The 71,474-nt window shown below is 46.0% G+C and overlaps 10 protein-coding genes across 10 annotated transcripts; 5 read left to right on the plus strand and 5 right to left on the minus strand.

Annotated features, from left to right (window-relative positions):
* Window positions 1–25,189: 25,189 nt before the first annotated feature.
* LOC311321812 (histone H3.2) lies at window positions 25,190–25,600 on the minus strand (the record flags this gene model as incomplete). Its single annotated transcript, XM_084453827.1, has 1 exon — window positions 25,190–25,600. The coding sequence occupies one exon, from the start codon at window positions 25,598–25,600 to the stop codon at window positions 25,190–25,192; it is 411 nt and encodes a 136-aa protein (XP_084309953.1).
* A 294-nt stretch (window positions 25,601–25,894) lies between these two features.
* Window positions 25,895–26,281, plus strand: LOC311321856 (histone H2A-like; the record flags this gene model as incomplete). Its single annotated transcript, XM_084453871.1, has 1 exon — window positions 25,895–26,281. The coding sequence occupies one exon, from the start codon at window positions 25,895–25,897 to the stop codon at window positions 26,279–26,281; it is 387 nt and encodes a 128-aa protein (XP_084309997.1).
* Window positions 26,282–27,178: 897 nt separating this feature from the next.
* Window positions 27,179–27,793, minus strand: LOC311321809 (histone H1-like; the record flags this gene model as incomplete). Its single annotated transcript, XM_084453824.1, has 1 exon — window positions 27,179–27,793. The coding sequence occupies one exon, from the start codon at window positions 27,791–27,793 to the stop codon at window positions 27,179–27,181; it is 615 nt and encodes a 204-aa protein (XP_084309950.1).
* Window positions 27,794–36,320: 8,527 nt separating this feature from the next.
* On the plus strand, window positions 36,321–36,683 carry LOC311321578 (histone H2B; the record flags this gene model as incomplete). Its single annotated transcript, XM_084453573.1, has 1 exon — window positions 36,321–36,683. A coding segment is annotated over one exon (363 nt), but the record flags the coding sequence as incomplete, so codon positions are not given.
* A 1,004-nt stretch (window positions 36,684–37,687) lies between these two features.
* LOC311321889 (histone H4) lies at window positions 37,688–37,999 on the minus strand (the record flags this gene model as incomplete). The annotated part of the gene is made up of 1 exon (XM_084453903.1): window positions 37,688–37,999. One exon carries the CDS (start codon window positions 37,997–37,999, stop codon window positions 37,688–37,690), a length of 312 nt encoding a protein of 103 aa, XP_084310029.1.
* Window positions 38,000–44,176: 6,177 nt separating this feature from the next.
* On the plus strand, window positions 44,177–44,488 carry LOC311321909 (histone H4; the record flags this gene model as incomplete). The annotated part of the gene is made up of 1 exon (XM_084453923.1): window positions 44,177–44,488. The coding sequence occupies one exon, from the start codon at window positions 44,177–44,179 to the stop codon at window positions 44,486–44,488; it is 312 nt and encodes a 103-aa protein (XP_084310049.1).
* Window positions 44,489–45,455: 967 nt separating this feature from the next.
* Window positions 45,456–45,833, minus strand: LOC311321871 (histone H2B-like; the record flags this gene model as incomplete). The annotated part of the gene is made up of 1 exon (XM_084453886.1): window positions 45,456–45,833. One exon carries the CDS (start codon window positions 45,831–45,833, stop codon window positions 45,456–45,458), a length of 378 nt encoding a protein of 125 aa, XP_084310012.1.
* Window positions 45,834–48,916: 3,083 nt separating this feature from the next.
* On the plus strand, window positions 48,917–49,531 carry LOC311321801 (histone H1-like; the record flags this gene model as incomplete). The annotated part of the gene is made up of 1 exon (XM_084453816.1): window positions 48,917–49,531. The coding sequence occupies one exon, from the start codon at window positions 48,917–48,919 to the stop codon at window positions 49,529–49,531; it is 615 nt and encodes a 204-aa protein (XP_084309942.1).
* A 1,262-nt stretch (window positions 49,532–50,793) lies between these two features.
* Window positions 50,794–51,180, minus strand: LOC311321840 (histone H2A-like; the record flags this gene model as incomplete). Its single annotated transcript, XM_084453855.1, has 1 exon — window positions 50,794–51,180. The coding sequence occupies one exon, from the start codon at window positions 51,178–51,180 to the stop codon at window positions 50,794–50,796; it is 387 nt and encodes a 128-aa protein (XP_084309981.1).
* A 272-nt stretch (window positions 51,181–51,452) lies between these two features.
* LOC311321821 (histone H3.2) lies at window positions 51,453–51,863 on the plus strand (the record flags this gene model as incomplete). Its single annotated transcript, XM_084453836.1, has 1 exon — window positions 51,453–51,863. The coding sequence occupies one exon, from the start codon at window positions 51,453–51,455 to the stop codon at window positions 51,861–51,863; it is 411 nt and encodes a 136-aa protein (XP_084309962.1).
* Between the last annotated feature and the right edge of the window lie 19,611 nt (window positions 51,864–71,474).

Below are 71,474 nucleotides of genomic sequence, written 5' to 3' on the forward strand. Positions count from 1 at the left end.
AGCTCGATTTTCAAAGTTGTCCGATCGGCACGCAGTCCGGTGAGCGTGATCGGGCCCTCGGGGCCTAAGGGCCCTCTGTGCTTCGGACCGATCGGAGCATCCCATATGGGCCAATCAGAGAACGGGATATTCAGAGCGGTCCGTTCAGCACGAAATCCGGCGTGCGTGATCGTCACCTCAAGGCCTAAGGGCCGTACGGGTTTCGGACCGATCGGACCGCTCAATTTTTTTTAATACGCTACAGTAAACAGGCGTGTACAGCCGCCACAGGTCGGTGTACAACAGCAATAGGTTTACATGCTGAAGTTAAAATTGCTCTAATTGGCTCAAACCTCTGCACAGTAACAGTACACCATGGAGACATGAACATACTGCCATATCAGCCTCCTAGCCCCTGTCAATTTGGAGATATTGGCCTGGACACTTGCCATGCAAACCTATTGCCGTTGTACACTGACCTGTGGCGGCTGTACACGGCTGTTTCTCCAAAATGGATAAGGCTAGAAGGCTGACACTTGGTGGTCTTAGAGTACCCAGGGGTGCCATGAACATACTACAGTATCAGCCTCCTAGCCCCCACCACTTTGGAGAAACAGGCGTGTACAGCCGCCACAGGTCGGTGTACAACAGCAATAGGTTTGCATTACAAGTGTCCAGGCCAATATCTCCAAAGTGACAGGGGCTAGGAGGCTGATATGGCAGTAGGTTCATACCTCCACGGTACTCTCTTAGCCTGCTGTGTTTCGAGGCAATCCGAGCAATTTGAATTTTTGACCAAAATCTCAAAATCGTCTTCCATCAGCCGAGAGGGTAAAATTCAACTTCCTCCAATCCTTACGGGATTCCGAGGGCTTGTCCGTTATGGTAAGAGGATGCTGAGGTTATATTATGAGCCTCCTACCCCAAGCCACTTTGGAGATATTGACCTGAAACAGGCGTGTACAGCCGCCCTAGGTCGGTGTACAACAGCAATAGGTTTACATGATAAAATTCAAATTGCTTATTTGCCATATCAGCCTCCTAGCACAATAATCTTTGGAGATATTGACCATTAGGGTAGGATTAGGGTTAGACTCACGCGCTTGTTTCTCCAAAGTGGTTTGGCCTAGAAGGATGCCACTTGGTGGTCTTAGACTACCCTTTGGTGGCATGAACATACTACAGTATCAGCCTCCTAGCCCCCACCACTTTGGAGAAATTTGGCGTGTACAGCCGCCATACATTCCTATGGCTGTTGTACACATCATCTTTTTAATTTTTAAAGGTGTTGTCAAAGCACTAGAGGCCTCAAAATTGGGTCAGTGGGTCATGAGTGAGTGCCCTTCGAGACTGTACAGAGGAATTTCAGCTAACCCCTCTAGAAAAAAAAAATCCTCACATCTCCAAATTTGACCCAGGACACTGTCAGGCTCTAAGAGTATAACACCCTTCTGTGCAAGAATTGATCATTTTGATCAAAAATTAAAACCGCTTAATCTTGGAGGCTGACGCTGAAATATGTTGATCCTTGGACACTCTAGAGCAATCCAAGTTTTGATTCATATCTGTGGGATGTTTGTAGGCCGTACGGGGAAGGCGTACAGTGCCAATAGGTTTATATGGCAGTTGTACATTCCTTTATTTCCACACTTAACAGAGAGCTAGGAGGCTGATATTCCAGTATGTTCATGTCAACACTTGGTACTTTAACACCACCGAGCTATAGCCTTCTACCACCAATCGCTTTGGAGAAACGGGCGTGTACAACAGCAATAGGTTTACATGATAAAATTAAAATTGCTCGAATCGGCTCAAACCTCTGCACAGTAACAGTACACCATGGAGACATGAACATACTGCCATATCAGCCTCCTAGCCCCTGTCAATTTGGAGATATTGGCCTGGACACTTGCCATGCAAACCTATTGGAGTTGTACACTGACATGTGGCGACTGTACACACCTGTTTCTCCGACATGGATGGGGCTAGAAGGCTGCCACTTGGTGATCTTAGACTACCCATGGGTGCCATGAACATACTACAGTATCAGCCTCCTAGCCCCATCCATGTTGGAGAAACAGGTGTGTACAGCTGCCATAGGTTGGTGTACAACAGCAATAGGTTTGCATGGCAAGTGTCCAGGCCAATATCTCCAAAGTGCAAGGTCATAGCCTCTCCCAACCACCACCTACCCCCATTAATTCCTAGGCTAGCTTTCAAATGAAACCACCCGTGAAGCTCTACGACGTTCCGTTAATTTTGCCCATTTTCTGGAAAACGGTTATAACCAAAAATATAACCGTTTTCCAGATAGGCTATATCTCCAGTACAGAAGTTGGTAGCTACTCAGAACCACCACCTACCCCCACTAATTCTTAGGCTAGCTTTCAAATGAAACCATCTGTGAAGCTCTACAAACTTCAGGTGCTGAGATACCTGATACTCCTATGTTAACCTATTGCAGTTGTACACTGACATGTGGCGACTGTACATGCCATTTTCTCCAAAGTGCTTTAATAATGTAACCTCACCATCCCCTGGCCATAAGGTACAAGCCCTCCAAATATCGGAAGGATTGGATGAAGTTGAATTTTCGCCAACTTCACCTTTAAGCTTTTTATGGGGCAATATCTCCAAAGTGTCTTGGGGTAGGAGGCTCATAATATAACATCAGCATCCCCTTGCCATGAGGTACAAGCCCTCCAAATACCGGAAGGATTGGATGAAGTTGAATTTTCACCTTTAAACTGTGTATGGGTCAATATCTCCAAAGATTCTTGATATTGCAGTATGTTCATGTCTCCATGGTGTACTGTTACTGTGCATAGGTTTCGAGCCAATCCGAGCAATTTTAATTTTATCATGTAAACCTATTGCGGTTGTACACCGACCTATGGCGGCGGTACACGCCACATTTCTCCAAAGTGGTGGGAGCTAGGAGGCTATAAATCGGGGGTCCTCAAGTACCAAAGGGTGGCATGAACATACTCTGAGATCAGCCTCCTACTCCCAACCAATCATGAGAAACAGCCGCGTACAGCCCCCACATGTCAGTGTACAACAGCAATAGGTTTGCATGGCAAGTGTCCAGGCCAATATCTCCAAAGATTCTTGGTCTAGGAGGCTGATATTGCAGTATGTTCATGTCTCCCATGTCTCCATGGTGTACTGTTACTGTGCATAGGTTTCGAGCCAATCCGAGCAATTTTAATTTTATCATGTAAACCTATTGCTGTTGTACACCGACCTATGGCGGCTGTACACGCCTGTTTCTCCAAAGTGGTGGGGGCTAGGAGGCTGATATCGCAGTATGTTCATGTCTCCATGGTGTACTGTTACTGTGCAGAGTTTCGAGCCAATCCGAGCAATTTGAATTTTACCATGTAAACCTATTGCTGTTGTACACCGACCTATGGCGGCTGTACACGCCTGTTTCTCCAAACTGGTGGGGGATAGGAGGCTATAGCTCGGTGGTGTTAAAGTACCAAGTGTTGACACTAACATACTGGAATATCAGCCTCCTAGCTCTCTGTTAAGTGTGGAAATAAAGGAATGTACAGCTGCCATATAAACCTATTGGCACTGTACGCCTTTCCCGTACGGCCTACAAACATCCCACAGATATGAATCAAAACTTAGATTGCTCTAGAGTGTCCAAGGATCAACATATTTCAGCGTCAGCCCCCAAGATTAAGCGGTTTTCATTTTGGATCAAAATTGTCAATTCTTGCACAGAAGGGTGTTGTACTCTTAGAGCCTGACAGTGTCCTGGGGCAAATTTGGAGATATGTGATTTTTCTTTTTCTAGAGGGGTTAGCTGACATTTTTCTGTACAGTCTCGAAGGGCACTCACTCATGACCCACTGACCCGATTTTGAGGCCTCTAGTGCTTTGACAACACCTTTAAAAATTAAAAAGATGATGTGTACAACAGCCATAGGAATGTAAGGCGGCTGTACACGCCAAATTTCTCCAAAGTGGTGGGGGCTAGGAGGCTATAAATCGGTGGTACTACAGTACCAAAGGATGCCTTGAACATACTCTGAGATCAGCCTCCTACTCCCAACCGTTCATGAGAAACAGCCGCGTACAGCCCCCACATGTCGGTGTACAGCCAAATATTACTGTAGCGTATTAAAAGAAATTGAGCGGTCCGATCGGTCCGAAACCCGTACGTCCCATAGGCCTCGAGGTGACGATCACGCTCACCGGATTTCGTGCAGAACAGACCGATCTGAATATCCCGTTCTCTGATTGGCCCATATGGGATGCTCCGATCGGTCCAACGTACAGAGGGCCCTTAGGCCCCGAGGGCCCGATCACGCTCGCCGGATTTCGTGCCGATCGGACAACTTTGAAGATCGAGCTCTCTGATCGGTCCGAAACTCCGCACGCCGTTCGGCCACGGGCGGGCCTCCGCCCTGACCGGAGGTCAGCCCGATCGGTGGGGGTCAAACTCAAAACCGTCCCGAGACGCTTTCGGGCACCGCAGGCCTCATCGGCGCCCTCCGGAGGGCGCGCGGTTCGAATTTGGCGCAGCCCCACCCAAAAACGACGTCCCGAGAGGTCACGTGATCGGGGACCCCGCTTTTGAGTGAAAAGTGCCTGGGCTGTACACGCGTGTACAACGCGCACAGTTTGCGCTCGAGCCCGTGTCGGCGGTACGTTCTGTACGGCCGCCACAGGAACGCCCGAAATCGCGGGCGTACAACGCTCACAGGCTCCGCAGGGATGGTCGCCCTCTTGTGGAACGGGCCGGGATCGCCCCCGGAGCGCGGTAAAACCCGTAAAACCCGGGGTCCGTTCGGAGGGTCGCCGGGCGTCGGTCCGGGCCGCCGACGGGGGGCGCCGGCGCGAGCCGGGGACCCGGGCGGCTTTTTAGAGACCGCCCGACTATTTTTGGCGGGCCCCGGCGGCCGGCGGAAGCGGAACGTACAGCCCTCGAAAAGTGTACAGCCGCCACAGTTTTTTAACATGGGGCCACGTGGCGGCTGTACGCCACTTCCTGATGGTGGTAAAGGGAAAATGCATGTTTAGCCCTGTTTTAAGGTTACTTAAGATCATATACAATGGTTCAGATCAAAACGTTGACCAACGTTATAGGTGGCGCGCACACACATGGATGGATGGACGGATGGTGGGCTGGATAGATAGATAGATAGATAGATAGATAGATAGATAGATAGATAGATAGATAGATAGATAGATAGATAGATAGATAGATAGATAGATAGATAGATAGATAGATAGATAGATAGATAGATAGATAGATAGATAGATAGATAGATAGCTCTTAGATAGATAGATAGATAGATAGATAGATAGATAGATAGATAGATAGATAGATAGATAGATAGATAGATAGATACACAATTTGTATTCTTGCCTTTTCATCGTGTCATGTGTTGTCAGTTAGTTGATTTTATTGTTATATGTTTCAGATGGAATGTAGCTCTGAGCTAAATCTGGTGTATCCATTTTAATGTTCTTGGACATTTTATGTACGTGCACATTGTCCCGTCCAAATAAACTTTTGAATGAATGAATGAAAACTAGCATTTTCGAGAAAGTTGATAATTGTCATATATATATTGTCATACAATGGATGTGGATGGGCATCTTGAAAAATCATTCAAAAACATGTTAAACCCTCGATTTCAAAGACAAGAAACTCAACTAGGTGTTAGTTGGCGTTCTGGCATTTTGTTGTTCTGTGTTTGCATGAATGGAGCTGGAGCAATTTGGTGGAGATGGAGCAATTTCACTTTATTAAAGAAACAAGGCAAACTAGTGCTGCGAGCAGCAGTGAGCGGGCCCTCGCACCCCACGCGTGTCGGGGTGCTGCGCCGTTAAAGGCTGTGCTATTTCAGTGTGCAGTACTGAGAGAAACTTCCTGTCACCAGTAGGTGGCGCTCTAGGCGTGACTCAATACCGAAGCATAGATGTGTTCAGGACGGTACCTTGATGAAGCGTGAGAAATGTAGAGTAAATCGGATAACGTATGTAGGAGTTATGAGGACTTCCTGTTTCACCAGTAGGTGGCGCTGTAAGTGTGACTCAATACCGACACAGATGGGTTCAGAAGGCCACCTTCATGAAGCGTCAGCAATTTGGTGCAAATCGGATGATGTATGAAGGAGTTATGAGGACTTCCTGTTTCACCAATAGGTGGCGCTATACGTATGACGCAATACTGACACATAGATGTGTTCAGGACAGAACCGTCATGAAGCGTGAGCTATATCGGACAAATTGGATAATGTATGGAGGAGTTATGAGGACTTCCTGTTTCACCAATAGGTGGCGCTATAAGTATGACACAATACTGAAACATAGATGTGTTCAGGACAGAACCGTCATGAAGCGTGAGATATATCGGACAAATTGGATAATGTATGGAGGAGTTATGAGGACTTCCTGTTTCACCAATAGGTGGCGCTATAAGTATGACGCAATACTGACACATAGATGTGTTCAGGACAGGACTGTCATGAAGCGTGAGATATATCGGACAAATTGGATAATGTATGGAGGAGTTATGAGGACTTCGTGTTTTATGGCGAAATGTCAAACTTTGGCGAGGCGCCACGGCAAGGGTGTTTGGTGAAAACTCAATTTTTTTGATAACTTTTGATCACAAAGGTCTTAAGATGAAGCTGACCCGATATGAAGTTGATCGGATGTAATCTGTAGGAGGAGATCGTCGAAGTACGAGGCATGGAAATGGTCAAAACCAGGACAAAATGGCACATTAAGAGCAAAATGGCGGACTTCCTGTTGCATGTTGGGTATAGCTCCAAGAGACATTTAAGTGTGGCTCGATGAAATACATATGCCCACCGAATTTCGTTCGCCTACATCAAACTGAAAGGTGGGGCTCGGCATTTTAAACTTTCCAGGGGGCGCTCTTGAGCCGTTTTGCCACGCTAATTTCCGTCACCCATGAATTATCAAATTTTTCACCAAAACTGACGTATCTGCAAAGTTTCATCCGTTTTCATTGATGTTTAGGCCGCCAAAAAGGCATTTGTTTGGGGAGAAGAAGAAGAAGAAGAAGAAGGAGAAGGAGAAGGTAGGAGAATAATAATCCTTCGAATTTCAATAGGGCCTCGCATCGCCAGTGCTCGGGCCCTAACTAGTGCTGCGAGCAGCAGTGAGCGGGCCCTCGCACCCCACGCGTGTCGGGGTGCTGCGCCGTTAAAGGCTGTGCTATTTCAGTGTGCAGTACTGAGAGAAACTTCCTGTCACCAGTAGGTGGCGCTCTAGGCGTGACTCAATACCGAAGCATAGATGTGTTCAGGACGGTACCTTGATGAAGCGTGAGAAATGTAGAGTAAATCGGATAACGTATGTAGGAGTTATGAGGACTTCCTGTTTCACCAGTAGGTGGCGCTGTAAGTGTGACTCAATACCGACACAGATGGGTTCAGAAGGCCACCTTCATGAAGCGTCAGCAATTTGGTGCAAATCGGATGATGTATGAAGGAGTTATGAGGACTTCCTGTTTCACCAATAGGTGGCGCTATACGTATGACGCAATACTGACACATAGATGTGTTCAGGACAGAACCGTCATGAAGCGTGAGCTATATCGGACAAATTGGATAATGTATGGAGGAGTTATGAGGACTTCCTGTTTCACCAATAGGTGGCGCTATAAGTATGACACAATACTGAAACATAGATGTGTTCAGGACAGAACCGTCATGAAGCGTGAGATATATCGGACAAATTGGATAATGTATGGAGGAGTTATGAGGACTTCCTGTTTCACCAATAGGTGGCGCTATAAGTATGACGCAATACTGACACATAGATGTGTTCAGGACAGGACTGTCATGAAGCGTGAGATATATCGGACAAATTGGATAATGTATGGAGGAGTTATGAGGACTTCGTGTTTTATGGCGAAATGTCAAACTTTGGCGAGGCGCCACGGCAAGGGTGTTTGGTGAAAACTCAATTTTTTTGATAACTTTTGATCACAAAGGTCTTAAGATGAAGCTGACCCGATATGAAGTTGATCGGATGTAATCTGTAGGAGGAGATCGTCGAAGTACGAGGCATGGAAATGGTCAAAACCAGGACAAAATGGCACATTAAGAGCAAAATGGCGGACTTCCTGTTGCATGTTGGGTATAGCTCCAAGAGACATTTAAGTGTGGCTCGATGAAATACATATGCCCACCGAATTTCGTTCGCCTACATCAAACTGAAAGGTGGGGCTCGGCATTTTAAACTTTCCAGGGGGCGCTCTTGAGCCGTTTTGCCACGCTAATTTCCGTCACCCATGAATTATCAAATTTTTCACCAAAACTGACGTATCTGCAAAGTTTCATCCGTTTTCATTGATGTTTAGGCCGCCAAAAAGGCATTTGTTTGGGGAGAAGAAGAAGAAGAAGAAGAAGGAGAAGGAGAAGGTAGGAGAATAATAATCCTTCGAATTTCAATAGGGCCTCGCACCGCCAGTGCTCGGGCCCTAACTAGTGCTGCGAGCAGCAGTGAGCGGGCCCTCGCACCCCACGCGTGTCGGGGTGCTGCGCCGTTAAAGGCTGTGCTATTCCGGTGTCCAGTACTGAGAGAAACTTCCTGTCACCAGTAGGTGGCGCTCTAGGCGTGACTCAATACCGAAGCATAGATGTGGTCAGGACGGTACCTTGATGAAGCGTGAGAAATGTTGAGTAAATCAGATAACGTATGTAGGAGTTATGAGGACTTCCTGTTTCACCAGTAGATGGCGCTGTAAGTGTGACTCAATACCGACACATAGATGGGTTCAGAAGGCGACCTTCATGAAGCGTCAGCAATTTGGTGCAAATCGGATGATGTATGCAGGAGTTATGAGGACTTCCTGTTTCACCAATAGGTGGCGCTATACGTATGACACAATACTGACACATAAATGTGTTCAGGACAGAACCGTCATGAAGCGTGAGATATATCGGACAAATCCGATAATGTATGGAGGAGTTATGGGGACTTCCTGTTTCACCAATAGGTGGCGCTATAAGTATGATGCAATACTGACACATAGATGTGTTCAGGACAGAACCTTCATGAAGCGTGAGATATATATGACAAATTGGATAATGTATGTAGGAGTTATGAAGACTTCCTGTTTCACCAATAGGTGGCGCAATAAGTATGATGCAATACTGACACAAAGATGTGTTCAGGACAGAACCGTCATGAAGCGTGAGATATATCGGACAAATTGGATAATGTATGGAGGAGTTATGAGGACTTCCTGTTTCACCAATAGGTGGCGCTATAAGTATGATGCAATACTGACACATAGATGTGTTCAGGACAGAACCTTCATGAAGCGTGAGATATATCGGACGAATTGGATAATGTATGTAGGAGTTATGGGGACTTCCTGTTTCACCAATAGGTGGCGCTATAAGTATGATGCAATACTGACACATAGATGTGTTCAGGACAGAACCGTCATGAAGCGTGAGATATATCGGACAAGTTAGATAATGTATGGAGGAGTTATGAGGACTTCCTGTTTCACCAATAGGTGGCGCTATAAGTATGATGCAATACTGACACATAGATGTGTTCAGGACAGAACCGTCATGAAGGGTGAGATATATCGGACAAATTAGATAATGTATGGAGGAGTTATGAGGACTTCGTGTTTTATGGCGAAATGTCAAACTTTGGCGGGGCGCCACGGCAAGGGTGTTTGGTGAAAACTCAATTTTTTTGATAACTTTTGATCACAAAGGTCTTAAGATGAAGCTGACCCGATATGAAGTTGATCAGATGAAATCTGTAGGAGGAGTTCGTCGAAGTACGAGGCATGGAAATGGTCAAAACAAGGACAAAATGGCACATTAAGAGCAAAATGGCGGACTTCCTGTTGCATGTAGGGTATAGCTCCAAGAGACATTTTAGTGTGGCTCGATGAAATACATATGCCCACCGAATTTCGTTTCCCTACATCAAACTGAAAGGTGGGGCTCGCCATTTTAAACTTTCCAGGGGGCGCTCTTGAGCCGTTTTGCCACGCCCATTTCCGTCACCAATGAAATATCCGATTTTCACCGGGACTGATGTATCTGCAAAGTTTCATCCGTTTTCATCGATGTTTAGGCCGCCAAAAAGGCATTTGTTTGGGGAGAAGAAGGAGGAGAAGAAGGAGAAGGAGAATAATAATCCTTCGAGTTTCAATAGGGCCTCGCACCGCCAGTGCTCGGGCCCTAATAATGGAATTTCGTTTGTCTCACTGTGTGAATGTCTGTGGAGGTGGAATGTGGCTGGCCTGTTGAAAAGGGGGATGGGGGAGCACAGAGTGCGTCTCTGAGCATCTCTTATCAAGATCTCACATTCCAACCTGATGGGAGATGTGTCCCCCAATATCACAACTGTTTTGTGGTCAGTAGACAATGGTCAGTAGAACTGTGTTGTCGTCAGTAGACAATGGTCAGTAGAACGGCGTCATATCCTACACTCCTACACCTTCATAGAGCTACCCTCCAGGATAGACTTTGAACTCAGTTTCCACACTAATCGCTCACTGCGGAAATTCCTCTGCCTGTTCGCAGATAGAGCAGACAGGGAATGGAAGGACTTTGAGGCGCACTCCTCCGTCCCAGCTGACATAGTGTCCATCATTGTTAAGTTCTGGACTGCGAGGGTGGCTGACCACGATGTAGAACAGTATCTCCACCGGTATTGTACCATCCTGCGGCCGGTAGAGAAACTGTTAGACAACCTTGGGCTGTGGTTTGGTGTGCGGCGCTACCGTGTCAAACTCAACCGTGACAGTGAGGGGCGGCTCGCGTCCCTGCCAAACTGCCCAGGAGGCGCCGCAGCAGCAGCAGAGAACCAGCAGCGATCAACAAAATCAGCTCCTGGGAGCGGACAGTGCCCGGCCCCTACAAAACCAACACCAGTAGCGCCGGAGGGTGCACAATGCACAGCGAGAGCAGAGGCAGAACCAGAGGCTCGTGAGCGCACGCAGAGACACATGCGCAAGGCGAGCGCATCAGCGGCAGCGGAGAGAGACCCAGCGGCAGCGGAGGGAGACCCCGCGGCAGCGGCTGGAGACCCAGCGCCAGTGCAGCAGGACCATCAGCCTCCAGAGGTGGCTGCATCAACCAAGGCGGCAGCAGCACCGACGGCGGCAATGGACGGAGCAGGCGTGATGCCATTGCCTCCATCAATGGAATCATCAGCGGCAGAGCAGCTTCCGGAGGATAACAGAAGCGTTGGAATCCAAACATTACAGGGAACCAACCAGGACAGCCTTCCCAGCCACCCGGTGCCATGCATCAGTTGGACAATGCCGTGGCTCGACTGTGCGGCCCAGCAGAGGAAGCCAGTGGACTATGTAGTCAGGAAGCCCAGAAAGAATAGAGATCCAAGGAAGAAGCAAAATTCATGAATAATGTGTAGACTTGGCCTGTATCTAGCTGTAACTATATACCTCATGAGCCTAAACATTGCTACTATCAAGCTCAGAGGTATACTATCAGCAAAGCCTAGGAGAGAGAAGCTAGGGGTCCTCAAAAACATCAAAGCTGATGTCATCTTTGCACAAGAGCTATGGCTCCAAACAACAGACGATGTTAGAAATGTGAAAGCATGTTGGTTGAATGGACACTTCTCCACCGGCACTGATAGATCAGATGGTATAGGCATTTTCTTCAACACAAAAAAGCTCATACCTGGTCGCCTGTTAGTATTAGATTGTTTAATGAAAAAGCAAAAACTCAGATTGATCAAAGTCTATACAAGTCAGAAGGACAAAGAAAAAGCACAATTATTTGACAGAATCAAAGAGGTTTTGTGTGGGCAACTTGATATCATTCTAGCAGGAGATTTCAATACCATTACTGAAATCAACGATCGTATCCCAGCGAGACCTTTCAAGCTTAGCCGAACTAGCAAAATACTTTAAACTACATGTGAAATGTTCAAAATTAAGGATGTTTTTAGAGTTCTCCACCCTAATGGAACTGGTTTCACTCGTTTCGAAGCTATTTACAAAACGAGGATAGACAGGATTTATGTATCTGACAAGTTCAACGTACAAACGCATAGAACAGAGGCCTGGGTCAGCTCTGACCATTTGGCTGTAAGGACCACGGTCAGCCTCCCAAGAGCAGGCCCCCGGCAGAACAGCTGGAAATTAAATGTGCACTGTCTGAAAAACACAAATGTGTTACATAGTGTGAGAAATGAAATTCGAAGAGTCAAAGAATTAAGAGTTCTCACAGGCTCGGCTGTAGAGCTATGGGAGGAGATGAAGAGAAGCCTTAAAAGGTACATCTTCAAAGTAAACTTTTAAATGAAAATCGAAATAAGGAGTATGATTTAATGAAAACATATGTAGATATTACATGTATAAGGAAATGCCTATTGACTGAACATGATGAAAAGAAGCTTGAATATGTTGAGAGAAAGCTTGCAGTTTTTAATGATGAAGTGCATGCAGGAGTAGAAGCTGATGGCCCTTCAAACATTAATACAATTATACAGAAATATAAAGAAAGAGTAGACTATAAATGTATTGTTGTGAACGTAGGGAGGGTGTACCAATTACAGACTGATGTCATTCACCTGCTTTCAGCTGTTGCTGCCGATTGAGGTGCCGTTTACACGACAACGATCCCTGCAACTTTTGTTGCGGTGTGGCCTTTCGTTTACATGACAACGGCGTTTTGCGGGCTTGAATCCGCAAACTTTTGACACCGGGTCCCAGAGTGGAATCTTTTAAAATGCCACCGTAATTCTCGCCATGTAAACTGGCAATACGCAATTCTTGCGAAAAAGGTGACGACACGGCCCCACTTCGTAACTAATACGCATGTGCGAATAGAAGAATATGAGGGATATAGACTACTTTACTGTTCACAGCTCAGTGCAGCTAGATAATGAAAGAAAACAAATACATATAGGCTTAGATAATACAAATAAATAATTTAAATATTAAGACAAATTAAATATTAAGCCAATTGATCTAGTGACTAGTGAGTAAAAGGATTTGTCTCTAATCATGCCGGTCAATTTTACAGCTAAACCTAGGCCTAACAGCTATAATGGATTGTGAAGATGTGAGCCCATCATTCTTATTGCCGTAGGGCGGGAACAAAAACATATCAAAGGCAAGTCACCAGCGAGAAAAGGCCAAGATTAGAAGGGAAACCTTCAACAGTTAACCGTGGTCACCATGGAGCATCTAATCCAGTTGTGTCATGCCAACCAGCATTTCCTTAATATCGGTGTCGGTCCATATGTCCGGGAAAATTTCAATGTCCCGGACAAACGGGAGAGATTCTGGTCATTTATTTATTTTTACTAGTCGGCCTGTTGGCCTTCTTCAGAATCTATCAGACCAACAGGCCCAAACGTCCAAATAAAATAACTGCATATGGAGCCAGAGTGTGCAACACTTTTCCTTATGTTTTATGACCAGTTCTTCCAGTGATCGGCACCTCACAAGATTACCTTGGTATGCGATACCTTTTTGTTATCTATAAGCTTAGGCTTTCATGATTCGCATGCTCTATAGATGTCCGGGACTGCACAAGCGCCACTGGACAGCCTTTCACTTTATTTTGTCACCTTACTTTGAATTACGGCTGTAGGCTAGTGTAATGGATTATTAACTGATCTAGTCAAAAAGGATTTACCAAGATTAGCTCAAACAGGTTAAGTCTGGTTTATTGAGAAAACTATATGAGCGCAAGGACTTCCGGACAACTCACATGAGTGCTTCATCCAAAGAAGTGAATTCAAAGCTTGTCATGCGCAGCCTTATATTCAAGCAAAACACAGGTACGGCGCTTTGAGGATGTGATTGGCTAACCCATTGTACGTCATATGAAATGGCAGGCGTGGTCAAGAATACAGACACGTGACATGAGAAAAGGCGGCAATCTCTTGGAGACCACGGATGGTTATTCTGGAGTAGACAGATTTCTAGGTGTGTGGACCTCCTGGAGGTCATCCTGTCATGAATTAGGTTAGCACAGCTATGTGAAAAGTTGAGGGATGTGGTGAATTACAAAAGGAGATGATGAAACTATAATTTCTATGACACTGGTCAGGATGGATAAGATGGGGGAGGACCTTATCAACCCTCCTGGCCAGGACTGATGTGTATAGCTTGTAATCAGTATTAAGGACCGAAATCGGTCTATACGACCCACAATCTAGCTTGTCTTTTCCCTCCTTCGGAATAACAGAGATAGTAGCCTCCCTCCAAGTTGGTGGTATTCTCCCATCCTTTAAAGCAGTGTTAAATGTCCGAAGGAGGGGCGGCACCAACTCAGACCAGAAAGTCTTGTACCATTCTGTAGAATAGCCATCTGAGCCTGGTGACTTATTGGGCTTCAGTTTTTATATGGCATTATTCAATTCTTCTTCCGTTATTTTTGCTATTAATTTTGTATTCTGGTCTTCTGATAGGGTGGGTAGATTAAGGGATTCAAAAAATTATCTAGTCTGTTGTTCATCTTCTAAATTTGGCTGTGTGTATAGTTCTGTATAATAATTTTGAAAGGTCATTTGTATTTCTTTTTGCTTATACAGAAGGGTCTTGTTCAGTGGGTCCCTAATTTTGTAGACTGTACTATCCACCTGTTTCTTTTGTAATTTCCTGGCCAGGAGTTTTGAAAATCTCGCTCCTCACTCATAATATTTTTGTTTTGTAAAGATCATCTTTTTTCAATTTCAGTTGAGTACAGAGTATTTATCTCTTCCCTAATCTCCTTTAATTTAATTTAATTAATTTCTCAATTGCCTTTCTTTTTTCTTATAAGCACAGACAGATATGATTCTCCCCCTAAAAACAGCTTTTAGCGTGTCACATGATCTCTGGGCCAGTCGCCTCGTTATTATTTATTTCAAGAAATAGCTTTATTTCTTCTTGTATCATAGTTTTAAAGTGTATATCATTTAAGATACTTGAGTTTAGTCTCCATAATGTGTTTCTTGGGTTATTACTGATCTGCAGTGATAACAGGATAGGGGCGTGATCAGAGAGATCTATATTACCTATTTCACAGTAATGTACTCTATGGCGATCCCTTTTGAAAATAAAAAAGTAGTCAATTCTGGAGTAGACACTGTGTGGATTAGAATAATGTGTGTAATCACGTTTTAATTTCCTATGGAGGGGGGTTTGAACTGATTCTTTTGAACAATCGATTTCAGGATTAAGGCGTACATTCCAACCCCCCCCCCCCCCCCCACATATAAGTATTCTTGTCGCTCCCGTCATCAGATCAAAAACTGTATCATAAAAAGAGACATCGCTTCACGGGGGGATGTACACATTCAATAACGTTATTTGGACGCCCTCTATCTTCCCTGAAACTAATAAATACCTTCCCTCTTTATCCTTTATTTCTGTGCACTTTTCAAATAGGACCATGCGAGATATCAGAATCGCGACCCCTCTCCTGTGACCCGATTTGTAAGATGAATAATACACTCTCGAAAATCCCATCCTTGTCAATTTTTCATGTTCAGTAGAGTTAAGGTGCGTTTCCTGCAATAATACTATTTGTGCACCATCCTTTTTCATCTTACTCAAAATTGTACTTCTCTTAGCCGGGTTTAAGACCCCATTTACGTTAAATGAAATAATTTTAAGGTTATTGGCCATTATCCCTGAACTATGGTACGCATATCCAAATTCTCCATGCGCAAATACCAGCACTCAAAGTACATCCAAAAAACTCCCGTGAACATCGAGAGGTAGACATAACAAAATAATAAACACAGTAACAAAATGGTTTGAATCGGACAAACTTTGCTTCCGATAGTGAGGCTCGTTCTAGGTGAGCCTTTGAAGCGCTCGAGATGTCAGAGCGCCTATAAAGGATAACCTGCTCGTTTTAAAAAGCAGGGCCCTTTGAGACGGCTGCCTAGCAGTTGTCATAACTGGTTTCCTCGCGTCCCGACATCGTTACAGCTTATAGTTCACAAAGGAGTCAGTGTCACTGTCAAACTCGGCTCTGTCATATCCCACCCTTGACAAGGCTATAACCAGAGAAAATCTAAATTATGACAGGTTTATGATCTGTATGACGCCACACTGAAAATAAAAAGGATTAACTAAGATGAGAGACTTATCTGCATTGGTAGGCCCTTTGTGGATTCCATGTAGCTAGCACAATCAGGGCCGCTTGAATTGCCTCAGCTGTTCTCTGATCCGCGACCGTGAGGCTCGTCCAGTTCATGCTGGCTCTGTCAGTCCCGCTCGAGGCTTCGGTACATCGGCTGCGGCTGTCTGCTGCCAACTGCCACTCGGATGAGTGTTGAATCTCCCGCTGGTCTGAGCTGGTCGTGGCAGTACGATGTTGACTGAGAATACGCGTGAAGCCATGTCCCTTGTCGCCTCTGCTGCGCTCTCGTACAGACGAGTGCCATCACTGTAGAAGACTCGTAGTCTCGCCGGGTAGGGTGTCTGGAACTCAACCTTCTTTTCCTTTAGAATGTTCCTCGCTTCAGCATATTCCATACGCCTCTTCAGGATTGTGGGAGGGTAGTCGTGGTCCAGGTGAAAGCGGGTATTGTTGTAGCATGTGTCTTTCTTCTGCCACGCTTTACGGATCACCTCTTCCTTCACTTTATAGCTGGCCAGCTTGGCTACGATAGACCGGGGCTTCGCCTGTGGGCCCGTGGGTTTGGGTCCAAGGGCTCTATGTGCTCTCTCGATTCTCAGCTCCATATCCTGAGGGAAATCAAGCGTCTCTTTCAGTAGGCCTTCCAAGAAGCTGGACATGTTAGTTCCCTCTGCCTCTTCAGGTTTGCCGTAAATCCGAATGTTCTCTCTACGGGCTCGTGCTTCCTGGTCAATAAGCTTGGACTCCATGTCGGCCTGGCGCTGCGAGAGGCTTTGAATTAGCGTAGATGTTGCCTGTAGGACCGATTCTGCTTCATCAATCCACCCCTCAGCTTCATCTAGTCTGGTGTTCGTTCTGCCCAGTTCTTGTTTGATTTTTGTGAGCTGTTCTTTATTATCCTGTTGAAAATCTTTGAGTTCATTCAGTATGTTTCATAGGTTCTTCCATATCGTCTCCATTCCCCTCGTGGGCCGGCGAGTTGCTACGGTTCATGTTAGCATAGTTTTCCACTGTCAGTTCATCGAAGTTATCAGTTGTTGACAAATCTTTTCTCCGTTTAGAGCTTGCCCTGCTTTCCATTCTTTACATAAATAACCTTCCTAAGATTATCATACACATTTACAGGGCGAAATTATAAAATTGTCGGAGAACGCGGAAATCAAGCTGCCTTCTCCATGCGTGTGGAACCGGAAGTCCTCTTATGATGTGTCTTAAATAAATATGGTTTTCCTCAAGAATTTATTCAAATTATTAAACTATTATATGCAAAATCCCAGGTAGCCGTAAAAGTCAACGGAAGTCTACCTGAGTATATAGACATTCAGAAAGGAGTGAAGCAGGGTTGTCTGCTGAGTGCAGCGCTTTATGTTTTGGCCATCAGCCCTTTACTGAACAGAATAAAAAATGACTACAGAATAGAGGGTGTTTTAGTTTATGACACTAGAGTTAAGTTGTCTGCATATGCAGACGACTTGACCGTGTTTTAAAAAAAACAGCAAGAATTGGATGTTGTTGTTGTTGTTAGAGAGCACTTTCACTTCTGCGAGCAAGCTGAGGAGAAGTGAAAGGAGAAAAACTAAACCATGAGAAAACCAAGTGTGTTTGGATTGGAGAAGAAGAGGAAAAGTCAACCCTGACAATGGAGGTGGAAGAGGAAATCAAAATCCTCGGAATATATTTTAACAACAAAGACTGCGCTCAGACAAACTGGGACAGAAAGGAAAAGGAGATCCAGTAAGAGGCAGACAAGTGGAAAGTCAGGGACACTAATTATACATCAAGAATAGGGATAGTGTTAGGGTTTGGTTTGGGACCCAGGCGCAACAGGAAAGGAGGAGGCAAGGAACGGTAAAGCCCGGAGGGGCGATTTAATAAGATCACAAAGGGGGATGTGGTAGTCGTACAGCCGATGGTCAGGCAGGAGCGTGGTAGTCGTACAGGCGATGGTCAGGCAGGAGCGGGGTTGTCGTACAGGCGAAGGTCAGGCAGGAGCGGGGTTGTCGTACAGGCGATGGTCAGGCAGGAGCGGGGTTGTCGTACAGGCGATGTTCAGGCAGGAGCGGGGTTGTCGTACAGGCGATGGTCAGGCAGGAGCGTTGTCGTACAGGCGATGGTCAGGCAGGAGCGGGGTAATCGTACAGGCGTGGGTCAGGCAGGAACTGGAGAGATGAGGAGGGGAGGCAGGGTGAGTGAGAGTAATCACAAACGGGGAACGGGAAAAAACACTACAAAATACGGGTAAGGAGATTGTAGGCTAGGCTATACTTTACCACAAGAGTTTATGGTAAGATCTGGCGATGAGTGGAGTGTAGACCAGGTTCTTGTAGAGGTTGAAGGTGATTGCAGAACGAGGGACAGGTGTGGTGATGATAATTGGAAACCGGTGAGTAGAGCCGCGCCCGCGTCATCGTCGGAGACGAGCGCGCCGTTCTTGTCTTTGCGCACGGGCCGATGTGCTGGGCATGTCGGGATCCGACTCTTCGTCACCGGAGCGGGAGGAGACTGCCGAGTCCGCGGAGCTGGCCGGAGACGGGGAACGCCCGGCAGTGGGGGGAAACTCCGGAGAGTCAGAGCGTTGTATGCCCGGGCTGATGCGACGTGCGGTAGAGCGCGTAGGACGCCCCGAGCGCGCAGCGGGCCCAGAGGGGAGAGAGGGAGGCGGTTGTGGAGGCGAGGGCATGCGAGCCGTAACAGATAGTGAAGACCTTTATTATCTCCAAACTGCTTTTCCTAGCGAATATCTTCCCGCCACCTGGGAAAAGTATCTCCAGAATAAATAAAACGTATGTAAAACCCCCAAAAAAGGGTTCTATGTTCCCCCCCAAGACAACCTTGTTTTTCGCTGGCCGTGCAGGCCGTGGCTGCCTCCTCCTCTATTGCTATGCTGTCCATTTACATCGGCCAGCTGGCTATGGAGAAAACCCCCACCTCTATGGATGAAGACAGGAGAGCGGAGATGGCCGAAGCCGCCGGAGCCGTTGCTCAGCTTGTGAGAATCTCCGCCTCCTGTCTGGGTGGAGTGATGGCCATGTCGGTGGTGCAGCAGCGCCACCTATGGCTCTCCCTGACTCGTCTGCGTGAGGAAAACAAAGGTATCCTCCTCAACTCACCGGTCAGTAGGGAGGGGTTGTTTGGGGCGGCTGTGTCTAACATCCTGGAGCAGTGTCGCAGCCAGGAGCAGGACCGGCTCCTCCTCGCTCGCCACCTCGCTGCTCCGGGGGAGCGCAGTGTGCCGGCACGTCAAGGTTAAACAACCTGCCACGGGGTCCCGCCCCGCTACGGCCCATGGACCGGTTCGCCCGGGCTCCTGGACTGCGGGCGCGGCTCCTCCCCCGCGACCTCCCCCTGCCTACCCCGCCCAGGGTGCCGGGACCGGACCGGCGTCTTCAAGCGCGCCCTCCGCTTCCGGCTTGGGTTAAGAAGAGACGCACCTATTGATGGTGGTGCCCACACCACGCTGTGTTAAGAGCGGTGGTGAGCAAGTTTCCCTGTTGAGGAATGAAGTAAATGGTAATGGTAAATGGTAAATGGACTGCACTTATATAGCACTTTTATCCAAAGCGCTTTACAGTTGCCTCTCATTCACCCACTCACACACACATTCACACACCAATGGCGGCAGCTGCTATGCAAGGTGCTAGCCTGCTCATTGGGAGCAATTTGCTGTTCAGTGTTCACTTTGCCCAAGGACACTTCGACATGTCCGATGATCATTGTACGACATGCTCTACCTCCTGAGCTACAGCCGCCCCGGGGGGGGGTGTAGGCATATCACCCACTGCCCATAAAGCAAACACAATGCAACGTTATCCTGGTTGTCATGTACAGTCCGCATCTCCTCCTGTTTCAGCTACTGTAATGTTCTCAGCTAGAGCCGCTGGGTCTTCTGTGAAAGAGTCAGAATTGACCACGGCAGGTCTCGCTGCAGCTAAAAGACCGGCTCGAGCCGCAGTCTTTTCCTGCTAAAGCAGATGTGACTCACGCTGCCCAGCAAGCAAAATACGTCTAATAGAAGTCTAGGCTAAACATATACCAGATATAGCCGGTTTAGCTTAGCCCACTTTGAGCCGGATTATTTTTTTTAAAGGAGCAGTAAAGGGAAAATGCATGTTTAGCCCTGTTTTAAGGTTACTTATGATCATATACAATTGTTCAGATCAAAACATTGACAAAACTAGCACTTTTGAGAAAGTCTGATAATTGCTCTACCACCGTTTAGGTCATACAATGGATGTGGGTGGGCACCTTGAAAAATCATTCAAAAACATGTTAAACTCATTGTGTCGCCTTGGCCCCAGGTAGCTGCGCTGTCCTGCTGGACGCCCATGAGGCCCCCGGGACCAGGTGGGATGCCAGCGAGTGCTCGAGGGGCGGGGTTCCCTGAGAAATATCCCTCTCCAGCCCGACCATTTGGCTGTCTTTGAAATTGAGAGTTTAACATGTTTTTTTAATTATGTTTCACGGTGCCCACCCACATCCATTGTCTGACCAAAACGGTGGTAGAGCAATCATCACTTTCTCAAACGTGCTAGTTTTCTCAACTTTTTCATCTGAACCATTGTATATGATCATAAGTAACCTTAAAACAGGGCTAAACATGATTTTTCCCTTTACTACTCCTTTAATGCTAAGGGTAATGAGGGATGAGGTGCAGGTGATACAGGATACGGGAAGGTGAGTAGGCAACAACCAAGCAGGAACTGGAACCGGACCACTGGCTCCTCCTTCCCACACTGTGTCGTCAGCTGTCCCTACCCACCCAACCCTACCCATGTTTTACCTTTGGCTCTCCGCTTTCTGTTTCCCCACCTCTGCCTTGCGGCATTCTCTATGAGCCTGTTATGCTAAGTGCTTATTGTGCTTTGTTATATGATTCACTCAAATATCATATTATAGACTACAGTGATAGCTAACACATAATGGCCTACCATGTAGGCAACTTCTCTGTAACTATTTGTGCACTCTCCTGTTAGTCATGTCTCTCTTATGAAGTATCTAGCCCATGTTTTACTGCTCTGTATAAGTTTAATAGACAAACATTTTCCAGGAGTTTGCTCGATCGTCTCGTCTAGAGAGGTCAGGGAATAATAGTTACGGCTCACTTTTCTGGCCCCCGGGTGAAACTGTTTTTTTTTTTTGTTGCTTCCCTCTGGAATATGTAGGTGTGGGAACTATGCCCACCCTCCCATTGGTCTCGGTAAAGTGAGTAGCATTTAGGTAACACACACACACGTACACACACACACACACACACACACACACACACACACACACACACACACACACACGTACACACAGACATACACCAGTCCACTTACGGCTTTAGGCCTGGACTTGGGGCCCAGTCCCCCTTCCCCTCACCCTAACCCGGGTCCGTATCCTTTTCCCACCCCCACCCTACCCCCGACCCCTGCCTCTACCTGGACCCAGGCACACTCACGCTCACACAGACATACACCAGTGTTTACCATGTCTCTCCTATGCTCTTTTTAACCCCTTTTGCTCTGAAAATGTAATTTAATGTAATCTATTGCTCTATAAATGTTCTTAACAGTTGGACAAACATACTCCAGGAGCTTGCTTGATCATCTTGTTGAGAGGGGTCAGGGAATAATTTTTACAGCTCATTTTTCTCTCCCTGGATGATACTGTTTTTTTTTTTATTCCCTCTGGAATATGTAGGGGTGGGGCCTATGCCCACCTCCCTTGTTCTCTGTAAAGCGCATTGTGTTGCCTCTGTGTATGAAATACGCTATACAAATAAAGCTTTGATTGATTGATTGATTGCTCGATTGATTGCTTGATTGATCATGTCGCCACAATATCTCTCACATGAGGTGTGTTTGGTCCTGTAGGTAAGAAGCACCGATAGTTTTTTTTTTATATACACTATATGGACAAAAGTATTGGGATGTCTACACATTACACTTAGAGGAGCTTTTATGACATCCCTTTCTAAATTCATAGGCATTCATAAGGAGTTGGTCCCCCGTTTGCAGCTATAACAGCTTTTGTCCATATAGGGTATGATAGGCGATCTTTATAGAATCTCTCCAACCATGTTGCCATTTGTTGTGTGATTGTGATTGATGTAATTTGGTAATACCTTACATATTGCATGAATCTGCCTCTAGAAATGGAGCTTCTATTCAAAATAAATCATTTATTGAGCATTATAAAAAGTAAAAGTATCTCATCATTATCTATGGTACTTTGTTTATGTCAACGGAGGTCTTCAAGCGAGACCTCAAGACGTACCTTTTCGACCTAGCCTACAATCACTAGCTAGGACCTTGAGACACAGAAAGGCAGCCTCAAACCTACCTGTGAATCCTCTGTATACATTGGTATTTATCCTGCTATGCACTGTATGTATATCAAGTAGTGTACAGAAGCTGGTTACCCTGAAACAGGCTTGTTCTGTACTTCTGACAGCTGTGTTGCTTCAATGGCTCAGTGTGCTACTAACCGTTTTCTGCCTCCCCTAGCGCCTCTCTCTCTCCCTCCTATCCTCTAACCAGGTCCAGTGTCAGCTGTGGAGCTGTGGATGTCGTAGTATTTAGTACACACACACACACACACACACACACACACACACACATACACACACACACACACACACACACACACACACACACACACACACACAGACACACATCAGTCCACATCCGGTTTAGGCCTGGACCTGATGCTCTTAGCCTTTCTTGCTCTGAAAATGTAATTTAATGTAATTTACTGTTCTTTAAATGTTCTTAGCCATTAGACAAATATAATCCAGGAGCTTGCCCCAGGTTGCCTGTCTCAATATCTGTGTGGTCTGTATGGCTCTATGTGCTACTAACCCTGTTCTGCCTTCCCTCTCCCTAGTGCCTCTCTCTCTCCCTCCTATCTTCTAACCAGGTCCAGTGGATGACCCACTGTCACCAGCAGACCTCCCGGAGTCCGATAGATACCCCCGTGTCTGCTGTGGATGTCGTAGCATGTCCGTAGAATGTCCTCTCTCCTATGATGCTTTTTAGCCTCTCTTACTCTGAAATGTAATTTAATGTAATGTATTGCTTTATAAATGTTCTTAGCCGGTAGACAAACATACTCCTGGAGCAACAAACATACTCCTTGTTGAGAAGGGTCAGGGAAGAATTTTTACAGCTCACTTATCGGGCCCCCGGGTGATTACTGTTTTTTTGCTTCCCTCTGGAATATGTAGAGAGTGGGTCTTATGCCCACCTCCCTTGTTCTCTGTAAAGCGCATTGTGTTGCCTCTGGGTATGAAATGCGCTATAAAAATAAAGCTTTGATTGATTGATTGATGTGAAATGTTAGGTGATGTGAAATTTTAGGTGATGCACACATTGTTATTCTTATAGGTTGCCCTGGTTTGTAAACGACACACCCTTGTAGCTGAAGTATACTAGCTGCTAAAACCTAATTCTAGCAACCACGTCAACAGACATCTCCTTTAGAGAAGAGCAGTGGTGAACCTGATTTGGCTCCTGTTCTGTATCCCCCCTCTCAGGTCATAGGGGGTGCTGCTGGAGCGTAGGCAGGGTGGGCTCTGGGAAAGACTGTTAGAAGCTATAGACAGATCTCACCTACCTAAACTATCTATTAGAAACCAACACGAACGAGAAGTCGCTGGGCTGGTAAGTTCCTGTTACAGGAGGGCAGGACTCGGACCCCTGTACAGGGGTAATGCAGAGACAACTGATTTAACAGTAGTCCATTTTCCAAATGATTCAAAATATATGTGATTGATATTGGTAGGTTTATCATTTGGTTTGTGTAGCCAATGCACTACAACCCCCATACAAAAGACATGGACCCAATTGAGGCTTTTCTCCTTTTTCAATTAGTGAGGCTGACTAACTACATATTGTGGCCCCTAAATGTGAATCAAGGGTGAATTGTGATCCGGAGGGTGAGAGGAAACAAGTAACAATATTGGTGCACTTATCATTCACGTTGGTGTTGGAGGTGTTTACCTAATAGCCTCTGCTCATATCAACTGGAACTGAATATCGGCCCTACTGCTGTTTCTGGACCTTCAGCAGGCAGACAGGTACTTCATTAATTCCAGGGGGGAAATTGCACTGTTACAACAGCCACATTCAAGCGACATGAAATAGGTTTAGGTTGATATAATATGCAATACAATATATGGGTTCCATGTAAATACACAGGTGAACTGTATGTATGGATTAAAAATGTGTGTGCCACTGGTGTTATGGTGCTGCAGCTGAACCTACTGGGCTGGGGACCATCAACATCCACCTCCTTCAGCTCCCATTTAACCTGAGGGAACCGTGGAGGGATACAGTACTATTTCACACTGTGACTGACAGGATGGAGGTCTGTCTTAGCTGTGCTACAATCTGTTCTCAACTATCCAAATGAGGAGAAGACATAGGGGTTGCCAAAAGACAGGTAAAGACAGGCACCACAGTCAAAAGATATAGAGTTGATGGAAATCCATCAGAATGTAATTTATAACTATAGCCACTAGAGGGAGCTAAAAGGCTTTCTTGTTGCTTGTTGTGACTGTTTTTTCCCGCTTTGTGGTATTGTTTAGGTATGGTACACTTAAATAGTCCACCTGTAACATACCACAACGCAGGAGGAAAAAGAAACGAGACAAAAAAAACAACCTTAATCTCACTTTGCTGTGGTTTTCCCATCACGTTAAAATAGATTGAACGGCTATTCACTTGTTTAAACCACCTCATACGCTAAACAAAGCATGTTACTAGTGTTTGAATAAACCATTTTTAAACTATGTTCATACTTTCTCTGAGACTGTAATCAAATGCTGGAAGGGACTAAAGTCTGACTTTCATTCCGTTCCAAGTTCTCTTCTTGGGTGTCAAAAAAGGCGGTACAAGCTGAAATCCATGGCTGGGCGTAAGGTCAATGCACACAAATAATTGCATTGTATACGTGGATGTCATGATGGTGGTGAATGGACAGCGTAGTAGAACTAACAGTCCAAACTACCCCCATTAGGACGCACTAGACTGTGCAGGTTGCAATAGGAACACATTGGCTTTATTATTAGAGATAATGAGGTGGCTCTTAAAAGAGCCTTTGGGGGATGTTGAAATGATAAAGCAACTCAGACCATTTTAGGCGCGTTCTCCGCGAATGCGGCGGGCCAACTGGATGTCCTTGGGCATGATGGTCACCCTCTTGGCGTGAATGGCGCACAGGTTGGTGTCCTCGAAGAGGCCGACCAGGTATGCCTCGCTGGCCTCCTGCAGGGCCATCACAGCAGAGCTCTGGAAGCGCAAGTCGGTCTTGAAGTCTTGAGCGATTTCCCTCACCAGGCGCTGGAAGGGCAACTTGCGGATCAACAGCTCGGTAGACTTCTGGTAACGACGGATCTCTCTCAGGGCTACTGTGCCGGGCCTGTAACGATGAGGCTTCTTCACACCGCCGGTGGCGGGTGCGCTCTTACGAGCCGCCTTGGTGGCGAGCTGCTTCCTCGGGGCTTTGCCACCGGTGGATTTACGGGCGGTCTGCTTGGTTCTGGCCATGATTTCAGATATCTTCTTCGCGAGTTGAAGTTAAAACTTTCCACGAAGAGTCTTGTAGCTTTACAGAAGGTAATGTGCCATTTTTATAACGTCCGCTGCCGTGCGCTGATTGGACGGCCTCTCTGGGCGACTTCATTGGCTGGCTATCGCCTCTTTCTCCGCATTGGACATTAACATGGAGCCTGGGATTGGATAAGGCGACAAAGGCAAAAGAGCGCCACTTTACGTAAGGTATAAAAATCCGACCGCAGTGGTATCATGCCACTCAGTTTCTGAAATACTTCGATACTGAACATGAGCGGAAGAGGGAAAACAGGTGGCAAAGCAAGGGCCAAGGCCAAGACCCGATCATCTCGCGCCGGTCTCCAGTTCCCCGTGGGTCGTGTTCATAGACTTCTCCGTAAGGGCAACTATGCCCATCGTGTGGGAGCCGGTGCACCGGTCTACCTGGCCGCTGTGCTCGAGTACCTGACTGCTGAGATCCTGGAGTTGGCCGGCAACGCTGCCCGCGACAACAAGAAGAGTCGTATCATCCCCCGTCACCTTCAGCTGGCTGTCCGCAACGACGAGGAGCTCAACAAACTTCTCGGAGGTGTGACGATCGCCCAGGGCGGCGTGCTGCCCAACATCCAGGCAGTGCTTCTCCCCAAGAAGACCGAGAAGGCTGTCAAATCCAAGTGAAGTGGCCACTGACGTGAATTCTCCCAATAATCCCAAAGGCTCTTTTAAGAGCCACCCACTTCTATTCTTAAAAGTGCAACGTGTATTTCCATTGTTCTCCCTCCCGATTTGAGGCACATTCGCCTACATGAGCTTGATGCTTGAAATTTAGCTAATTCAGTCTGGTTTGAAGGTATTGCAGACATGTTTTTGGATTGCTTTAAAATATTCGTTATTGAGCATAGTTGTATTACTCTTGACTTGTCATTGTTTTAATTTAAAACCTGTTTAATTGAAACGCTTCGTGTTGCCTTTGTGGATGAAGTGTGCTGCATGAATGACCTAGTTTGTCATGCCTGTTTGTCCTACCTAATTAGACGTCCTTGTATAAATGGCTTGATCTCCTCGTAGACTTATACAATAATGGACGAAATTTAGACACAATGCAAGGGTCACAGCATGGCGGCGATCAGCTCTGATCATTGACTGCGCAGTCCTGATCTTTACGAACGAGCCCACGGCCTGCGCTGGTCCGCCACTACTCCTCTCATGTCGAGCGCCAAAAAGACATATGTTGAATAAACTACGCGTCGATCTAATCCCTGTGCACGCCAGTTGACCATGCACATGCATCAGATAATACAATAGTTTTTTACCCTACAGTTGAAATTCATAGCCACCCATTATCAGTGCTGTGGAAGTGTATTATAATGAAACACCAGCGTGTGTAGGCCTACAACACGTTTTCAGTGCCATTAGATTTTGTCTCGCAATTAAGTGTTTTATATCGGAATTATTACGGTTGGGTGTGCGCCCGCGTGAATTCGGTGGCCATACATGGAGATGCGCTTTTATGGAGTTGGTTGGGTGGCTCTTAAAAGAGCCTTTGTAATAGTAAAGAGGACAGAAAGCAGACGTTTACTTCTTCTTGGGGGCAGCCTTCTTCGCCTTGGCAGCCCTGGGCTTGGCAGCTTTGGGCTTGACGGCCTTCTTGGGGCTCTTGGCTGGGGCTTTTTTGGGTGTCGCGGGCTTCTTGGCCTTTTTGCGGCTCTTTGCCACCTTCTTAGCTGCGGGCTTCTTGGCTTTCTTGGGAGATTTCTTGGCGGCTGCAGGCTTCTTAGCCACGACCTTTTTGGGCTTCTTGGCTGCAGCGGGCTTCTTGGCTGCTACCTTCTTGACCTTCGGGGCGGCGGGCTTCTTAGCTGGCTTCTTTACCTTCGCCTCGGCTGCTTTGTTGATCTTGAAGGAACCGGAGGCGCCAGTTCCTTTGGTCTGTACCAAAGTGCCCTTGGTGACGAGGCTCTTGACGGCGATCTTGACGCGGGAGTTGTTCTTCTCCACGTCGTAGCCGCCGGCAGCCAGTGCCTTCTTGACCGCTGCCAGGGAGACACCGCTCCTCTCCTTGGAGGCGGAAACAGCCGTGACGATCAGGTCGCCGACGCTGGGTCCCACTTTCTTGGGCCTGGCTGCTGCCTTCTTCTTGGGTGCCTTGGCCGGAGCGGCGGCTGCGGGAGCTGGGGCGACTTCTGCCATGTCTATCTTGAGTTTGCTCTGCGGTATCACACACGTACTGTATGTCGGTCCTGCTGACTGTGAGTCCTCGACGCTGCGAGGGGTTGGCCTTAAACGCGCCATGAGAACCGTGTGGACTCAGCTCCACCACCGAGGAGCTCTCGGTTACCAAAATGATGTTCCTCCTGTGTTTTCTCCTGGTGTATAAAGGGCTAAAAATCAAAGTTGGAGTGGAGCACAAGTCCGAAAGCGAATGTGACAGCAAGCAGCCTATTTGTCGTTCGAATAAAGTGGTTTGGGAGGCGGCGGCCTCGTCTGTTTATTCGCGACCGGGTAAAAACACCGCCGTTCATCTCTCGGATGGAGCCGTGCGCACTAGGTTTCCAGTGGCGTTTGACTCCTAAAATGTCTAAAAGTGCATGCGATTATGGACAGAAATCGTTGCCCAGTGAGCCAAGTTGTCTGGCAAGGGGCTAAAATGATTTAGGGTACACAGAAGTGGTGCCGATGTTTTTAAACGGGGTCTCTTTTGGGCTGCGTAAAGCACAGCGTTGAAACTGGGGCGGAGACCTGGTCCCTATCAAGCTGGTGTCTGCCCGTGTGTATAGGCTACCTTTCGCCCTCCCTGGGTGCTTCACATTTGGATTCCCAGCAGAATGACTCCGAATGGTCTTTTTGGACTGTCTGTCGCCTATTACACCCCTCGTCTGGGGCAATGTCCTCGTTTGGTTGGTAGCCAATGCAGTGAAGTGACCTGAGGCGCACCGGCTGCGTTACATAGGATTGCAAAAAGTGACAAGCAACCATCACAACACACACGCGTCGTTTTCTTTTTACTGAATTTGATGACCTTGCTATAAAAATGTCTGAATCGCATCTTGAGTGGGCTATTGTGCCATGAGAATTATAGAGAACGCAGGAGCCCAGTCGCCTAGCCGATCCTATCGCAGCCCATGTAGTGAAGATAGGCCTATAGCCTACATGGAAGGACATGTAGGCGCTTATTGTTGAGTGATATGAGCAATTAGCTCTTTCTGGGCTGTGTGATTCTGGGATTCTGAACGAGCCTACCTGATGTGAATAGGCGTGGTCGAGGCAGAATGAAATAAATTTGGCTTAATTTCTAGAAATGTTTATCTCAAGCAAGATTGTGTTCTTGAGCACAGTATTTACGCCTACAGGGAATAACAAGATAAGTGACTAAGCGGGAACTGCTAAGAATCAATCTCCTATAGCCTACCATGTTAGACTATTGCTAACAACATGAGTAGAAACTCGAGAATCCAGAGGCAATCAACAGAAGGTGTTTGCTTCAACAAGAGCATACAGTCTCATACAGAGAATACAGTCTCAGTGAGTGTCCTGCAGGAGAGATGCCATTCGCACATAGGCCTAACAGTTGTATAATATATCTGTTTCTATCAGTTGTCACAGGCTGCATCTATCAGTTGTCACAGGTGGCTTTTCAGATTGATGGTTCATTTTATTATAAGTTAGGGCAGTGCCTTCTGTCCAATACTGTTGATTCAGCTGTCTGGTGCCGATTTACACCTTATTGGGGCCACTTTCTGTGGGCCACGGTCATCCCTCCCTGTCCACTCTTCAAAGATTGTTCATTACAAACTTTAGTTTTAATATCCTTTGTTCAAGTCCTAATGTATATGCCTGTCATATGGTCCCTCAATTCCTAGTCCTTACGCACTAGGCTCCCTTAGCACCCTAGTCTGGTGTCCTTAGTCTGCCCTGCCGCTACTCTGTGACAGCCAAGGCCCAGCTTCTGATTTGCACACACAGGGCCTACTCTGCCAGTGTTGAATCATCCATAAATTGAGATACACAGAGTACATAGGCTATAGTTTATTTCTAAGGCATGTGAAGACTACTTAAACCTTCTAAATTCACCACTGTAGCCTATAGGCAGCTGCAAATAAATCGCTACACTCAGTCAAGCACAGCTATCTACGATGCAATAGTGAATGATGTCTACTGTGGAATAGTTTTATTTTCTAGGCTATGCAGCCAATTTTGAGATTTATGACTGTGAACACGTCATTAAAAGAATATGGGGAACAAGTCTGTCAGAACAACTGGCTGCTGATATCAGTGAGGAGTGAAAGCGGTGAGAGCGACAGTGTGCAGTGGAGCTCTTATGGAAATACCCCAAAATGCCCAATGCCAACATGGTGCCCTGGGTTCAATGCTGACAGGACTTTTAGGGGGCTGGAATTACGAGGCCAAAAACAACCTGGCGAAGAACTGTGAGCTCGGAACTAAAAATGCCTACCTAACTTGGGACAAGGCACAACATGCTGCACAGGACAGGGCCAGATGGAAGTAGAGAGTCACAGCCTTATGTTCCTCATCCAACCAAAAGGATTAAAAGTAAGTTGAGTAAGCAATAACAATCCAACTGCAGACCGTGTCCTTTTGTTAGTGTGACCATATCTAGGCTACCTAGCAACCTGCTTTGGTGTCCTTGTGGACATATCAGGGTTTGTCGTTTGCCAGATTTTGAGAAAGCTGTCCTGTGATGTGTCATGCTAGGTTCAACACTGACCTGAGAATTAACTAGGCTAAGGGCTTCAAAATTCACAAAACTCATCTCCAATGATATATTTCAACTAAACAATGAATTTTAAATTCAACTGAGTCATTATTAAACACTGACTTTATTTTCTGCAAATGCCATCATTTTGCTTACAAAGACTTCACACGCCACTCGCCCATTGTATGCCAATGGGTGGGAGGTGTAAACAAAATGCTTCAACAATGGATGACTATGGAGAAAATGTCTAGTAAATCAAATAATTAACTTTTTAATTAACACTCCACAATGGCGGCACTGCTACATCCAATAAAGTGATGTCAGACCACATGCCCCACAGCAGGGAAAGTGGGCTGGGGGGTGAGCGAGTTCCTGAGCATGCGCGGTCAATTTGTTTCGTTGGGGAAACGAGGACGTCAGAGTTCAACGCAGATAATGACGGGAGCCTTGCCTAAACATTTGCATACTCCCCCTACATATACCGGGTGACTACCCGCAGCTTTACATTTGTTCTTGAGAAGAAACGACAATTAGAAAAATGCCCGAACCGGCTGCCAAGTCATAATAACTTTATTTATTTGAGCTTCAGGAACGAAAAATAAGATTGACCGCAGCACCTTGCGGTGTCTGCGGTCCCCCCCCCATTTCTCACGTTTAGAGAAACGCCAAACAAAAGACGGTGTTTTGTTTTAAAAAAAAAAAAAAAAAAAAAAAAAAAAAAAAAATGTTGCCCGACCAAGCCGGACGGCACTGGGTCAGGTTACGCTATACCGGGAAGGGAGAGCCTCCCACCCGAGACACTGTTGGCCAACGTCTATTTAGTACGACCTGGATCGAGGTGAGCGAAGTTTATTCCTTCATAGAGCTACCCTCCAGGAGAGACTTTGAGCTCAGCTTCCACACTGACCGCTCTTTGCGGAAATTCCTCGGCCTATTCGCAGATAGAGCAGACGGCGAATGGAAGGATTTTGAGTCTCACTCCTCCGTCCCAGCTGACATATTATCCATTATTGTCAAGTTCTGGACCGCGAGGGTCGCTGACCATGACGTGGAGCACTACCTCCGCCGGTACTGTACCATCCTGCGGCCGGTGGAGAAACTTTTGGACAACCTTGGACTGTGGTTTGGTGTGCGGCGATACCGAGTCAAACTTAACCGTGACGGCGAGGGGCGGCTCGCGTCCCTGCCAAATTCCATTAACCTCGGCCCATATAACGGCAAGATTACCTACCCGGGACAGATTCAGCGGTGTTACATATGCCAATCTAATTCCCACCAAGTAAAGGACTGCGTTTTGGTCAGGTGTTGGCGCTGTGGAATAGTCGGACACAAAGGGAAGCAGTGCACCAACACCGAGACCTGCACCCTGTGTCAAGGCGAAGGCCATAGCTACTTCACCTGCCCGTCTTCATATAGTAATCGGGCGAGAGCAGCAGGAGGCGCCGCAGCAGCAGAGAACCAGCAGCGAACAGCAGCAGCAGCAGCAGCAGCAGCAGCAGCAGAGAGAGGGCGACAGTCGGCCCCGGCGTTTTCACCAACACCTGAGGGCAGACAACGCACAGAGAGCACGACGGCAGAACCAGGAGCCCGCAAGCGCATACCGAGCCATCAGCGTGCGGCGAGGGCGGCAGCGGAGAAGGGCCCAACCACAACACCGCAGAAGAACCACCAGCCCCCAGCGGAGACAACAGCAGCACCAGCGGAGGCGACGGATCCAGGAACATCAGTGGCGGCGGCGACAGCGGTTCCAGAGGCGACGGATCCAGGAACATCAGCGGCGACGATAGCGGTTCCAGAGGCGGTGGAGACAGCGGCGGAGATGGCAGCGGCTCCAGAGGCGGCGGAGGCCACGGCGGCATCTGATCCAGATGCGGCAGCGGCGACGACAGCGGCGACGGCAGATCCAGCAGAGGCGGCGGTGGAGACAGCGGCGGCAGAAGGAGCAGACGCAATGACACCATCCTCATCAGCGACGCCATCAGCAGCAGAGTCTGACCCCGATTTCATAGTGGTCAACAGCGACGACGTGATGTGGCTATCACAGGAAACCAGCCAACCAGTACAGGGAACCATCCAGGACAGCTTTCCCAGCCACCCGGTGCCATGCATGGTGTCTGACACAGCCAGCCTACGCGCCGAGTTGGATGACGCCGTGGCTCAACTGTGCGGCCCAGCAGAGGAAGCCGGTGGGCTATGTAGTAAGGAAGGAGCTACACAAGGCAGCCTTCCTAGCTATCAAGTGAACCCCGATGACAACAGCCTCGATGATTCCTGTGGAGTGAACAGCAGCAGTGAAAGAGAGGAGGGTGAGTCCACACCTTTCCTGAATGTTACGTCAGATAATTTCCCAGTATTGGGTAAGAGGGAGAGAACGTCTCCAGGGACCAAAACGAAGGGTAAAAAGCCCAGAAAGAATAGAGATCCCAGGAAGAAGCCATTTCATTTATCATGAACTCGTGGCAAGTCACAGGGCCTCTCTTCTTAATGATGGCTATTAATATAGCAACATTAAATGTAAGAGGAATAAACTCCGTTAAGAATAGAGAAGAAAAGCTGAATGTTTTAAAGAACAGTAGTGCTGAAATTATTTTCACTCAAGAACTACATTCGAATTCTGTGGAAGATATTCAAAAAGTCAAAGACTTATGGACTCATGGCTGTGTAGAAATGTCTATTGGGAGTGACAAAGCTGATGGAGTCGGTATATTTTTCAATACTAAGAATATAGCAATACTACGAAAACGTGAATTAATACCAGGTCGTCTGTTAATATTGGATTGTGTTGTACGAAAGCAGAAACTGCGCCTAATTAATGTGTACACATCCCAGAGCCGCAGTGATAAGATCAGACTTTTTCACAAACTAAAAGAGGTCTTATGTGGTGGATACAATATAGTCTTAGCGGGGGATTTTAATACAGTTACAGACATTAAAGATCGCATACCAACAACGCCTTTTAATCTACCACGTACAAGCAAGATTCTGAAAGAGACATGCGATATGTTCAAAATGAGAGATGCTTTCAGGGAGATTTATCCAGATGAGGCGGGCTTCTCACGTTTTGATCAAAGAATCAAGACACGCATAGATAGGATATATGTCTCTGATAAGATAAAGGTTCAGTCCTATAGAACAGAGGTGTGGGTAAACTCGGACCACTTAGCTGTAAGAGCATCAGTTAGCTTGATAGTGTCCCCAGTCCAAGACAGAATAGCTGGAAGCTGAACGTGAATTGTCTAAAAGACCCTGTTATATTAAAGAGTGTCAGAAGGGAAATCGAAAGAGTCAAAGACTTACGAATATTTACAAAAACAAGCGTTGAGTTATGGGAGGAGTTGAAGAACAGTCTAAAGAGACACCTAATTTATAAATGTAAATTCTTAAATAAACAACGAAATGAAGAATATAAGGAATTAATGAAACTCTTTGTTGACATTAAATGTAGACCTAAGAGCGTTCCATTGACAGAGCAAGAAGAAAAAGATTTTGAGGAGATTAAGGAAAAGTTAATGAATTTTAATAATGAATATTCAAATACTATTAAAATGCATGCAGGTATAGCTTTTGATGAACCCGCAAATATACACAAAGTAATCAAGATGTACAAGGAAAGGAGCGACTACAAATGCATAGATTCGTTAAGAAATAGTGAAGGTAAAATTGTTGATACGGATCATGATATAAAGAAAGTTATAGTAGATAGTTTTACCAAAATGTATGGAGCTGATAAGTCTAGTGGGGTGGAAGGTACGGAGGTTTTCCTCTCGGAATTACAGCTGACGCAGGTTGTCGATGGTGCCTCACTAATAAGGGTCATCACACCAGAGGAAGTCAAGCTGGCCATCTCCCTATTAAATCGAGGGAAGTCACCCGGCCCAGACGGACTCCCCACTGAGTTCTATCAATTTTTTAGCAAGGATATTGCTGATCTGTTGTCCTCCGCCTTTAATGAGGGTTTGAATAGTCCGACAGGAATGCATGACAGCTTCTATCAGGGTATAGTATCCATGATCTACAAAAAAGGAGATGAAAAGGATATAAGTAACTGGAGACAGATCACACTTACTAACATCGATTATAAGATCTTGGCAAAAATTATAATGACAAGATTAAGTAAAATACTAGACCACATAATTGAAAAAGAACAAACATGTGCTATTAAAGGCCGAGTTATGTGGGATAACTTAAACATGATCAGGGAAATGATATCGAAGCCTGACGAACCTGGCTTTTTCATAATAGGCTTCGACCAGAAGAAGGCATTTGATTTTATAAACAGAGACTACATGTGGAAGGTTTTATTAAAATATGGCTTTCCCCATGATTTTATAAACATGGTTAAGATGTTATATGCCAGGTCTCAGGTGGCTGTTAAAGTGAATGGAAGTGTGACCGAGTACATCAACATCCAGAAGGGAGTGAAGCAAGGTTGTCCGCTAAGCGCAGCTCTTTATGTCATTGCAATCAGTCCTCTTATACAGCGAATAAGAAATGATAATAGAATTGAAGGAGTAAACATGAATGGCACAAAGGTCAAAGTAACTGCCTACGCAGATGATGTGACTGTTTTTGTAAAAAATCTGAGAGAGTTGGACATAATAAGAGAGCACTTCTACCTCTATGAAAAAGCTGCTGGCGCACAATTAAACCACACAAAAACTGAGTGTACCTGGATAGGAGATGATAGTGCGAGGCCGCACATAGACCTAGAGGTGAAGGAGGAGGTTAAAATCTTAGGCATATATTTCAGTAATAAGGACTGCGCCCAACGAAATTGGGACAGAAAGGAAAAAGAGATATTGGATGTAACAGATAAATGGGGGGTCAGGGAAATTAGTTATAGTGCACGGATAGGTGTAATAAAGACTTTTGTTTTATCCAAACTGCATTTTGTTGCAACAATCCTTCCACCACCCAATGCAAGCGTGGTAAGGATAAGCAAAATGTGTGTGAAATTAATCTGGGGAAACAACAGAGAAGTAACAAAAAGGTTTTTAATGTACAAAAGTGTGAAAAATGGAGGACTCGGTGCTGTCGATGTTGGTGCGAAGTTAAATGTAGCCTTCTGCAAAAACATCTCAAAAGGCATATCCCAAAAGGCCACCTGGGTGGGAGAGGTGAATAAGTGGCAAAGGTTAAGGGGTAAACGCAGGGAGTCCCAGCCTTATTATGTACTGGCTTATGGTGATTTTATTCACAAATATAAAGACCTGAATATTAACTGGATCACACAGTCAAATAAGGTGATTCATAACAGTATTACCGAATACCTCTATGGTGGGCCTAATATATTTAAAGACTGCTCACAGGAGCAAAGTGAACGTCTGGCGGAGATCCTGAACTCTGAACACATCTCCGGAGCAGTGAGGGACGTTATGTGGCTCACTGTTAACGGCAGACTGCCTGCGAGAAACGTGGTCAAATGGAGCTGTAATGTAAAGACCACAAGATGTCCGATGCCAACCTGCAACATAGAAAAAGAAACCATTGGGCATCTTCTTATAGATTGTGATAGATCCAAAACAATATGGCAAAAAATGAGCGACATAGGATTAAAGGTACCATGCCATAGAAGCACCTTATATAATAACTTTGACAGCACTGTAGAAGCCCATTTATTATTTTGGATATGTATTTGTATAACTGTTTTTAAAATATGGAAAACACGTTGTAAAATGACAACGGACAATATTTTTATTGATGCTGATGAGGTCTTCAGGAGTGTACGGACTGAACTAAGAAGAAGGAGAACCATGGACCTAAGGAAAGCATCTCCAGAACTGAACTGGTCACTCCTAAAACTGTGATGAACTTAAATACTGACAGGCCAACTGAAGCCTGAGAAGACCTATTCTATTTCTAGCAGCCTTGATCTTCTAGTAGGCCTTTTCACTTTCTTGTAAATAGACAAATCTGTAATATGTGTAAATGTATATATTGTCGGCATTGCCAAGTTGTGAATAACCTGTAACATGAAATTTACCTAATAAAATTAAATATACTGCTAAGTCCGCGCCCAAGAAGGGTTCTAAGAAAGCCGTCTCCAAGACCGCTGTCAAAGGCGGCAAGAAGCGCAGAAAGTCGAGGAAGGAGAGCTACGCTATCTACGTGTACAAAGTCCTGAAGCAGGTCCACCCCGACACCGGCATTTCCTCCAAGGCCATGGGGATCATGAATTCCTTTGTGAACGACATCTTCGAGCGCATTGCCGGAGAGTCATCTCGCCTGGCGCACTACAACAAGCGTTCAACCATCACCTCCAGGGAGATCCAGACCGCCGTGCGCCTCCTGCTCCCCGGTGAGCTGGCCAAGCACGCCGTGTCTGAGGGCACCAAGGCTGTGACCAAGTACACCAGCTCCAAGTAAAGAGGCGGCTTTTCACGCTCCATTCTACCCAAAGGCTCTTTTAAGAGCCACCCACATATTCTATAAAATAATGCAATTCCATGGTGTTAGATTTGTTTAATGTTCGTATACATTGTGTGCTCGGGATGCGTGCTGTAATTGATCCCCGAATGTGTAATTTGTTGACCATCTCTCTGGGGATCAATGCAGTTCTCTAAGCCTGGGGCATTGCGCGCTTTTTCTTATTCTTCTAAGCCCCCCGGTAACGTTAGAATACACGGATCGCAGGCTTGGTCGACGGCGAGGATATTTACGATTGATAGTTATCCCCGTCGGTAGCCGATCACGAAATATGACCATGTAGACTGATTCTAGACTATTAGTAGCCCATTACGGTGGGTGACAGTTGAGTGGGATTCAACCCTCTTCTACAGGAAAACAATGCCAGCAGTGTTGGGAGGAGCAGCCATTCTTGCATTGCCTCGCAGCCAGACTCGACGCGAAAATAAATATTTCACAATAGAAACTGGACTTCAAAGCCGTCCGGGACGATTTGAGTGGGAGACCTAGGCTAGGCTACTTGCCCTGCGGACTACAACAAGCTACAACAATTCATTGTAACAACACAATTCAGATCGGAATAACGGCGAAAACGTCTTTTCCTCTTAGAAACTCCGCTAGCTGATGGTCTTACTTTAATTGTTGACGTAATTCGATAACGGCACTCGGTTGATTTTATTAACGCTACCGCTCGTGAGCTGCAATTGTGTACAGCACTTAGAATATCTTACAAAACAATCTGGAGCTTTTAAATAAAATGTATTCGTACATTTACTATGAGCATCTATTGCCCATGCTTACAATACTTAATATGGAGCTTTTAAATAAAATGTATTCGTACATTTACTATGAGCATCCATTGCCCATGACTGAGCATTCGACAGAGACATGGCTTGTAATTGTAGATGTGGGTGGCTCTTAAAAGAGCCGTTAGGTCGGTATGGCACAAATTATCCAGAAAACGCTTATCCGCCGAAGCCGTACAGGGTGCGTCCCTGGCGCTTCAGAGCGTAGACCACATCCATGGCGGTGACGGTCTTTCTCTTGGCGTGCTCGGTGTAGGTCACGGCATCACGGATGACGTTCTCCAGGAACACCTTCAGAACACCGCGGGTTTCTTCGTAGATCAGGCCAGAAATACGCTTCACGCCACCACGACGAGCCAGACGACGGATAGCAGGCTTGGTGATGCCCTGGATGTTATCACGAAGAACCTTGCGATGGCGTTTGGCGCCTCCCTTGCCGAGTCCTTTTCCTCCCTTACCGCGGCCTGACATTTTTCACACTTCGTCTATCAAGTTGTTAGCTTGACTGCTGAACTACAGAAGTGTGGCGTGTTTATTATGTTGTGAATGCGGATGTGATTGAACACAGTGGGCGCATTTTTCTGCCTGGGTGGAGCCCCACTAGATAGAACCTCCTACCTCAGCCCAAACCTTCAAGCAGCACGTCCTCAACCAGGCCAGGTCCAGCCTGGCCTATGTGCGTGGCTGGCTTGTTTCTGTTAAAGTCCCCAGTTAACCAAAATCAGAGATTTGCTTGAAAACACATTCTATGTGTTAGTGATGCATTGCTGATAACATGTAAAAATGGGATGAACCATGTGTAGTACTGAATTGTGAAGTTAGACCAGTTTTATTTTTTTGACCAGTTTTGATTTCTGGATTTTCTGGGCGGGCTTAAAATGGTACTTGTTGACGTAGAGCAGTGTTCTTAGCATATCCCCGCCCTAACATTATATAAAGCTAGAACGGATTTGAATCTTCGGTTCTCCTGCTCAATCTTGAGTCTAGAATTAGCTAGTTTTAACCAGCAGTTTAGAATTAGCTAGTTTTTCTTAGTTAGCAATGCCTATGCATAAAACTAAACGAAAATGCATCCTTCCTGGATGCCAGCAGGAATGGGATGATAAGGTCTCCTTCTTTCAACTCCCGAGTAAAGCTGAAATGAGAAGCAAATGGTTAGCATTTTTGAAGAGCCATGGTGTTACAGAGGAGTCTGTCACCGCTAGCGCCCGCCTCTGCAGCAAACATTTCACTCCTGAAAGCTTCTGCAATTATAATATGAGGCTTTTGGGTTTCACGGACTCACGACTGGTCCTGGTGAATTCGGCGGAGCCAACCATCTCCCTCCCCGGCCTCCATTCTCCTCCTGTCGCATCAACCTTTGGTGCCGACACCGCTGCCTTGTGTGCTTATAGCTAATTAACGTTATAACGTTAGCTAGGTAACGTAAGCAATAGGAAAATACACTGCTACGTTAATATACAAAATATGTGTCTTGACATTTATGTGGTAATGTCAGCTATGATGAATTATATGTAATCTTAGGAGGAATTATAGCTAACATTAGCTATGTAGTTTGTTGCAGATGGGAGTGTGTATATAACCTTAGTCTAGCTAACATAGCTAGCAGCACCGACCAGGTGACCACCCGCCAAATAACGTTACTGATGATATATTGTGACTATAAGCGTTAACTATACAGAAACTGCCTGCCATATTTGTGGCACCTGATGTGCGTATGGGTTCACCGGTAATGGTTACAGTATATTTCTCCAGCGGGAGACCGGGAGGCGGGAGCGAGGGGGATGGTTAGGTAGACCAGCTGCAGCTGGAGAAAGACGCACCCTCTCCCAGTGAAGCGGTGCTTGGCGGCTACTGGCTGAACATTCCAGGGCCGCGTTTCCCAGATGCGCCGAACTTCTCCGCGCTACGACGCTTCTCAAGGTATACCTTGGCGAAGGGACAGGGCCGCGTTTCCCAGAGGCATCGTTAAGGCATCGTAGCGCTACGTGCTTCTTAAGAACGTCGTTAGGTCCACCTCTAGGTGGCGATGCGTTTCCCAGAACCTTCTTAAGCCAAGGTATACCTTGGCTACGAAGGCTCTGGGAAACAGCTCCACCCAAGGTACATCGTAAATCGCCCTTACGATGTACCTTCCGAAGATACATCGTTAGCCTTCCTTGGAGCCGAAGCGCTGTTTCCCAGAGCCTTCTTAGCCAAGGTATACCACAGCCAAGGGATACGTTACGAAGGGCGGTCGGACCCCATCGTTAGTGTACCTTGGCGATGCGCTCCGTTCATCCCGTTATAGTTTTAGCTCGATTCGAGCTAAATTACACTTTTAAAAAGGAGAGTTGCAATACAGCGCACATCTATCTATCCTACCTACGCGATTCACATCATTAGTGTACACAAAATACAAAGAATTTTACTTGAATCATACTTGAATGATGAACAAAATGTTATGGCGCCTACAGAACACATCATGGAAATGTTGTTTTTAAAACTTTTATTGAGCCAAGCAACATATACGACTATCCATAGCCTAATATAATCCACTTTGTGAACAACAACAACATTTTCTTATGTAAAGGGATAATTTGATGACATGACTTTTCTGCCTGTCTTTATATATTGTCAGACAGATATCCTGGCGAATCGATTAATCCAATGAGGCCAGCTAGATGAATAGTCAAATATCCTCACACACGCTCCAGAATATTGTAGAAAGCCTTCCCAGAACAGTGGAGGCTGTTATAGCTGCACAGGGGGGACCAACTCCATATGATGCCTATTCATTTAGGATGGGATGTCATGAAAGTTGTAATGTGTAGGTGGCCCAATACTGTTGTCCTTATAGTGAACTTTGCTAACAGATTCACAGTATTTAGTGATCTTACAAATGCTGTTTGTTATATTGTGTGCCTTCTCCAAAACCTCTACTGTTGTAATGTGGCAAGAAACAACAAATATACAGGATAAAGGGAACTTTAATACTTTAATATTGGTTGGGAAAAAACATGGGCAGGTTTGTTCTTCAGACCTTTGTCCTGTAACAGGCTGTCTTTTTCCGGGGTGGGGTTGTTAGACCCATGCCCAACCCTCAACCTGGAGGGCCAGTTGTTGCTTTTCGTCTGGCCTCTACCCTGAACCTGCCCGGCATGGTTGAACCTGCTGGGGGGTGACCCCCCACCAATATAGCCTTCATGGTCATGGAGGCACACAAGCCTTCCCACCACGACAAGGTAGCAACACGTAGGAAGGATGAGTGGTGTGGTGAGTGTATGTAGTGTGTGTGCGCAGTGTACTGTAGTGGGTGGGCAGTGTGTGGTAAGTGTATGTAGTGTGTGTGGTGAGTATGCAGTGTGTGTGGTAAGTGTATGTAGTGTGTGTGGTGAGTGTGTGTAGTGTGTGTGGTAAGTGTATGTAGTGTGTGTGGTGAGTGTGTGCAGTGTGTCTCAGGCATCTGCATCATCTGCAAGGGAGGAAAATTCAATTAGCGACATTGAATGGAATGCATGCAGTGTGGGAATAGACAGAGTATACAAAATATACACTTGGCCTACCTGGAGTTGGCAGAATGATGGGCACTGATATGGAGGGCCACACAAACTGTGCCTCCGCTAGGGCCTGCTGCCTGTTCTGGAGGTCCAGCCTCTCACGCTGGACACCCAGCCTCTGCCTCCACACCTCCAGGAGCTCCTCGCTGCAGTCGCACCTCACATCCGTGGTGTTCAGCTGCCTCTCACGGGGGGAGGGGGGGGGGGAGACGTCATGGGGTGTGTGGGGGGAGAGCGTGTCGACGGGGTGGAGCAGTCTGACTGTGCTGGGGTCTCCTCTCCAGAGGACTGGGAGGCTTGGGGTGATTCAGCTGAGGGCTGGGAGGCTTGGAGTGATTCAGCTGAGGGCTGGATGTTGGAGGGGCCCTCTCCAGACTCCAAATCAAGGCCACCAGTGATGCCTTGGGAGGCTGGGAGGCCGATGATCGATAGGGCCTTCTCCTCCTCCGGGGTGAGGGAAGGCACGGTGCTCTGCCTCTCGGCGCACTGCCGCCCCCCGGCTTTTGGCCTGACTGGCGAAGTCCTGCCATTTCTTGCTGACGACTGTCCACTCCCTGGGTGGCCCAGGAGTGGAAGCAGCCATCCGCTCTGCAATGCGGATGTCTGTTAACTACGCATACTGTGTGTGTGTGTGTGTGTGTGTGTGTGTGTGTGTGTGTGTGTGTGTGTGTGTGTGTGTGTGTGTGTGTGTGTGTGTAGGAACTACAGCGTGGTGAACGTGTTGTGTGGGTGTGTGTGTGTACGCATACAGCCTTCTTCAATGGGCTATATGCACAACTCCAGTAGGCTACTTCCTGAAATTAGACATGCTTCTTTATTTCCCTCTTCTGTTTTAATCTAAAAATGACTGGCCCACATTATCTGAACATGCTGCCTAAGTGAAAGAGGGGGTCATGGTAGGTTTGAAGTTGTGTAGTTTCTAAAAATGATTGTATTCCAATTTAATTCCAGCTCATACATTTTTATAAGGCCTAAAATGATTTATTGAAGCATCACTGGGTTAAGTTAATATTTGTTTAAAAAGTCTAACGGAGCATCTACTAAAAACTGTCCCACATTACCTGAATCCACCCTACACATACAGACAGACAGATGTACACATACAGACATACAGATGTACACCTACAGACAGACGCACACACACACACACACACACACACACACACACACACACACACACACACATGAAGACAGATGCGCACTCGACAGACAGATGGTTGCAATGTTAACTAAATCGTCAGCACCACACAGTAGGCTATAACACACAAGAACATCAATATTATTATACAACTAGCCTAATAGCCTACATTTGATTGTTGTTATATGCAAATTAGACATTAGGCCTATATTTGCAATAATAACGTTAGCCTGCTATTCTAAAGCCCAGTTCAGTCCAAACATTAACAACAAGACCGCTAGCAATAAACAATAATAATTCTAACCTTATTGTAGTCTAATCTCGCTTATTGCATGTCGTTTAAACGCTGGTTGCAATAGACTAGACTGTGTGTGGTTACTGTTGTTTCCTTATGCTGTGCGTTATTGCTGGTATTCTAAATTGCAAATAACGTTAGAGGGGCGGCATAATGCACGCGCCGGGAATAATAAAGACTGTCTTATTCCAGCCAGATTTGTCCTGAAATGCCTGTCCTTAAAATAATTGGGGTATATAACAATTGAAAGTGTTATATCATTGATTAGCTGTTAGCTGCTATGTCAATAAATGAAAAGTAGTCTTGAGCTTCGAGTAACTTTACAGCGCTTAGCTAACTAGCTAGCTACTAGCTACAGTCACTGAGGTCATTTTTAGTCAAATTTTTAATCTTTTGTCACAAATCTGGATGATTACATATATGACAACTAGCAATACATATAGGCTGTAGTGGACTCTAATTCCCAGAATACCTGCGGTGCGGTCCTATTTCCCGGGTCCTAATTCTCAGGTCCTATCTCGGTGGCTGCACGGCTGCAGCTGGATACTATTGCCCTCCTTCCCCTCTTTCCCTCCGTCGTGTTGTTGACCTGCAGTTCTATGTTGCCACCACAAGAGGCAGTGGTCCCAGAACACCAAAACAAAAACACTATGACACCGCACATTATCCAGATCCCTGGTGGTATAGTGGATAAAGTGCCTGACTCCCACGTGGAAGGGCAGGAGTTCAAACCCTGGTGTTGGAGACTTTTTGTCACTGGATGTTATAGAAGCTATGTAAGAATGTGGTTACCTGGTGGTGCTATGTAAGTTATTGAATTCATGTGCAGTAATTTAAAGGGGAACGCTGCTGTCATAGCAAGTTTAGCTCAAATGTCGCTTTGTCCTCAATGAAATGGATCCGTACACACCAACATTTAACCGATCCGTGCAGTAGTAAGCTAGCTCCTTTTTCCTCTGTGTGCGCACCCCCTTTATAATGGAGGTCTATGGGCCTCTGCTTAAAAACTATGATAAACATGCATTTTCAAGGCAGCCAGCTCATCCTTTGGGTACCCGCTGTAGGTCCGCAAGCCTTGTGTTATATTCCGCCTGAGGTCCGCCAACTCGTTCATTGGTTCACGCTGTAGGTCCGCTAGCCTTGTGTTATCTGGGTTTATCCCTTACCTTTGTCCAGAAACAGAAGTTGAACCAATTGCAGCAAAATAGTTAACGTTACAGGAATCATCAGTGTAACTTCTTTAGCCACTGACCACTACCATTAATGTTATATGCTGCTGCTAGTTATTGTGAGGTAACTGGCTATCCCACTCTTATTGTGCTGGATTAGTATTGGAACTGATGTGTCCAGGCGACAAGACCTATCTTCATTTATCAGACATTACTTCATGTCATTTCAATTCACAGCTATTTAAGTGGCATGACTAGCTTCCGTCCTACCCGTCCTTAACAAAAACAAGCCAGCCACGCACATAGGCCAGGCTGGACCTGGCCTGGTTGAGGACGTGCTGCTTGAAGGGTTGGGCTGAGGTAGGAGGTTCTATCTAGTGGGGCTCCACCCAGGCAGAAAAATGCGCCCACTGTGTTCAATCACATCCGCATTCACGACATAATAAACACGCCACACTTCTGGAGTGCAGCAGTCTAGCTAACAACTTGATAGACGAAGTGTGAAAAATGTCAGGCCGCGGTAAGGGAGGAAAAGGACTCGGCAAGGGAGGCGCCAAACGCCATCGCAAGGTTCTTCGTGATAACATCCAGGGCATCACCAAGCCTGCGATCCGTCGTCTGGCTCGTCGTGGTGGCGTGAAGCGTATTTCAGGCCTGATCTACGAAGAAACCCGCGGTGTTCTGAAGGTGTTCCTGGAGAACGTCATCCGTGATGCCGTGACCTACACCGAGCACGCCAAGAGAAAGACCGTCACCGCCATGGATGTTGTCTACGCTCTGAAGCGCCAGGGACGCACCCTGTACGGCTTCGGCGGATAAGCGTTTTCTGGATAATTTGTGGCATACCGACCCAACGGCTCTTTTAAGAGCCACCCACATCTACAGTTAAAAAGCCATGTCTCTGTCGAATGCTCAGGTCATGCATAATTGATGCTCATAGTGAATGAACAATACATTTTATATAAAAGCTCCAGATTAAATATTGAACTTTAAGAAGATATTCTAAGTCCTGTACCCAATTACAGCTCACGAGCGGCAGCGTTAGAATAAAATCAGACGAGTGCCGTTATTGAACTAGGTGAACAATTAAAGAACGAGTAACCGCTAGCTGAGTTACTAAGCGGGAAAGACGTTTTCGCCGTTATTCCTACTGGAAGTGTTACAACGAATTGTAGCTTGTTGTAGTCCGCAGGGCAAGTAGCCTAGCCTAGGTCTCCCACTCAAATCGTCCCGGACGGTTTCGAAGTCCAGTTTCTATTGTGAAATATTTGTTTTCGCGTCGAGTCTGGCTGCGAGGCAATGCAAGAATCGCTGCTCCCCCCAACACTGCTGGCATTGTTTTCCTGTAGAAGAGGGTTGAATCCCACTCAACTGTCACCCACCGTAATGGGCTACTAATAGTCTAGAATCAGTCTACATGGTCATATTTCGTGATCGGCTACCGACGGGGCTAACTCGTAGCTACACTATATCAATCGCAAATATCCTCGCCGTCGACCAAGCCTGCGATCCGTTTACTCTAACGTTTCCGGGGGGCTTAGAAGAATAAGAAAAGGCGCCCAATGCCCCAGGATTAGAGACCACTGCATTGATCCCCAGAGATAGTCAACAAATTACCCACTCGGGGATCAATTAATTACAGCACGCATCCCGAGCATACAATGTATACGAACATTAAACATACAAATCTAGTCTCTACCACCATGGAATTGCATTATTTTATAGAATATGTGGGTGGCTCTTAAAAGAGCCTTTGGGTAGATTGGAAACGTGAAAAGCCACCCCTTTACTTGGAGCTGGTGTACTTGGTCACTGCCTTGGTGCCCTCGGACACGGCGTGCTTGGCCAGCTCACCGGGGAGCAGCAGGCGCACGGCGGTCTGGATCTCCCTGGAGGTGATGGTTCTACGCTTGTTGTAGTGCGCCAGGCGAGAGGACTCTCCGGCAATGCGCTCGAAGATATCGTTCACAAAGGAATTCATGATCCCCATGGCCTTGGAGGAAATGCCGGTGTCGGGGTGCACCTGCTTTAGGACTTTGTACACGTAGATAGCGTAGCTCTCCTTCCTCGACTTTCTGCGCTTCTTGCCGCCTTTGACAGCGGTCTTGGAGACGGCTTTCTTAGAGCCCTTCTTGGGCGCGGACTTAGCAGCCGGTTCGGGCATTTTTCTAAGTGTCGTTTCTTCTCAGGAAAGAATCAAAAGCGGCGTGTAGTCACCCGGTATATGTAGGGGGAGTATGCAAATGTTTAGGCAAGGCTCCCGTCATTGTCTGCGTTGAACTCTGACGTCCTCGTTTCCCCAACGAACCAAATTGACCGCGCATGCTCAGGAACTCCCTCGCCCCCAGCCCACTTTCCCTGCTGTGGGGCGTGTGGTCTGACGTCACTTTATTGGATGTAGCAGTGCCAACATTGTGGAGTGTAGTCCAAAATCCCTATGGAGAAAATTAATTATTTGAGACACACATATGGACATTTTCTCCATGGTCATCCATTGTTGAAGCATTTTGTTTACACCTCCCACCCACATTTGTTTGCACCTTCCACCCATTGGCATATAATGGGCGAGTGGCGCGTGAAGTCTTTGTAAGCAAATTGATGGCATTTGCAGAAAATAAAGTCAATGATTAATAATGACTCCGTTGAATTTAAAATACATTGTTGAGTTGAAATACATCATTGGAGATGAGTTTTGTGAATTTTGAAGCCCTTAGCCTAGTTGATTCTCAGGTCAGTGTTGAACCTAGCATGACACATCACAGGACAGCTTTCTCAAAATCTGGCAAACGACAAACCCTGATATGTCCACAAGGACACCAAAGCAGGTTGCTAGGTAGCCTAGATATGGTCACACTAACAAAAGGACACGGTCTGCAGTTGGATTGTTATTCCTTACTCAACTTACTTTTAATCCTCTTGGTTGGTTGAGGAACATAAGGCTGTGACTCTCTGCTTCCATCTGGTCCTGTCCTGTGCAGCATGTTGTACCTTGTCCCAAGTTAGGTAGGCATTTTTAGTTCCGAGCTCACAGTTCTTCGCCAGGTTGTTTTTGGCCTCCCTTGTTTCCTCTGAAATTCCAGCCCCCTAAAAGTCCTGTCAGCATTGAGCCCAGGGCACCATGTTGGCATTGGGCATTTTGGGGTATTTCCATAAGAACTCCACTGCACACTGTCGCTCTCACCGCTTTCCCTCCTCACTGATATCAGCAGCCAGTTGTTCTGACAGGCGTGTTCCCCATATTCTTTTAATGACTTGTTCGCAGTCATAAATCTCAAAATTGGCTGCATAGCCTAGAAAATAAAACTATTCCACAGTAGACATCATTCACTATTGCATCGTAGATAGCTGTATCTGCTTGACTGAGTGTAGCGATTTATTTGCAGCTGCCTATAGGCTACAGTGGTGAATTTAGAAGGTTTAAGTAGTCTTCACATGCCTTAGAAATTAACTATAGCCTATGCACTCTGTGTATCTCAATGATGGACGAGTCAACACTGGCAGAGTAGGCCCTGTGTGTGCAAATCAGAAGCTGGACACCAGACTAGGGTGCTAAGGTAGCCTAGTGCGTAAGGACTAGGAATTGAGGGACCATATGACAGGCATATACATTAGGACTTGAACAAAGGATAATAAAACTAAAGTTTGTAATGAACAGTCTTTGAAGAGTGGACAGGGAGGGATGACCGTGGCCTACAGAAAGTGGTCCCAATAAGGTGTAAATCGGCACCAGACAGCTGAATCAACTGTATTGGACAGAAGGCACTGCCCTAACTTATAATAAGATGAACCATCAATCTGAAAAGCCACCTGTGACAACTGATAGAAGCAGCCTGTGACAACTGATAGAAACAGATATATTATACAACTGTTAGGCCTATGTGCGAAGGGCATCTCTCCTGCAGGACACTCACTGAGACTGTATTCTCTGTATGAGACTGTATGCTCTTGTTGAAGCAAACACCTTCTGTTGATCGCCTCTGGATTCTCGAGTTTCTACTCATGTTGTTAGCAATAGTCTAACATGGTAGGCTATAGGAGATTGATTCTTAGCAGTTCGCGCTTAGTCACTTATCTTGTTATTCCCTGTAGGTGTAAATACTGTGCTCAAGAACACAATCTTGCTTGAGATAAACATTTCTAGAAATTAAGCAAAATTTATTTCATTCTGCCTCGACCACGCCTATTCACATCAGGTAGTCTCGTTCAGAATCCCAAATCACACAGCCCAGAAAGAGCTAATTGCTCATATCACTCAACAATAAGCGCCTACATGTCCTTCCATGTAGGCTATAGGCCTACCTTCACTACATGGGCTGCGATAGGATCGGCTAGGCGACTGGGCTCCTGCGTTCTCTATAATTCTCATGGCACAATAGCCTAGCCACTCAAGATGCGATTCAGACATTTTTATAGCAAGGTCATCAAATTCAGTAAAAAGAAAACGACGCGTGTGTGTTGTGATGGTTGCTTGTCACTTTTTGCAATCCTATGTAACGCAGCAGGTGCGCCTCAGGTCACTTCACTGCATAGGCTACCAACCAAACGAGGACATTGCCCCAGACGAGGGGTGTAATAGGCGACAGACAGTCCAAAAAGACCAGGCGGAGTCATTCTGCTGGGAATCCAAATGTGAATCACCCAGGGAGGGCGAAAGGTAGCCTATACACACGGGCAGACACCAGCAAGATAGGGACCAGGTCTCCGCCCCAGTTTCAACGCTGTGCTTTACGCACCCCAAAAGAGACCCCGTTTAAAAACATCGGCACCACTTCTGTGTACCCTAAATCATTTTAGCCCCTTGCCAGACAACTTGGCTCACTGGGCAACGATTTATGTCCATAATCGCATGCACTTTTAGACATTTTAGGAGTCAAATGCCACTGGAAACCTAGTGCGCACGGCTCCATCCGAGAGATCAACGGCGGTGTTTTTACCCGGTAGCGAATAAACAGACGAGGCCGCCGCCACCCAAACAACTTTATTTCGAACGACAAATAGGCTGCTCGCTGTCACATTCGCTTTCGGACTTGTGCTCCACTCCAACTTTGATTTTTAGCCCTTTATACACCAGGAGAAAACACAGGAGGAACATCATTTTGGTAACCGAGAGCTCCTCGGTGGTGGAGCTGAGTCCACACGGTTCTCATGGCGCGTTTAAGGCCAACCCCTCGCAGCGTCGAGGACTCACAGTCAGCAGGACCGACATACAGTACGTGTGTGATGCCGCAGAGCAAACTCAAGATAGACATGGCAGAAGTCGCCCCAGCTCCCGCAGCCGCCGCTCCGGCCAAGGCACCCAAGAAGAAGGCAGCAGCCAAGCCCAAGAAAGTGGGACCCAGCGTCGCCGAGCTGATCGTCACGGCTGTTTCCGCCTCCAAGGAGAGGAGCGGTGTCTCCCTGGCAGCGGTCAAGAAGGCGCTGGCTGCCGGCGGCTACGACGTGGAGAAGAACAACTCCCGCGTCAAGATCGCCGTCAAGAGCCTCGTCACCAAGGGCACTTTGGTACAGACCAAAGGAACTGGCGCCTCCGGTTCTTTCAAGATCAACAAAGCAGCCGAGGCGAAGGTAAAGAAGCCAGCTAAGAAGCCCGTCGCCCCGAAGGTCAAGAAGGTAGCCGCCAAGAAGCCCGCTGCAGCGAAGAAGCCCAAAAAGGTCGTGGCTAAGAAGCCTGCAGCTGCCAAGAAATCTCCCAAGAAAGCCAAGAAGCCCGCAGCTAAGAAGGTGGCAAAGAGCCCCAAAAAGGCCAAGAAGCCCGCGACACCCAAAAAAGCCCCAGCCAAGAGCCCCAAGAAGGCCGTCAAGCCCAAAGCTGCCAAGCCCAGGGCTGCCAAGGCGAAGAAGGCAGCCCCCAAGAAGAAGTAAACGCCTTCTTTCTGTCCTCTTTACTATTACAAAGGCTCTTTTAAGAGCCACCCAACCAACTCCATAAAAGCGCATCTCCATGTATGGCCACCGAATTCACGCGGGCGCACATCCAACAGTAATAATTCCGATATAAAGCACTTAATCTAATGGTACTGAAAACGTGCTGTACACGCTGGTGTTTCATTATAATACACTTCCACAGCACTGGTAATGGGAGGCTATGAATTTCAACTGTAGGGTAAAACTCATTTTCTGATGCATGTTCATGGTCAACTGGCGTGCACTGGGATCAGATCGACGCGTAGTTTATTCAACATTGTCTTTTTGGCGCCTGAAATGAGAGGAGTAGTGAGAGAGCGGCGGAGCAGCGCAGGCCGTGGGCGCGTTCGTAAGGATCAGGACTGATCGCCGCCATGCTGTGACCCTTTGCATTGTGGCCAAATTCCGTCCCGACTCGCTCCAACGTGATACGTAGGCCTATTTTGTAGGGTTATACATTATTGAAATTACAAACTAAAATAATTAGTAAAACTGTATTTTGATAAACGCCCATAGACATGCATGCATTCTCTCTAAGTCTAAAGCGACGTACAATGTTTTGAGTTGGGGTTAAGTGGCACAGCGGTAGGTAATCTTTTTTTTAAATTTGTTGGTCTTTACAGATCAAACAGAATCATTGTAGTTTGATGGTGTGCATGACACCAGGGAAAGGAGGGAGTAGGTTAATAGCCCTGGTGCTCTTTTCTGTCCATTATTGTATAAGTCTACGAGGAGATCAAGCCATTTATACAGGGACGTCTATTTATTAGGGAGGACAAACTAGGTCATTCATGCAGCACACTTCATACACAGGCAACACGAAGCGTTTCAATTAAACACGTTTTAAATTAAAACTATCACAAGATAAGTCGAGAGTAATACAACTATGCCAAATAACGGTATAACATGCTGTAAAACCTGCAGCCGGCAACGTCCGTCGAATAACTTTAACTAACAATCCAAACACGTCTTCAACAACTTCAAATCAGACTGAATTAGCTAGATTTCAAGCGAGACTCCTTCTTGCAGGAGTCTCATGTTGGCGAATGTGCCTCAACTCGGGAGGTGGCCCACGTAGTCGCAAGTAACGGAGAACACGAGGATGATGGAAACGCATTCCAGAGGACAATGGAAATACACTTTGCGCTTTTAAGGAATGAAGTGGGTGGCTCTTAAAAGAGCCTTTGGGATTATTGGGAGAATTCACGTCAGTGGCGACTTCACTTGGCTTTGACAGCCTTCTCGGTCTTCTTGGGGAGAAGCACTGCCTGGATGTTGGGCAGCACGCCGCCCTGGGCGATCGTCACGCCTCCGAGAAGTTTGTTGAGCTCCTCGTCGTTGCGGACAGCCAGCTGGAGGTGACGGGGGATGATACGAGTCTTCTTGTTGTCGCGGGCAGCGTTGCCGGCCAATTCCAGGATTTCAGCAGTCAGGTACTCGAGCACAGCGGCCAGGTAGACCGGTGCACCGGCTCCCACACGCTGGGCATAGTTGCCCTTACGGAGAAGTCTGTGAACACGACCCACTGGGAACTGGAGACCGGCGCGAGATGATCGGGTCTTGGCCTTGGCCCTTGCTTTGCCTCCTGTTTTCCCCCTTCCGCTCATTTTCAGTATAGAAGTAGTTTAGTAACTCAGTGGTGTGATACAACGGCGGTCGGATTTTTATACCTTCCGTAAAGTGGCGCCCTTTTGCTTTTGTCGCTTTATCCAATCCCAGTCTCCGTGTTAATAGCCAATGGGGAGAAGGAGGCGATAGCCAGCCAATGGAGTAGCCCAGAGAGGCTGTCCAATCAGCGCACGGCAGCTGGCGTTATAAAAAAGGCACATTACGTTCTTGAAAGCTTTAACTACGACTCGTGGAGAAGAAAGCTGAGATCATGGCCAGAACCAAGCAGACCGCCCGCAAATCCACCGGTGGCAAAGCCCCGAGGAAGCAGCTCGCCACAAAGGCGGCTCGTAAGAGCGCACCCGCCACCGGCGGTGTGAAGAAGCCTCATCGTTACAGGCCCGGCACAGTAGCCCTGAGAGAGATCCGACGTTACCAGAAGTCAACCGAGCTGTTGATTCGTAAGTTGCCCTTCCAGCGCCTGGTGAGGGAAATCGCTCAAGACTTCAAGACCGACTTGCGCTTCCAGAGCTCTGCTGTGATGGCACTGCAGGAGGCCAGCGAGGCATACCTGGTCGGCCTCTTCGAGGACACCAACCTGTGCGCCATTCACGCCAAGAGGGTGACCATTATGCCCAAGGACATCCAGTTGGCCCGCCGCATTCGCGGAGAACGCGCCTAAAATGGTCTGAGTTGCTTTATCATTTCAACATCCCCCAAAGGCTCTTTTAAGAGCCACCTCATTATTTCTAATAATAAAGCCAATGTGTTCCTATTGTTACCTGCACATTCTAGTGTCCTAATAGGAGTAGTTTGGACTGCTAGTTCTACTACACTGTCCATTCACCACCGTCGTGACATCCACGTATACAATGCAATTCTTTTTGTACATTGAACTTACGCCCAGCCATGGATTTCAGCCTGTACCGCCTTTTTTGACATCCACGAAGAGAACTTGGAACGGAATGAAAGTCAGACTTTAGTCCCTTCCAGCATTTGATTACAGCCTCAGAGAAAGTATGAACATAGTTTCAAAATGGTTTATTCAAACACTAGTAACATGCTTTGTTTAGCGTATGAGGTGGTTTAAACAAGTGAATAGCCGTTCAATCTATTTTAACGTGATGAGAAAACTATCATGTTTTTTTTTGTCTTGTTTCTTTTTCCTCCTGCTTTGTGGTATGTTACAGGTGGACTATTTAAGTGTATCATACCTAAACAATACCACAAAGCGGGAAAAAACAAAGTCACAACAACTAACAAAAAAGCCCTTTAGCTCCCTCTAGTGGCTATAGTTATAAATTACATTCTGGTACAGATATGGATTTCCATCAACTCTATATCTTTTGACTGTGGTGCCTGTCTTTACCTGTCTTTTGGCAACCCGTATGTCTTCTCATTTGGATAATTGAGAACAGATTGTAGCACAGCTAAGACAGACCTCCATCCTGTCAGTCAGTGTGAGATAGTACTGTATCCCTCCACGGTTCCCTCAGGTCAAATGGGAGCTGAAGGAGGTGGATGTTGATGGTCCCCAGTCCCCAGCCCAGTAGGTTCAGCTGCAGCACCACAACACCAGTGGCACACACATTTTTAATCCATACATACAGTTCACCTGTGTATTTACATGGAACCCATATATTGTATTGCATATTATATCGACCTAAACCTATTTCATGTCGCTTGAATGTGGCTGTTGTAACAGTGCAATTTCCCCTCTGGAATTAATGAAGTACCTGCCTGCCTGCTGAAGGTCCAGAAACAGCAGTAGGGCCGATATTCAGTTCCAGTTGATATGAGCAGAGGCTATTAGGTAAACACCTCCAACACCAACGTGGATGATAAGTGTACCAATATTGTTACTTGTTTCCTCTCACCCTCCGGATCCCATTTCACCCTGATTCACATTTAGGGGCCACAATATGTAGTTAGTCAGCCTCACTAATTGAAAAAGGAGAAAAGCCTCAATTGGGTCCATGTCTTTTGTATGGGGGTTGTAGTGCATTGGCTACACAAACCAAATGATAAACCTACCAATATCAATCACATATATTTTGAATCATTTGGAAAATGGACTACTGTACTACATGTTAAATCACTTGTCTCTGCAGTACCCCTGTACAGGGGTCCGAGTCCTGCCCTCCTGTAACGGGAACTTACCAGCCCAGCGACTTCTCGTTCGTGTTGGTTTCTAATAGATAGTTTAGGCAGGTGAGGAGATTTGTCTTTAGCTTCTAACAGTCTTTCCCAGAGCCCACCCTGCCTACGCTCCAGCAGTACCCCCTATGACCTGAGAGGGGGGATGCAGCACAGGAGCCAAATCAGGTTCACCACTGCTCTTCTCTAAAGGAGATGTCTGTTGACGTGGTTGCTAGAATTAGGTTTTAGCAGCTAGTATACTTCAGCTACAAGGGTGTGTCGTTTACAAACCAGGGCAACCTATAAGAATAACAATGCATGCATCACCTAACATTTCACATCACCTAACATTTCACATAAAGTACCTTACAGATGACGCAAGAAAACTTTACTTTTTATAATGCTCAATAAATGATTTATTTAGAAGGACATTGCTAGAGGCAGATTCATGCCATATGCAGGGCATTATCAAATTACATCACACAACAAATGGCAACATGGTTGGAGAGATTCTATAAAGATGGCCTATCATACCCTATATTGACAAAAGCTGTTATAGCTGCAAACGGGGGACCAACTCCTTATGAATGCCTATGAATTTAGAAAGGGATGTCATAAAAGCTCCTCTAAGTGTAATGTGTAGACATCCCAATACTTTTGTCCATATAGTGTATATAAAAAAAAACTATCAGTGCATCTTACCTACAGGACCAAACACACCTCATGTGAGAGATATTGTGGCGACATGATCAATCAAGCAATCAATCAATCAAAGCTTTATTTGTATAGCGTATTTCATACACAGAGGCAACACAATGCGCTTTACAGAGAACAAGGGAGGTGGGCATAGGCCCCACCCCTACATATTCCAGAGGGAAGCAATAAAAACAAAACAGTATCACCCAGGGAGAGAAAAGTGAGCTGTAAAAATTCTTCCCTGACCCCTCTCAACGAGATGATCGAGCAAGCTACTGGAGTATGTTTGTCCAACGGTTAAGAACATTTATAGAGCAATAAATTACATTAAATTACATTTTCAGATCAAAAGGGGCTAAAAAGATCATAGGAGAGACATGGTAAACACTGGTGTATGTCTGTGTGAGCGTGAGTGTGCCTGGGTCCAGATAGAGGCAGAGGTCGGGGGTAGGGTGGGGGTGGGAAAAGGATACGGATCCAGGTTAGGGTGAGGGGAAGGGAGACTGGGCCCAGGTCCAGGCCTAAAGTGGACTGGTGTATGTCTGTGTGTACGTGTGTGTGTGTGTGTGTTACCTAAATGCTACTCACTTTACCGAGACCAATGGGAGGGTGGGCATAGTTCCCACCCCTACATATTCCAGAGGGAAGCAACAAAAAAAAAAAAACAGTTTCGCCCGGGGGCCAGAAAAGTGAGCCGTAACAATTATTCCCTGACCTCTCTCAACGAGACGATCGAGCAAGCTCCTGGAAAATGTTTGTCTATTAAACTTATACAGAGCAGTAAACATGGGTTAGATACTTCATAAGAGAGACATGACTAACAGGAGAGTGCACAAATAGTTACAGAGAAGTTGCCTACATGGTAGGCCATTATGTGTTAGCTATCACTGTAGTCTATAATATGATATTTGAGTGAATCATATAACAAAGCACAATAAGCACTTAGCATAACAGGCTCATAGAGAATGCTGCAAGGCAGAGGTGGGAAAAGCGGAGAGCCAAAGGTAAAACATGGGTAGGGTTGGGTGGGTAGGGACAGCTGACGACACAGTGTGGGAAGGAGGAGCCAGTGGTCCGGTTCCAGTTCCTGCTTGGTTGTTGCCTACTCACCTTCCCGTATCCTGTATCACCTGCACCTCATCCCTCATTACCCTTAGCATTAAAGGAGTAGTAAAGGAAAAAATCATGTTTAGCCCTGTTTTAAGGTTACTTATCATCATATACAATGGTTCAGATGACAAAGTTGAGAAAACTAGCACGTTTGAGAAAGTGATGATTGCTCTACCACCGTTTTGGTCAGACAATGGATGTGGGTGGGCACCGTGAAAAATCATTCAAAAAACATGTTAAACTCTCAATTTCAAAGACAGCCAAATGCTCGGGCTGGAGAGGGATATTTCTCAGGGAACCCCGCCCCTCGAGCACTCGCTGGCATCCCACCTGGTCCCGGGGGCCTCATGGGCGTCCAGCAGGACAGCGCAGCTACCTGGGGCCAAGGCGACACAATGAGTTTAACATGTTTTTGAATGATTTTTCAAGGTACCCACCCACATCCATTGTATGACCTAAACGGTGGTAGAGCAATTATCAGGCTTTCTCAAAAGTGCTAATTTTGTCAATGTTTTGAGCTGAACCATTGTATATTATCATAAGTAACCTTAAAACAGGGCTAAACATGCATTTTCCCTTTACTACTCCTTTAAAAAAAATAATCCGGCTCAAAGTGGGCTAAGCTAAACCGGCTATATCTGGTATATGTTTAGCCTAGACTTCTATTACACGTATTTTGCTTGCTGGGCAGCGTGAGTCACATCTGCTTTAGCTGGAAAAGACTGCGGCTCGAGCCGGTCTTTTAGCTGCAGCGAGACCTGCCGTGGTCAATTCTGACTCTTTCACAGAAGACCCAGCGGCTCTAGCTGAGAACATTACAGTAGCTGAAACAGGAGGAGATGCGGACTGTACATGACAACCAGGATAACGTTGCATTGTGTTTGCTTTATGGGCAGTGGGTGATATGCCTACACCCCCCCCCCCCCCCCCCCCCCCGGGGCGGCTGTAGCTCAGGAGGTAGAGCATGTCGTACAATGATCATCGGACATGTCGAAGTGTCCTTGGGCAAAGTGAACACTGAACAGCAAATTGCTCCCAATGAGCAGGCTAGCACCTTGCATAGCAGCTGCCGCCATTGGTGTGTGAATGTATGTGTGAGTGGGTGAATGAGAGGCCATTGTAAAGCGCTTTGGATAAAAGCGCTATATAAGTGCAGTCCATTTACCATTTACCATTACCATTTACTTCATTCCTCAACAGGGAAACTTGATCACCACCGCTCTTAACACAGCGTGGTGTTGGGCACACCACCACCATCAATAGGTGCGTCTCTTCTTAAACCAAGCCGGAAGCGGAGCGGTGGGCGCGCTTGAAGACGCCGGTCTGGTCCCGGCACCCTGGGCGGGGTAGGCAGGGGGAGGTCGCGGGGGAGGAGCCGCGCCTGCAGTCCAGGAGCCCGGGCGAACCGGTCCATGGGCCGTAGCGGGGCGGGACCCCGTGGCAGGTTGTTTAACCTTGACGTGCCGGCACACTGCGCTCCCCCGGAGCAGCGAGGTGGCGAGCGAGGAGGAGCCGGTCCTGCTCCTGGCTGCGACACTGCTCCAGGATGTTAGACACAGCCACCCCAAACAACCCCTCCCTACTGACCGGTGAGTTGAGGAGGACACCTTTGTTTTCCTCACGCAGACGAGTCAGGGAGAGCCATAGGTGGCGCTGCTGCACCACCGACATGGCCATCACTCCACCCAGACAGGAGGCGGAGATTCTCACAAGCTGAGCAACGGCTCCGGCGGCTTCGGCCATCTCCGCTATCCTGTCTTCATCCATAGAGGTGGGGGTTTTCTCCATAGCCAGCTGGCCGATGTAAATGGCCAGCATAGCAATAGAGGAGGAGGCAGCCACGGCCTGCACGGCCAGCGAAAAACAAGGTTGTCTTGGGGGGGAACATAGGACCCGGGGAACAAAGAACCCTTTTTTGGGGGGAACATAGGACCCGGGGAACATAGGACCCGGGGAATACAGGGATGACCCCGCTTGGGGAATGGTACCGCTGCTCTGTCTCCGCCTCTTCGCTTCTACCATGAGTTCACATCTCCCACCCAGGCTGCTCTGCTTGAGATGCCTCTCGTTATATTTTTACAGAAAGCTATCATTAACTTATTGCCAACATGGGCAGCACCAAGTCCTCCATTTACAACACTTTTATACATCAAATTTCTTTTTGTGACCTCTCTGTTGTTTCCCCAGATCAGTTTTACATACGTTTTATTTATTCTGGAGATACTTTTCCCAGGTGGCGGGAAGATATTCGCTAGGAAAAGCAGTTTGGAGATAATAAAGGTCTTCACTATCCCTATTCTTGATTTATAATTAGTGTCCCTGACTTTCCACTTGTCTGCCTCTTACTGGATCTCCTTTTCCTTTCTGTCCCAGTTTGTCTGAGCGCAGTCTTTGTTGTTAAAATATATTCTGAGGATTTTGATTTCCTCTTCCACCTCCATTGTCAGGGTTGACTATTCCTCTTCTTCTCCTATCCAAACACACTTGGTTTTCTCATGGTTTAGTTTTTCTCCTGCAGCTTGCTCGCAGAAGTGAAAGTGCTCTCTAACAACATCCAATTCTTGCTGTTTTTTTAAAAACACGGTCAAGTCGTCTGCATATGCAGACAATTTAACTCTCGTGTCATAAACTAAAACACCCTCTATTCTGTAGTCATTTTTTATTCTGTTCAGTAAAGGGCTGATGGCCAAAACATAAAGCGCTGCACTCAGCGGACAACCCTGCTTCACTCCTTTCTGAATGTCTATATATTCAGGTAGACTTCCGTTGACTTTTACGGCTACCTGGGATTTTGCATATAATAGTTTAATAATTTGAATAAATTCTTGAGGAAAACCATATTTATTTAAGACACATCATAAGAGGACTTCCGGTTCCACACGCATGGAGAAGGCAGCTTGATTTCCGCGTTCTCCGACAATTTTATAATTTCGCCCTGTAAATGTGTATGATAATCTTAGGAAGGTTATTTATGTAAAGAATGGAAAGCAGGGCAAGCTCTAAAAGGAGAAAAGATTTGTCAACAACTGATAACTTCGATGAACTGACAGTTAAAAACGATGCTTGAACGAACCGTAGCAACTCGCCGGCCCACGAGGGGAATGGAGACGATATGGAAGAACCTAGGAAACATACTGAATGAACTCAAAGATTTTCGACAGGATAATAAAGAACAGCTCACAGAAATCAAACAAGAACTGGGCAGAACGAACACCAGACTAGATGAAGCTGAGGGGTGGATTGATGAAGCAGAATCGGTCCTACAGGCAACATCTATGCTAATTCAACGCCTCTCAAAGCGCCAGGCCGACATGGAGTCCAAGCTTATTGACCAGGAAGCACGAGCCCATAGAGATAACATTCGGATTTACGGCATACCTGAAGAGGCAGAGGGAACTAACATGTCCAGCTTCTTGGAAGGCCTACTGAAAGAGACGCTTGATTTCCCTCAGGATATGGAGCTGAGAATCGAGAGAGCACATAGAGGCCTTGGACCCAAACCCACGGGCCCACAGGCGAAGCCCCGGTCTATCGTAGCCAAGCTAGCCAGCTATAAAGAGAAGGAAGAGGTGATCCGTAAAGCGTGGCAGAAGAAAGACACTTGCTACATTTTACCTGGACCACGACTACCCTCCCACAATCCTGAAGAGGCGTATGGAATATGCTGAAGCGAGGAACATTCTAAAGGAAAAGAAGGTTGAGTTCCAGACACCCTACCCGGCGAGACTACGAGTCTTCTACAGTGATGGCACTCGTCTGTACGAGAGCGCAGCAGAGGCGACGAGGGACATGGCTTCACGCGTCTTCTCAGTCAACATCGTACTGCCACGACCAGCTCAGACCAGCGGGAGATTCAACACTTATCCGAGTGGCAGTTGGCAGCAGACAGCCGCAGCCGACGTACCGAAGCCTCGAGCGGGACTGACAGAGCCAGCATGAACTGGACGAGCCTCACGGTCGCGGATCAGAGAACAGCTGAGGCAATTCAAGCGGCCCTGATTGTGCTAGCTACATGGAATCCACAAAGGGCCTACCAATGCAGATAAGTCTATCTTATCTTAGTTAATCCTTTTTTTTTCCAGTGTGGCGTCATACAGATCATAAACCTGTCATAATTTAGATTTTCTCTGGTTATAGCCTTGTCAAGGGTGGGATACGACAGAGCCGAGTTTGACAGTGACGCTGACTCCTTTGTAAACTATAAGCTGTAACGATGTCGGGACGCGAGGAAACCAGTTATGACAACTGCTAGGCAGCCGTCTCAAAGGGCCCTGCTTTTTAAAACGAGCAGGTTATCCTTTATAGGCGCTCTGACATCTCGAGCGCTTCAAAGGCTCACCTAGAAAGAGCCTCACTATCGGAAGCAAAGTTTGTCCGATTCAAACCATTTTGTTACTGTGTTTATTATTTTGTTATGTCTACCTCTCGATGTTCATGGGAGTTTTTTTGATGTACTTTGAGTGCTGGTATTTGTGCATGGAGAATTTGGATATGCGTACCACAGTTCAGGGATAATGGCCAATAACCTTAAAATTATTTCATTTAACGTAAATAGGGTCTTAAACCCAGCTAAGAGAAGTAAAATTTTTAGTAAGATGAAAAAGGATGGTGCACAAATAGTATTATTGCAGGAAACGCACCTTAACTCTACTGAACATGAAAAATTGACAAGGATGGGATTTTCGAGAGTGTATTATTCATCTTACAAATCGGGTCACAGGAGAGGGGTCGCGATTCTGATATCTCGCATGGTCCATTTTGAAAAGTGCACAGAAATAAAGGATAAAGAGGGAAGGTATTTATTAGTTTCAGGGAAGATAGAGGGCGTCCAAATAACGTTATTGAATGTGTACACCCCCCCGTGAAACGATGTCTCTTTTTATGATACAGTTTTTGATCTGATGACGGGAGCGACAAGAATACTTATGTGGGGGGGGATTGTAATGTACGCCTTAATCCTGAAATCGATTGTTCAAAAGAATCAGTTCAAACCCCCCTCCATAGGAAATTAAAACGTGATTACAAACATTATTGTAATCCACACGGTGTCCACTCCAGAATTGACTACTTTTTTATTTTCAAAAGGGATCGCAATAGAGTACATTACTGTGAAATAGGTAATATAGATCTCTCTGATCACGCCCCTCTCCTGTTATCACTGCAGATCAGTAATAACCCAAGAAACACATTATGGAGACTAAACTCAAGTATCTTAAATGATATACACTTTAAAACTATGATACAAGAAGAAATAAAGCTATTTCTTGAAATAAATAATAACGAGGCGACTGGCCCAGAGATCATGTGACACGCTAAAAGCTATCATATCTGTCTGTGCTTATAAGAAAAAAGAAAGGCAATTGAGAAATTAATTAAATTAAATTAAAGGAGATTAGGGAAGAGATAAATACTCTGTACTCAACTGAAATTGAAAAAAAGATGATCTTTACAAAACAAAAATATTATGAGTGAGGAGCGAGATTTTCAAAACTCCTGGCCAGGAAATTACAAAAGAAACAGGTGGATAGTACAGTCTACAAAATTAGGGACCCACTGAACAAGACCCTTCTGTATAAGCAAAAATAAATACAAATGACCTTTCAAAATTATTATACAGAACTATACACACAGCCAAATTTAGAAGATGAACAACAGACTAGATAATTTTTAGAATCCCTTAATCTACCCACCCTATCAGAAGACCAGAATACAAAATTAATAGCAAAAATAATGGAAGAAGAATTGAATAATGCCATATCAAGACTGAAGCCCAATAAGTCACCAGGCTCAGATGGCTATTCTACAGAATGGTACAAGACTTTCCGGTCTGAGTTGGTGCCGCCCCTCCTTCGGACATTTAACACTGCTTTAAAGGATGGGAGAATACCACCAACTTGGAGGGAGACTACTATCTCTGTTATTCCGAAGGAGGGAAAAGACAAGCTAGATTGTGGGTCGTATAGACCGATTTCGGTCCTTAATACTGATTACAAGCTATACACATCAGTCCTGGCCAGGAGGGTTGATAAGGTCCTCCACCATCTTATCCATCCTGACCAGTGTCATAGAAATTATAGTTTCATCATCTCCTTTTGTAATTCACCACATCCCTCAACTTTTCACATAGCTGTGCTAACCTAATTCATGACAGCATGACCTCCAGGAGGTCCACACACCTAGAAATCTGTCTACTCCAGAATAACCATCCGTGGTCTCCAAGAGATTGCCGCCTTTTCTCATGTGACGTGTCTGTATTCTTGACCACGCCTGCCATTTCATATGACGTACAATGGGTTAGCCAATCACATCCTCAAAGCGCCGTACCTGTGTTTTGCTTGAATATAAGGCTGCGCATGACAAGCTTTGAATTCACTTCTTTGGATGAAGCACTCATGTGAGTTGTCCGGAAGTCCTTGCGCTCGTATTGTTTTCTCAATAAACCAGACTTAACCTGTTTGAGCTAATCTTGGTAAATCCTTTTTGACTAGATCAGTTAATAATCCATTACACTAGCCTACAGCCGTAATTCAAAGTAAGGTGACAAAATAAAGTGAAAGGCTGTCCAGTGGTGCTTGTGCAGTCCTGGACATCTATAGAGCATGCGAATCATGAAAGCCTAAGTTTATAGATAACAAAAAGGTATCGCATACCAAGGTAATCTTGTGAGGTGCCAATCACTGGAAGAACTGGTCATAAAACATAAGGAAAAGTGTTGCACACTCTGGCTCCATATGCAGTTATTTTATTTGGACGTTTGGGCCTGTTGGTCTGATAGATTCTGAAGAAGGCCAACAGGCCGACAAGTAAAAATAAATAAATGACCAGAATCTCTCCCGTTTGTCCGGGACATTGAAATGTTCCCGGACATATGGACCGACACCGATATTAAGGAAATGCTGGTTGGCATGACACAACTGGATTAGATGCTCCATGGTGACCACGGTTAACTGTTGAAGGTTTCCCTTCTAATCTTGGCCTTTTCTCGCTGGTGACTTTTCTTTGATATGTTTTTGTTCCCGCCCTACGGCAATAAGAATGATGGGCTCACATCTTCACAATCCATTATAGCTGTTAGGCCTAGGTTTAGCTGTAAAATTGACCGGCATGATTAGAGACAAATCCTTGTACCCACTAGTCACTAGATCAATTGGCTTAATATTTCCTTTGTCCTCCTTTTATTTGTATTATCTAAGCCTATATGTATTTGTTTTCTTTCATTATCTAGCTGCACTGAGCTGTGAACAGTAAAGTAGTCTATATCCCTCATATTCTTCTATTCGCGCATGCCTATTAGGCACGAAGTGGGGCCGTGTCGTCACCTTTTTCGCAAGAATTGCGTATTGCCAGTTTACATGGCGAGAATTACGGTGGCATTTTAAAAGATTCCACTCTGGGACCCGGTGTCAAAAGTTTGCGGATTCAAGCTCGCAAAACGCCGTTGTCATGTAAACGAAAGGCCACACCGCAACAAAAGTTGCAGGGATCGTTGTCGTGTAAACGGCACCTCAGTCGGCGGCAACAGCTGAAAGCAGGTGAATGACATCAGTCTGTAATTGGTACACCCTCCCTACGTTCACAACAATACATTTATGGTCTACTCTTTCTTTATATTTCTGTATAATTGTATTAATGTTTGAAGGGTCATCAGCTTCTACTCCTGCATGCACTTCATCATTAAAAACTGCAAGCTTTCTCTCAACATATTCAAGCTTCTTTTCATCATGTTCAGTCAATAGGCATTTCCTTATACATGTAATATCTACATATGTTTTCATTAAATCATACTCCTTATTTCGATTTTCATTTAAAAGTTTACTTTGAAGATGTGCCTTTTAAGGCTTCTCTTCATCTCCTCCCATAGCTCTACAGCCGAGCCGGTGAGAACTCTTAATTCTTTGACTCTTCGAATTTCATTTCTCACACTATGTAACACATTTGTGTTTTTCAGACAGTGCACATTTAATTTCCAGCTGTTCTGCCGGGGGCCTGCTCTTGGGAGGCTGACCGTGGTCCTTACAGCCAAATGGTCAGAGCTGACCCAGGCCTCTGTTCTATGTGTTTGTACGTTGAACTTGTCAGATACATAAATCCTGTCTATCCTCGTTTTGTAAATAGCTTTGAAACGAGTGAAACCAGTTCCATTAGGGTGGAGAACTCTAAAAACATCCTTAATTTTGAACATTTCACATGTAGTTTTAAGTATTTTGCTAGCTCGGCTAAGCTTGAAAGGTCTCGCTGGGATACGATCGTTGATTTCAGTAATGGTATTGAAATCTCCTGCTAGAATGATATCAAGTTGCCCACACAAAACCTCTGATTCTGTCAAATAATTGTGCTTTTTCTTTGTCCTTCTGACTTGTATAGACATTCATCAATCTGAGTTTTTGCTTTTTCATTAAACAATCTAATACTAGCAGGCGACCAGGTATGAGCTCACTTTTTTTGTGTTGAAGAAAATGCCTATACCATCTGATCTATCAGTGCCGGTGGAGAAGTGTCCATTCAACCAACATGCTTTCACATTTCTAACATCGTCTGTTGTTTGGAGCCATAGCTCTTGTGCAAAGATGACATCAGCTTTGATGTTTTTGAGGACCCCTAGCTTCTCTCTCCTAGGCTTTGCTGATAGTATACCTCTGAGCTTGATAGTAGCAATGTTTAGGCTCATGAGGTATATAGTTACAGCTAGATACAGGCCAGGTCTACACATTATTCATGAATTTTGCTTCTTCCTGGGATCTCTATTCTTTCTGGGCTTCCTGACTACATAGTCCACTGGCTTCCTCTGCTGGGCCGCACAGTCGAGCCACGGCATTGTCCAACTCAGCGTGTAGGCTGGCTGTGTCAGGTACCATGCATGGCACCGGGTGGCTGGGAAGGCTGTCCTGGTTGGTTCCCTGTAATGGTTGGATTTCAACGCTGCTGTTATCCTCCGGAAGCTGCTCTGCCGCTGATGATTCCATTGATGGAGGCAATGGCATCACGCCTGCTCCGTCCATTGCCGCAGTCGGTGCTGCTGCCGCCTTGGTTGATGCAGCCACCTCTGGAGGCTGATGGTCCTGCTGCACTGGCGCTTGGTCTCCAGCCGCTGCCGCGGGGTCTCCCTCCGCTGCCGCTGGGTCTCTCTCCGCTGCCGCTGATGCGCTCGCCTTGCGCATGTGTCTCTGCGTGCGCTCACGTGCCTCTGGTTCTGCCTCTGCTCTCGCTGTGCATTGTGCACCCTCCGGCGCTACTGGTGTAAATGTAACACCGCTGGATCTGTCCTGGGTAAGTAATCTTGCCGTTATATGGGCCGAGAGAGATGGAGTTTGGCAGGGACGCGAGCTGCCCCTCACTGTCACGGTTGAGTTTGACACGGTAGCGCCGCACACCAAACCACAGCCCAAGGTTGTCTAACAGTTTCTCTACCGGCCGCAGGATGGTACAATACCGGTGGAGATACTGTTCTACATCGTGGTCAGCCACCCTCGCAGTCCAGAACTTAACAATGATGGACACTATGTCAGCTGGGACGGAGGAGTGCGCCTCAAAGTCCTTCCATTCCCTGTCTGCTCTATATGCGAACAGGCAGAGGAATTTCCGCAGTGAGTGATCAGTGTGGAAACTGAGTTCAAAGTCTCTCCTGGAGGGTAGCTCTATGAAGGTGTAGGAGTGTAGGATATGACGCCGTTCTACTGACCATTGTCTACTGACGACAACACAGTTCTACTGACTTTGAAATCGAGGGTTTAACATGTTTTTGAATGATTTTTCAAGATACCCATCCACATCCATTGTATGACAATTATCAACTTTCTCGAAAATGCTAGTTTTCATTCATTCATTCAAAAGTTTATTTGGACGGGACAATGTGCACGTACATAAAATGTTCAAGAACATTAAAATGGATACATCAGATTTAGCTCAGAGCTACATTCCATCTGAAACATATAACAATAAAATCAACTAACTGACAACACATGACACGATGAAAAGGCAAGAATACAAATTGCAAGAATACAAATTGTGTATCTATCTATCTATCTATCCAGCCAACCATCCGTCCATCCATCCATGTGTGTGCGCGCCACCTAGAACGTTGGTCAACGTTTTGATCTGAACCATTGTATACAATCTTAAGTAACCTTAAAACAGGGCTAAACATGCATTTTCCCTTTACTATTCCTTTGGGTTACGATTTCAGAGACGGAACCCGTTTTCTGACACTTGGGAATCTTTACTACCGGACTCGGCCACTTGGGAATCTTTCTGACACTTGGGAATCTGACATTGGGGTATCATTTGGTCATTTGGGAATCCCCATTGGATTTGAATGGGGAACACTTGGGAATCATTTTAACACATGGGATTCACTGACATTTGGGATCCTTTTGACATTTGGGCATCTTGTCCACTGGGGTACCTTTTTTACATTTGGGAATCGTCCATTTGGGACTCTTTTGACATTTGGGAATCCTCCGCTGTCCATTTGGGACTCTTTTGACATTTGGGAATCCTCCGCTGTCCATTTGGGACTCTTTTGACATTTGGGAATCCCCATTGCATTTGAATGGGGAACACTTGAGAATCATTTTTGACACATGGGACTCGTCCGTTTGACACATATTACGACCTTTGATTGCACATGTCTGTTGGTCTAAAACTGTACACATTCTTATCATAATAACTTCAGCACATATCATATAATCCATGTTTGTCAGGGTTATTTGTCTCCAGTTGTTAATGTCACTTTCATCTCCTTTTTTGAAGATCAGAGAGATGATTCCTTGGTAGAAACTGTCATGCATTAGTGAGCTTGCGATCCCTTCATTGAAGGCTGAGGCCAAGTTGTCAGCGACCTCGTTGGCAAATGTCTGATACAGTTCTGCAGGGAGGCCATCGGGCCCTGGGGATTTGCCCCTGTTTAACTGTGAGATGGCGGTGATGATCTCCTCTCTGGTGATGGGGCACAGGAGGCCTCTGGTCTCGCACACAGGTGTCAGCTTAGCCTCGGACACAAGGCCTCGGGACACAGAGGAGCAGTAGACAGCACCGTACACATCCTTAAAGTTGTCCACTATGACTTTCTTAATGTCCTCATCCTCAGTAACAATGTTTCCTTCTTTGTTTCTCAGTGCTTTCATGCTCTTATGATCTTTTCTTTCTTTATATGTCTGAATTATTTTGTTAATATTTGATGGGTCATCTGCCTCTATTCCTGCATTCATTTTAGCCGTGTTTAAATATTCATTATACTAGCTTGCAAGCCTTTTCTCCACTTCCTCCAATTTACTTTTGTCTTGTGCTGTTAAAAGACATTTTTTTATACATTTAAGATCTACATATAATTTCATTAACTCCATAGTCCATATTTCGTTTTCCGTTTAAGAGTTTACACTGTAGAATCAAAAGTCTTTTAAGGCATCTCTTCATCTCCTCCCATAGCTCTACCTTTGAGCCAGTGATGATTCTCAGCTCCTTAACTCTCCTGACTTCTTTCGGCACGCTGTGTAGCACATCTGTGTCCTTCAGGCAGTTAATATTTAGCTTCCAGCCATTTTGATCTAGATCTAGATTTGAAGCGGGTAAAGCCGACCCCGTTTGGGTCGATAACTCTTAAAACATCCTTCATTTTAAGCACCTCACATGTCTTTGAGTGTTTTACTAGCTTTGTTTGGCTTAAAAGGTACCGCTGATATTCGGTCATTAGCTTCAGTGATGGTGTTGAAGTCTCCTGCTAGAATAATATCAAGTCGTCCACACAGGACCTCTTTGAGTCTCTTAAATAATTGTGTTTTTTCCTTGTGTTTCTGACTTGCGTATATATTGATTAGCCGTAGACTTTGCTTTTTCAGTATACAGTCTAATACAAGCCGCCGCCCAGGTATCAGCTCACGTTTTTTTTATAATCTCTCCATCTTTCGTATTGAAAAGCACTCACCATCGTGTCTATCTGCACCGGCAGAAAACTCAGAGCATCCATTCAGCCAGCATGCTTTCACGTGTCTTAAATCGTCTGTCGTTTGCAGCCAAAGTTCCTGAGCAAAGATTATGTCAGCTTTTATGTTTTTAAGAACTTGTAATTTGTTTTGTCCAAGCTTTGCTGACTGTATACTTTTGAGGTTGATCGTAGTGATGTTCAGGCTCATAAGAAGGTGTACAGTCACAGTAAAATACAATCCAAGTTTACCCATCATTTAGGAGGATTGTTTATTTTTATTTTTTTTCCTGTCTACTCTTTTTCTTATTTTTAGTATCCTCAGGGGACATTCTCTCTCTCTTTCCCATTTGGTTGAGGAAATTAGTTGCTGCTGCTTGTAAAGGAGGTGGGCCTTCCTCACCTTCTGTCTGCCTGGGAGCTAGGCTACACTCTGCCCCTCCTTCCTCCCCTCACCTTCATGGACAGACCCGCAAATCAGGGAACTCGCCGGGTGCCGAGTGTTGCCCTCTCTGCTGCTGCTGGTGTTGGTCGCTGCTGGTTCTCTGATGCTGCGGCACCTCCCGCTGCTCTCGCCCGGTTACTGTAGGAGGACGGGCAGGTGAAGTAGCTGTGGCCCTCGCCCTGGCACAGGGAGGGTGCAGGTCTCAGCATGGGCGATTTTATAGGTGGGGTAGGGGGGGCTTGCCCCCCCTGATTGGCCTGCCCAACTCTGCTCAAATTCTTTAAAAAAAAAAGATTTTTTTTTTTTTTTTTTTACTAATTAACACAATTATTAAATACATAATTGTGGGTTGTACCAGTTTGTGTTAGGTCACCATTCATTTTAAAAGTGTATTTATTACTTAAACTAGGCTACCTTTAAAAAAAAAAATATATATATATATATTCATAATCCACCAATGGCACAACTCGTCCGTCGACCTCAACTATTTCCGGTTTGATCTGTTACCGCAAAAAAATGAGATCTGACTGTACTGCTCAGTGCTCAACAACCTACAACTAGCCAACCTGCTCACAATGGAGAAAAGAGCAATAAAAACAATTGACCACTTCTTCATAAAAAAAAAAATAAAACTGCCAATGCTAATGAAGAAGCTACCACTCGAAATGACACTGCAGCAGGTGCAATCGAATGCAGAAGTGCTCCAGAGTCTATCGAAGCTAGCACTAGCACTAGCAACATCACCATCGGCGAGGAAGCTAGCACCAGCAGGCAGTGGCAGTTTGATGTTGTGATGTTGAGTATGGCCTAGTGCTCGGTCATAAAGTTTAGACATGCTCATGGTGTCTAGATGAAGTTCGCTGCATTGTGCATATTGAATTGTCATACGGATTTCTTATTAGCATACTGTTCACAACTGGCATTCTTTGTAAATAGATGGGACGAGACGGCAGAACTGTTGTTTTTTTCTCACGTCAAAATGTTGCCCCCCCTACTCTCAGAGGGTAAAATCGCCTATGCTCTTATGTCTACATTAAATGTCAACAAACAATTTCATTAATTCCTTATATTCTTCATTTCGTTGTTTATTTAAGAATTTACATTTATAAATTAGGTGTCTCTTTAGACTGTTCTTCAACTCATCCCATAACTCAACACTTGTTTTTGTAGATATTCGTAAGTCTTTGACTCTTTCGATTTCCCTTCTGACACTCTTTAATATAACAGGGTCGAGACAATTCACGTTCAGCTTCCAGCTATTTTGTCTTGGACTGGGGACACTATCAAAGCTAACTGATGCTCTTACAGCTAAATGGTCCGAGTTTACCCACACCTCGGTTCTATAAAACCTTAATTTTATCGGAGACATAGATCCTATCTATGCGTGTCTTGATACTTTGTTCAAAACGTGAGAAGCCCGCCTCATCTGGATAAATCACCCTGAAAGCATCTTTCATTCTGAACATCTCGCATGTCTCTTTCAGTACCTTGCTTGTACGTGGTAGATTAAAAGGGGTTGTTGGTATGTGATCTTTAGCGTCTGTAACTGTATTAAAATCCCCCGCTAATACTATATTGTCCTGTGCAGCATGTTGTGCCTTGTCCCAAGTTAGGTAGCCATTTTTAGTTCCGAGCTCACAGTTCTTCGCCAGGTTGTTTTTGGCCTCCATTGTTTCCTCTGAAATTCCAGCCCCCTAAAAGTCTTGTCATCATTGGGCCTATAGGCCTCTATTTTGGCATTGGGCATTTTGGGTTATTTCCATAACAGCAAGACTGAACACTGTTACTCTCACTGGCAGTCCCCTCACTGATATCAGCAGCCAGTTGTTCTGACAGGCGTTTTCCCCATATTCTTTTAATGACTTGTTCACAGTCATAAATGTCAAGTTAGGCTGCATAGCCCACAAAATACGACGATTCCACCGTAGACATCATTCACTATTGTATCGTAGATAGCTGTGCTTGACTGAGTGTAGCCTACCAGCCTACCAAAAACAAGGTGCCTATAGGATACGGTGGTGAATTTACAAGTTTTAAGTAGTCTTCACATGCCTTAGAAATAAACTATATGTACTCTGTGTATCTCAATGATGGATGATTCAACACTGGTAGAGTAGGCCCTGTGTGTGCAAATCAGAAGCTGGGCCTTGGCTGTCACAGAGTAGCAGCAGGGCAGACTAAGGACACCAGACTAGGGTGCTAAGGTAGCCAAGTGCCTAAGGACTAGGCATATACATGGACAGGGAGGGAGGGGGTGAAAGTGGCCCACAGAAAGTGGCCCCGATAAGGTGTAAATCGGCACCAGACATCAACAGTAGGCTAAAATTGGGGAAAACCCCACAGATATTGGACAGAAGAGTGGGCACTACCCTAACTTATAATAAGATGAACCATAAATCTGATAAGTGACCTGTGACAACTGATGGAAGCAGCCTGTGACAACTGATAGAAACAGAGATTATACAACTGTTAGGCCTATGTGCGAAGGGCATCTCTCCTGCAAGACATTCACTGAGACTGTATTTGCTCTTGTTGAAGCAAACACCCTCTGTTGATCACCTCTGGATTCTGTAGTTTCTGCATCTGAATTTGACTGTATTGACAAACTGTTCCAAGTAGCCTATAGTTTAAGACAAAATTGTACTACACTACATTTGAATAAAATCACAATGGAAGCCTACAAGGAAGTTTAAAATATGCGATAGGCCTATTGTTCCCGGCTCTCGCCCTTTTGGCTCCCATTTAGTTTTGTCACAAATCCAATTTACGCAATTTTGCTTGAGAAAAAACATTTCTAGAAACTATTAGCTAAATTTATTTCATTCTGCCTCGATCGACAACGATCAGTCAGCAAAAAGCACCTAGGCTACATTTCCTTCCATGTAGCTAGGCTATAGGCCTATCTTCACTACATGTGCTGCTATAGAATAGGCTAGGCTACTGCTTTGTGTATAATTTGCATGGCACAATAGCCTAGGCTTACTCAAGATGCGATGAAGACAATAGTCAGGTCATCAAATTCAGCAAAAAGAAAAAGACGAGGGTGTGTTGTGATTGTTGCGTTTCAGTTTTTGCAATCCTATGTAACCAAATGTAGCCTAGCGTTTTAAAATATGGATATTTTGTGCTTATTCGCTTATTTTTGAAGCATCATTTTATCGGTTTTATTAAGAAATTAGGTTATTAAATTGGAACAATAGGCTGCGACACTATCTAAATGAAGAGAGATTCTGTGCGGCACCCTGGCATGTCGTTACGGCACCCTAGGGAGCCACCGTGCAGGTCACTGCCTCGACAACACGCACAGTCTCCAGGCAGCAATGCAACTCAGGAGTCGGAACTCAACCCATGTACGAGTCCAACTCATCATTTACTCCTCAAAGGGCACAACACCATGCTGTACAAGTGTGCTCAGAGCCGCCTCATAAACCAGCCCAGATGAGACGCAGCCTCTGCTTCTGAGACCCAGCCACGACGACATTGCCCCAGACGAGGGGCGTAATAGGCGACAGACAGTCCAAAAATACCAGAGGGAGTCATTCTGCAGGCAATCCAAATTCAAATCACCCAGGGAGGGAGAGAAAGGTAGCATACACAGACGGCCAGACACCAGCATGATTGGGACCAGGTCACAGCCCCAGTTTCAACGCTGTGCTTTACGCACCCCAAAAGAGACCCGGTTTATAAACCCCGGCACCACTTCTGTGTACCCTAAATCACTTTAGTCCCTCGCCAGACAACTTGGCCCACTGGGCAATGATTGCTGCCCATAATCGCATGCACTTTTAGACATTTTAGGAGTCAAATGCCACTGGAAACCTAGTGCGCACGGCTCCATCCGAGAGATCAACGGCAATGTTTTCACCCGGTCTCAAATAAACAGATGAGGCCGCCGCCTCCCAAACAACTTTATTTTGAACGACAAATAGGCTGCTTGCTGTCACATTGGCTTTTGGACCTGTGCTCCACTCCAACTTTGATTTTTA

The sequence above is a fragment of the Borostomias antarcticus genome, assembly GCF_949987555.1.
Source record: "Borostomias antarcticus genome assembly, chromosome: 19".
Lineage (NCBI taxonomy): Eukaryota > Metazoa > Chordata > Actinopteri > Stomiiformes > Stomiidae > Borostomias > Borostomias antarcticus.